The sequence below is a fragment of the Procambarus clarkii genome, chromosome 2, assembly GCF_040958095.1.
Source record: "Procambarus clarkii isolate CNS0578487 chromosome 2, FALCON_Pclarkii_2.0, whole genome shotgun sequence".
NCBI classification, from domain to species: Eukaryota; Metazoa; Arthropoda; class Malacostraca; order Decapoda; family Cambaridae; genus Procambarus; species Procambarus clarkii.
The window spans coordinates 18,391,021-18,463,109 of NC_091151.1; the positions used below are offsets into that span (position 1 = coordinate 18,391,021).

A 72,089-nucleotide genomic window follows, 5' to 3' on the forward strand; every position below is an offset into this window, starting at 1 on the left:
GAAGTGATGTGGTGGAGGCTGACTCCATACACAGCTTCAAGTGTAGATATGATAGAGCCCAATAGGCTCAGGAACCTGTACACCTGTTGATTGACAGTTGAGAGGCGGGACCAAAGAGCCAGAGCTCAACCCCCGCAAACACAATTAGGTGAGTACAACTAGGTGAGTATATATACATACATGTATACACACACATGTATACACATACATTTGTCTCTTTTACTCTACAGGGTGAGATAGCTGAAAGAGAAACTAGTGTGCAATTAAGCACTTAATCATTAAAGTAATTGAGGTGCTTTTACAAGCTCAGGTTATATAATTACATCACATACATACATTGTGTAAGTGATACATTACATGGTCAATCTAGGACAAGTCCAATATATCATCAAGTGTTCCAGTACTCATATAGTAGTTACAGAGTTCAGCATACCTCTGCCCAGGAGGGCGAAAGTCAGTCAATATGGGACATTCTACAATATAATGTTCAAGAGAGTGCATGTTTTCTCTTTCACAAAGTTGACACGTTGTGTACTCGACACTTGGGTTTTGAGAAAGCTGCCAGATACGTCTATATCCAGGCGTATTCTGGCCACTATAACATCACATTGCCGAGTTCTTGTTCTATTAGTCCCATATGTGAATGTCTCCTCACGTATCTATCATAATATTTAATGTTGCAACTTTCAGGTCTTTGTGAATTTGTGAAGTCGGTGAGATCTTCATTAGATATTTGTTTAAGTATTCTCTTTGTCACTGCTAATGAAACACCCATATCAGTTTCTACTATTGGTTTTCTACAGGCTGTCTTTGCAAGCATATCAACAGTGTCATGCCTTGAGATGCCAACATGTGATGGTATCCATAGGAATTTAATTTGAAATCTGTTTTCTTTAGCAGCTAAAACATTCATTCGAATATCACTGACTATTTTCTGGGTGTTACTACTATGTGCGTTCAATGCCAGGAGTGCACTCTACGAGTCACAGTATATCATCCACTGCCTTTGTCTTTTAAAAATTCAGTGGCAAGGTATATGCCTGCAAGTTCGGTTTGAGTTGTACTTGCCCAGTCATTGACGCGCTTCATTGCTGTATGTACGAGAGAAGATTGTTCAAATAAATTACATGCGCAACAGGTACATCGTCCACCTTCTTTTACAGAGCCGTCGGTATAGCACTGATAAACATCGTTACCCATACTCTGAGTACTCTCAGTGATGCTTTTCAGTGTTAACTGTTATAAGAGTGCACACTATCTTTCTTGGGCGCATTTACAAATTAACTGATAGATCCCAGTTATCCCATGGAGGAATTGGTTGATTAATCATTAATTGAGTTGGGTACATATTTAATATTTTGATGGAGTTGGCTACTTTGTAGAACCAAAATGCATAATCAGATTTCGTTCTTCTTTTATAGAACTCAGGTGAGTGTAGCATATTAGAAAGTTGAGCTTAAACTTCATGTGTTGCCGAAATCTACTCAATGCCTTCACGCCGAAAACTGTGCTGATAGACAAAATACTCTCACTTATTGTAGGTAATTTTAACTCTGCTCTCATATTAACTATTCTCGTGAACTTTGGAACCCCAAGGATGAGACGCATAGCTTCATTTTGCGAGGTTTCAAGAGATTTCAGCTCTTTGTCTGTATACAGTGTGAGATGTAAAGCATTGTTATCAATCACAGAGCGTATAAATGATACATAAAACATTCTAGCAAGTCTCACGATAATTCCATGATTGACACCAACAAAGACCCGCAAGGGCTTTAATCTCTCTCAGAGTCTCCTCTTAAGAGAAGAAAGGTACCCAAGGTCGTTAATGGGGACACCAAGGTATCTGTAAGACTCGCAGTTCTCAAATGCTCGCCCATCTATATTATAATTGGCTGGTGGAATACCACACGGAATGAGGGCACGAGTTTTCTGTACAGAGACAAGGAGGCCACATTCCTCAGCTCTAGTAGCAAAAGCATCGAGCAGAACTTGCATTCTAGGCTCGGGGGCAGCCTGTAAACATATATCATCAGCATAACAAATTACAGTGTCTTCATTATTAGTTGGAAGATCTTTAATAAGTTTATACATCAGAACGTTGAACAACAAGGGGCTGAGGACCCCTCCTTGTGGAGTTCCCAGTTAAAAGAGTTTGCTCTCTGTGCTTTTAGTACCATTAACAAAACATATGCTGTTCGATTAGACAAATAGGCCTTTATCCATTTCAGTAATTTTCCTTGGATTCCCAGCTCGGCAAGCTGTTCTAGTATGATTTCTCTGTTTGCTGTATCAAAAGCTGCTGCTAGGTCGGTGAAGACTGCTTAAGGGGAAGCGTCAATATGAGCGAAGTACGCAGCAAAACAGTGTTGTGTACTGAGCCCAGGCATAAATCCAAACAGTTGGGGTGACAGGTGCCCCTGTATACGATACATGAGTCGGTTAAGGACAATGCGTTCAAGCACTTTACAGACACACGATGTTAGAGATATGGGTCTATAATTATCTGCAGTGTGGTTTGGGGATGGGAACAATGACACTTTTGTCCAAGCATCAGTAATACTCCCTTCACTTAAAACTCATTCTGTACACACTAAAGTGGATTACCTGGTACTTGTGAAACTAATCTCAATAAAACTGTAAGTAATACCGTCCTCTCCAGGAGCAGTTGATTTGCCCATCTTTAGTGCATGATTTAATTCCCATTCAGTTACATCATTAAGGTCCGACACGTCGATAGCTGTACTGGCAAGATTGATGTTCGTTGTCTGTTGGGGCGTGTGTCATTAAGTTTGTGCTGTATGTTAATTGGAAGTGAGTTGTAGCATGATGTTAGTGCCCATTGATCATGGTTCACCTTGATTCAATGTTTGCTTGTTCTAGTGGGCTGTGGTGTAGTGTTTTGGTTGGGCTGCTTCTAGAGATTTTTCGTATCTTTTCCCAAACTTCAACAAGTGTTGTTAGCTAGTAGTAGTTCGTGGGGGAGGGGACGGACGTATCGTCGTCGTGCTCCATGAAAACACTGGAATAAACCAGGCTTTTTTAGGATTACAACCATGGATTACGGCCCACAGTGATCACCAAGTGCATAGTGACCCGTAGGAAAGTTGAATACAGAAATTAACAATGGTACTTTGAGTTAAATACAGAATAAACTTGGGACCACGTGGTGAGCCAGGGCCACCAGGCTCATGTGTACAGGCATAAGCGATATATATCATATATAGCGAGCAGTGATACGTTGAACAGTGAAGTTGAACGTGTAACACAACATATAAATTAGTGGATAGTGTTAGAGAATTGTACACAGAAAAACTATAAATGTAAAGTTGTGGAGGAGGCATCACACTAGGCAGTTTACACCACAGCCACGAGGCATACACAGTATAGGGGACGTCCCTCAGTAACAGTATACTCCCTCAGTGATAATATACTGGCAATATATACTCTAATACGGGAAAGTGGATCTAGGAACTAGTAATAGAGTAAGTGAATAACATTGCAAGCCGGAAGAAAGTAGAAATTCCCTTAGGATATTACAGGCAAATAATCAGTGTATAAATCAAGTAACTGGCAACCGGTGGCATCCTGCCCCCGACCTGGGACAAACAACGGTCAACTAGACGGTCCCAAGAGGACCATATTTTCTCCACAAGGCGATAAGTACCCCCACACAAACTTGAACAAATAAACATATGTAATATTATAAATATACTGTATACATATTATATATACATACATATAATATTATAAATATATGCATATAATATTATAACATCACAAACCCAACATGGAGGTGTGTGGAGGCTGACTTAAGCCACTTCGGAAGAGTGTTGTAGGGATTGTATGTAACATTTGTAACATAAGATTTCACCTGAGTTGTACAGGATTACCTACACAATATGCAAACCGGGAAGGTAACTACTGGATCTGTCAAAGAGACAGACAGATGTGGGAAAACATCACCAAACTAATGAATAACATTCCTGAAGTACACAGGCTACAATTCACACAAAAACTACCAGAAATATATGCAGAGTATATAAAGACAGCAACGAACTCTGAGCACAACCCAGGGACTGAGAATTTAGAGAGTCATAGTAGCAATGTAGAAGGACATAGTGTCGAAGTACACAAAAATGAAGGCAATATTGTAGAGCAAACTGGTGATATGAATAAGGAGAGAAAAAATGAGACGAATGAGAACACAAATGAGAAAGACGAAAGCAACAAGGAGAAAAGATAAGGGGCAATAACGAGAATGAATGCAGAAACGAGAAAGTTGGAACATAAAACACAGAGGTAGCCAAGTCGTGCATGGGTACAAGCAAGAATAATACAATCACAGATAAAAATTATTTGCGGTATTATGCAAAGGACAGTGTAGATATGGGCCCATAAGCACGGAATGCTCATTCATGCACCCACGGAAATATCGAAACTAGTTAAGGAAAGGCAGATGTCGTTTTGATACAGAGTGTAGATATTTTCACCCTAAGCTATGCAAACTCTCAGTTAATGAGAGGAAATGCTACGATCTTCATTGCCCTGATTTCCACGTGAGAGGTACACAGCGCTATATAAAAGAGGAAGTCCAATATAATAGCCCTGAAATTTTTTAAGAGGCAGGCAGAAACAGAGAGAGAAACAGACACGTGGCAGGAGTACGGATGAAGAGGGGGAAATAAGAACATAAGAACATAAGAACAAAGGTAACTGCAGAAGGCCTATTGGCCCATACGAGGCAGCTCCTATTCTATAACCACCCAATCCCACTCATATACTTGTCCAACCCGTGCTTGAAACAATCGAGGGACCCCACCTCCACAATGTTACGCGGCAATTGGTTCCACAAATCAACAACCCTGTTACTGAACCAGTATTTACCCAAGTCTTTCCTAAATCTAAACTTATCCAATTTATACCCATTGTTTCGTGTTCTGTCCTGTGTTGATACTTTTAATACCCTACCAATATCCCCCCGGTTATGTCCATTCATCCACTTGTAAACCTCTATCATGTCACCCCTAACTCTTCGCCTTTCCAGTGAATGCAACTTAAGCTTTGTTAATCTTTCTTCATATGAAAGATTTCTAATTTGGGGAATTAACTTAGTCATCCTACGCTGGACACGTTCAAGTGAATTTATATCCATTCTATAATATGGCGACCAAAACTGAACTGCATAATCTAAATGGGGCCTAACTAGAGCAAGATATAGCTTGAGAACCACACCAGGTGTCTTGTTACTAACGCTGCGATTAATAAATCCAAGTGTCCGATTTGCCTTATTACGAACTTTTATGCATTGATCCTTTTGTTTTAAATTCTTACTAATCATAACTCCCAGATCCCTTTCGCAATCCGACTTCGCAAAATGCTCAACATAAGAACATAAGAACAAAGGTAACTGCAGAAGGCCTATTGGCCCATACGAGGCAGCTCCTATTCTATAACCACCCAATCCAACCCGTGCTTGAAACAATCGAGGGACCCCACCTCCACAATGTTACGCGGCAATTGGTTCCACAAATCAACAACCCTGTTACTGAACCAGTATTTACCCAAGTCTTTCCTAAATCTAAACTTATCCAATTTATACCCATTGTTTCGTGTTCTGTCCTGTGTTGATACTTTTAATACCCTATTAATATCCCCCCTGTTATGTCCATTCATCCACTTGTAAACCTCTATCATGTCACCCCTAACTCTTCGCCTTTCCAGTGAATGCAACTTAAGCTTTGTTAATCTTTCTTCATATGAAAGATTTCTAATTTGGGGAATTAACTTAGTCATCCTACGCTGGACACGTTCAAGTGAATTTATATCCATTCTATAATATGGCGACCAAAACTGAACTGCATAATCTAAATGGGGCCTAACTAGAGCAAGATATAGCTTGAGAACCACACCAGGTGTCTTGTTACTAACGCTGCGATTAATAAATCCAAGTGTCCGATTTGCCTTATTACGAACATTTATGCATTGATCCTTTTGTTTTAAATTCTTACTAATCATAACTCCCAGATCCCTTTCGCAATCCGACTTCGCAATCACAACACCATCTAGCTCGTATCTTGTAACTCTATCATCATTACCTAACCTCAGAACTTTACATTTATCAGCATTAAACTGCATCTGCCAATCCTTTGACCATTTCAAAACCCTATCTAGATCAACTTGAAGTGATAGTGAGTCCTCCTCCGAATTAATTTCCCTACCGATTTTCGTATCATCGGCAAATTTGCAAATGTTGCTACTCAAACCTGAATCTAAATCATTTATATATATTATAAACAACAGAGGTCCCAGGACAGAGCCTTGAGGCACTCCACTTACAACATTTTCCCACTCTGACTTGATTCCATTTATACTAACTCTCTGTTTCCTTTGGTATAGCCATGCCCTAATCCAGCTTAATATAGCACCCCCAATACCATGAGACTCTATCTTTTTACTCAGTCTTTCATGTGGCACTGTATCAAAAGCTTTGCTAAAGTCAAGGTATACAACATCGCAATCCTTACCACTATCAACTGCCTCAACAATGCTAGAATAAAAAGATAACAAATTTGTTAAACATGAACGGCCATTTATAAAACCATGTTGCGACTCAATTATTAATTTATGTTTTTCAAGATGAAGACGAATTTTATTTGCTATTATAGATTCGAGTAACTTTCCCACAATAGACGTTAGGCTAATTGGTCGATAGTTAGACGCAAGTGATCTATCTCCTTTCTTAAAAACTGGTATCACATTAGCAACTTTCCAAAACTCTGGCACTCTGCCTGACTCTATTGATTTATTAAATATGGTTGACAGTGGGTCACAAAGCTCCTCTTTGCATTCTTTAAGCACCCTGGCAAACACTTCATCCGGCCCTGGGGATTTGTTTGGTTTGAGTTTTACTATTTGTTTAAGAACATCCTCCCTGACTGGACTGGACTGCAAAAGGTGCTTGAGTCGGCAGAGTATCAGAATGTAGTGAACATGTAGATGAATCAGACGAAAGAGCAGCTGTCGTGAGAGTCCGTGTAGAACAAGCAGTGCCCTGGCAGAGACGGAGAGTCGGCAGGACAGGTTGTAGATCCCACATGATGTAGTTGCTGATGAAGCTGTCATCTGAGTAAGTAACGATCGCGGTGCAGCAAGCTGTAGCAGATGAACATGCAGAGATAATCGCGGTGAAAATCATAGCTATGACGAAGTTGTAGGAAGCGTTCCATCACAGGTGGAAGCGGTCCACAGCACGCAGCAGCAGTAGAGGTCCAGTGAGAGACCATGTTGTAGTCCATCGTGGCTGGGTATCGTCGGAACTCTCTGGGGTCACCAATGTAACGTACGATTATGTTACGTTGTTGAGTAGAGTAGATACACAGTATTTAGTGGATTTTCATATTTATTTAGAAGTCTTGGATACAGCAGTGTCGTAGACGTTGAGACGGAGCATGGAGCAGAGAGCTGAGTGAGGGCTGAGTTACGGAGCTCTATGTGGGAGAACGTTGTAGCTCGATGCGGCCCTAATTGTCTGCTGTCTGTTCTGTGACGAAGCTGAAGTGTCTTGGGGTCGATTAGAACTGCATACGCCGAGTGCTGCATTCTTGACTGAAAATTGTACTGTTCTCTATTCGATTGTTTGATGAAGATTAAGCTACCTAAAAGGTGGCACGGGCATGAATAGCCCGTAAGTGGTGGCCCTTTAGAGCCATTACCAGTATCAAGAGCTGATACTGGAGATCTGTGGAGGAGCGACTACAGCCTACGGAGAGGTCGTGACCTCTCTTCTCTATTCATGTTATTGTTGTTATAGATTCAGCTACTCGGAACAAGTTCCAAGTAGCACGGGCTATGGTAAGCCCGTAACTTACCTGGCACAAGAGTGGGTTCTCTATTCGATTGATTGATTGATTAAGATTATGCCACCCAAGAGGTGGCACAGGCATGAATAGCCCGTAAGTGGTAAAAAAAAAAAATTCTCAGTATTCTGAGTTTGCATTTAACCATCAAGCTGTTATCGCGGGGGAGGATACTGCTTCACAGTCTTTATGAGGGTGTCCAGCTGCTGGACACCTTTGTTGACCAGGAGAGTGGCTGTGTTGATGGCTTCAGGGTGGCCACTGCATGATTCAGAAACTCTTAAAGCTCTTCTAAGGTCATTGATTGGTTCACTTCTCTATTCACTACAAGCTTGCTTATATTTGGTGACTACACCTCACCTCTCTCCAACAGGATGAAAAGTGTTACCTGTAATTGGGGAAAAGAATTGTAGTTTCTGTAATTAGTGCTAATTAGTTATGCCATTAAGCTAATGAGATATTGTAGTGAGTATAATGTTTGTACGCGCTACAGTTGCTACAGAAGAGGACGCATGCATGGTTCCAATGTGGCTCGTCGTCTGGCTTGTGGCTCGTCGCCTGGCTTGTGGCTCGTCGCCTGGCTTGATCAGCTGATCATAGAGTAACTATTTACTTATCCTCTGAATAATATTAAATTTCCACCATGAAGTTCTAAGTATAAATATAACATTCTAGGTTTACAATACACTAACAATTGATTATCACGTGTATCTATAAAACAAGAAGCATCAAAAATGCTCTTACGTCTGGCCATTTTGGGGAGACCCAATCGCCTCTCAATCAATTCATACAATCGCCCGCCATTTTGGGGAGAGCCAGCCAAAAACACATACAGACATAGGAACAAGGAGCCCTACAGTTGTGGGCTTGGTGTCCGAACCTCTGGTGGTAAGAACAAAACTCTCCTCGGTGTTTTCGCTGTCGCCTAGATCCTGATACTGGATTCGCATGGTACGTCCTCCCTGGGCGGAAGAAACACTGGTTTTGGAGGATGTCGAGTTGTTGGGTGTCTGTGGTCTGCTGTGTATCACTGAGGTGGGAGAGCGTAGCGTTATCAGACGTCGTAAGAAGCCGGTCTGCTAGTGTAGCCAGCTGGGCTAATGGGGTGTCGTCAGCCATACTGAATAGGATCCCTTGAATGTGTTTTGGACAGAGTTGTATCCAGAATGATCTCACAATCTCGCTGGGGGCTGGACCAGTTTCAGTAAGCATTACATACTGAATATGCCGCAGAAGCTGGGCTGGTGTTTTCTCTGCTAATCTTTTGTCAGTGAGCAGTTGGTCCCTTTGTTGAATGCGGCATTTCATCGCTGCCTGTAGAAGAGCGGCCTTCAATGCGGTGTACGTCCTGGTGTCTGGTGATGGTGCGGTGATGACAGCGGAGGCAGTGTGCATCGCCTCCGAGGAAAGTGTTGGCAGGGTACACGCATATCGGGCTTTCTCAGTCGTAATTTCGTGAAGGTCGTAAATAGCCTCCATCTGCATGAACCAAAATTCTGGTTCATCTGCGTTGTATGCTGGAAACCTGGTAGACAAATCCATGACGAAGATTTAGTTTGCGACTAGGTGTTCTCTTCACTCACTGGGTCATCAATGTAACGGTTCTATTGTTACGTAAATGATGGTGACAATAAACACAAACACTAAGAGAATATATATATTTAGTCGAGAATACAGAAGTACGCAGGTGATACTTTGGCGGGCAATGATGTGAGTTAATTGAGCGCACTGAGAGTCAGTACAGTATCTCGCAAGTGTCTGTTATGGACCACACTTGAGAGTAGACTAGTTATTATTCGATAGATTGATCGATAAAGATTAAGCCATCCAAAAGGTGGCACGGGCATGAATAGCCCATAAGTGGTGGCAATTTTTAGCCATTACCAGTATCAAGAGCTGATACTGGAGATCTGTGGAAGTGCGACTGCACCCTGCGTGACGGAAGATGTCTCCCGTAGTTATTATTCGTTGTTGTTGTTTCAGATTTAGCTACTCAGGACGAAGTGTCCATGTAGCACGGGCTACGGTGAGCCCGTAAAGTTATTATTCGCTACTCTGCTGCTTATATATATATGCTCGGGCAACACCTCACCGTTCTCCAAAGGTTGATAGGAATATTAACAGGAAGTATTGAAAGGTTTGAGTTCCATAACTAGTACTAAGAAGAGCTTTGCTTCTCTCATTAGGCCAATGCATTTGGAGCGAGTATATTATTAGGATAATCTACTCGCTACATTATTATTAAGTAAAAGTTAAAAAATTATGATTTCAAACGATTCTTAAGTTAGTCCTCCAAACTTCTGCGCGTTTTCTTACATGAAATGATCAAGGAGTGGAGACCGTGCAGAACAATTATTGTTTACATGATATCAACAAGTGTCTAGTAATTTATTTAAACATATGTATGATGATTAATACAGGCAAAAGTATCGTAAATATTAATATAAGAATGAATTTATATGAAAATCAACATGGCAAATATATGAACATAGAGTACATGTGAAATAGTGTGGTCCACAGTGCTCTGAGGCTGGTGTTCATAGCCCTAATGCTAGCTAGCTTTGCGCAGTGGCAGTATCGTAACCAATGAGGTACATCCGAGGTGCGATTATTGCTAGTTGAAAACTTTAACCAATACCCCGCTGGGTCAGCGTGTAAAAGCGTCGGCTACGGCAATTTTTGTTAGCCCGTTCAAGGGCTTCAATATAATACAGTTGTCTCACTTTTAGAACATTTAATAATTAAGTTTTCTGTTATATTATAAATCTATTATGTTATAGATCTTACGATACCTCGCTGACTCCACATAGGCAGGAGACGAGATTTACATACAGCATACTTGTGGTAATGTCTACGATTCCCTAAGGGACAATTTAACTTGACCTAAAACCATATAATTACATCAGACACGTTAACTTGTCAGTATTTGGATCTAATTACATGGAACTCCAGAATATAACCAGGATCCAAACAAAATTACACTTTTTATTTTGTTTATATATACTAAAAAGCTATCAGTAATCAGACCAGGCAATCACATTGCCTGGTCTGATCATACAAATACCTAGTATTACAAAACTTGTCATAACTTTAATACTGCAGCTTTCAGGTCTCTGGGCATTTCTTAGTTCTTCTAAATCTGAATTAATTTCTTTAATTTGTATGTTTCTAATAATTGCATTAGATAGTCCAAAGTCATAATCAATGTTTTCTTTCCTGCAAGCCTCATTGGCCAATCGATCTTCAAAGTCATGTTTTCCAACTCCAACATGGGAAGGGATCCACACAAATTTTATACAAGAGTTATTATCATTGGCAAGAATTACATTCCATTTAATATTACAAGCTACTTCAGACATACATTGTGATGGGTTATTTAAGGACTGCAGAGCACTTTTAGAGTCACAGAAAGTAACTCCACCACTGAGCTTAAGGTATTCAGTGGCTAGATAAATGCCCAATAGCTCAAAGCAATAGCTTTGAAAGTAGACTAGTTATTATTGTTGTTGTTGTTATAGATTCAGCAACTTGGAACAAGTTCCAAGTAGCACAAGCTATGGTGAGCCCGTAACTTACCTGGCACAGGAGCGGGTAGATATAACTAAGATAACCAACATCTCCCGTCAGTTATTATTCTGTTGTTTTAGATTCAGCTACTCGGAACATAATTCCCAAGTAGCACGGGCTATGGTGAGCCCGTAGTAGAGTTACCTGGCACAGGATCGGGGCAAGTAGCGCGGGGTATGGTTAGCCTCGTGAGTTATTATTCGCTACTCTGCTGCTTATATGCTCGGGCAACACCTCATTGTTCTCCAAAGGTTGACAGGAATATTAACTGGAAGTAGAGAAAGGTTTGAGTTCCATAACTAGTACTAAGAAGAGCTTTGCTTCTCTAATTAGGCTAATGCGTTTGGAGCGAGTATATTATTGGGATAATCTACTCACCACAGAATTTCCCCTCCCAGGGGATGAAAGGAAAAAACACTTGATCAAGGAACCTAGCTGGTCAGTGAATTGTACGCCCTGCTCGCGTTGTATAACCCTCAAAGTTAACTTCCTCCTCTTCGCTGATGTCATCTAACTGGAGTCGTAGGGTGGGATGTCGCACTGGATCGATCGTTCGTCGTCGTAGGATCAGATGGTGGTGCAGCTGGTAACTGGGGTTGTAGGGTGGGAGGTCGTACAGGGTCGTCCGTTGTCGTAGGTGGCGGTGCTGCTGGTAACTGTGGTCGAAAAGTGAACGGCGTAGTCGGCGGATGTCTCTCTGGAGGGATGTCTGGGGCAGCGTCACAGTGTGCTGGTTTAAGGCGGTTGACGGAGATGTTTACCCGCTGTCCTCGGCGTTCAATGGTGAATAACTTCGGTGTTCGGGAAACCACTTTAAATGGTCCTTCGTAAGGTGACTGTAGAGAGCGTCGACTCCTACAAACACGTGTTCAGTTGTGTGGAGCTCATGAGGCACATATGTAGCACGAGTTTTCGGTTGGCGTAGTCGTGTAGGCCGAATGCTTGCCATAGCCGCCCGTAATTTCTGGACGAAAGTGGGGTCTGAGGGGTGTGATGAGTGGCGTCGGGGTTAAGACACTTGCGAGATACTGTACTGACACTTGCGAGATAGTGTACTGACTCTTAGTGCGCTCAACTCACACCATTGCCCGCCAAAGTATCACCTGCATACTTCTGTATACTCGACCAAATATATATATTCTCTTAGTGTCTGTGTTTATTGTCACCATACTTTACGTAACAATAGAACCGTTACATTGGTGACCCAGTGAGTGAAGAGAACACCTAGTCGCAAACTAAATCTTCGTCATGGAATTATCTACCAGGTTTCCAGCATACAACGCAGTTGAACCAGAATTTTGGTTCATGCAGATGGAGGCTATTTTCGACCTTCACGAAATTACGACTGAGAAAGCCCGATATGCGTGTACCCTGCCAACACTTTCCTCGGAGGCTATGCACACTGCCTCCGCTGTCATCTCGGCACCATCACCAGACACCAGGACGTACACCGCATTGAAGGCCGCTCTTCTACAGGCAGCGATGAAATGCCGCATTCAACAAAGGGACCAACTGCTCACTGACAAAAGATTAGCAGAGAAAACACCAGCCCAGCTTCTGCGGCATATTCAGTATGTAATGCCTACTGAAACTGGTCCAGCCCCCAGCGAGATTGTGAGATCATTCTGGATACAACTCTGTCCAAAACACATTCAACGGGTCCTATTCAGTATGGCTGACGACACCCTATTAGCCCAGCTAGCTACACTAGCAGGTAAGTTACGGCTTCTTACGACGTCTGATAACGCTACGCTGTACCACCTCAGTGATACACAGCAGACCACAGACACCCAACAACTAGACGTCCTCCAAAACCGGCGTTTCTTCCGCCCAGGGAGGACGTACAATGCGAATCCAGTATCAGGATCTAGGCGACAGCGAAAACACCGAGGAGACTTTTTGTTCTTACCACCAGAGGTTCGGACACTAAGCCCACAACTGTAGGGCTCCTTAATTTTTTCGTGTGTCGGGAAACTACTTCTGCAGGGACTGTTAACGGCCAGTAACCCCGCCATTTCAAACACTACACTGCTCTACATATCTGACATCATAACCAAACGCCGTTTCCTCGTTTACACAGGTGCAGCAGCTAGTGTGTTGCCTCCCCCACTGGTCAAACCAACCCGCACTCCTGGTTTGGACTTACGTGCCACCAATGGTACGTCCGTCCGTACATATGAGACCCGCGCCCTGCTTCTCGATTTCGCCTCTCAGGGTCGCTTTACGTGGACTTTCCTCATAGCGGATGTGGAACGACCCATTCTTGGATGGGATTTCCTGCAACACCATCGACTTATTGTGGATCCCGCAGGTGCAGTACTTCGAGCCTCTCCTAGTACCTCTACACAGGTTAACAGCGTCACTCCAGTCGCATCTACGGAACTTAAAGCACTCCTGGATGAATTCAAAGATGTGACCCAACCCGCCGGCCCTCGACCAGAGGTTCAATATACGATTACACATCACATTACTACAACGGGAGCACCTACCTTCGCCAGACCACGCCGCCTGGCACCGGAACGATTGGCGGTAGCACGTGCTGAATTCAACAAGCTACAGGAGGTATGAATAATCCGCCCTTCGAATAGTCCATGGTCTTCACCTCTCCATATGGTCCCGAAAACAGCCCCAGGGGAATAGCGCCCTTGCGGGGACTAAAAGGCTCTCAACGTTCGTACTCTGCCGGATCGCTACCCAATACCACACATCCAGGATTTCTCACAGGGATTGAGCAACGCAACCGTTTTTTTTTTCGAAAATTGACCTTGTGGGGGCATTTCACCAGATCCCTGTGGAACCAGCAGACATTCCGAAAACTGCGATCACAACACCTTTTGGACTGTTTGAATTTGTCCGGATGCCTTTTGGTCTACGGAATGCATCCCAGACATTCCAACGCTTCATCGATCAAGTAATTAAGGACCTTCCTTTTTGCTACGCCTACATTGATGAACTACTGGTGGCCAGTACATCACCAACAGAACATCTGCTACACCTCGACTCCTCACCCGTCTGTGCAACTTCAGCTTGCAGCTCAACTCTGAGAAGTGTATTTTCCATGTTCCAGAGCTGGATTTCTTGTGACACCGTGTGTCAGCAGCAGGGGTCCAACCACTAGAGAAGAAAATCGAGGCAATCAAGGAATTCTCGAGCCCATCCACTCCAAAGAAGTTGCAAGAATTTCTTGGCGTGGTGAATTTTTATAATCGATTCATCCCACATTGTTCGAACATATTGCGACACTTATACGACCTCTTACGTGGTCGGAAACACACGTCCCGTCTTGCCTTGGAATGGACTCCCCAGGCAGAGACAGAATTCACAGACATAAAACACACGCTGGCGGAATTCACCTTACTCGCACACCCAGTGTCTGACGCTCCCACCAATCTTTCTACCGACGCTTCAAAAACAGCTATTGGTCCTGTACTACAACAGCTCATTGAAGGAGAATGGTGCCCAATTGCATTCTTTTCAGTATGCCTGTCACCCACTGAAGAGAAGTACAACACTTTTGATAGGGAACTGCTCGCCATCTACGCAGCCATACAACATTTCCGGCACTTCCTCGAGGGGCGGAACTTCCACATCATCACAGACCACAAACCCCTCACTTATCCACTGGCGGCCAAGGGTGATGCTCACTCTCCTCGAGTAGCCAACCACCTGGCATTTATCTCCCAATTTATCTCGGATATCCGCCATGTCAAAGAAACTAATAATGTCATAGCCGATGCACTGTTTCGACCCACCATAAACCACGCCGTGAAAACCCCAGCTCAGTTTTACTATTGTGTAATCTGCAAGGCCCAACGGGAAGACCCTGATCTGCAGCGATTACGGACATCTGACACAGCTCTCCGGTTCATCGAGATTCCCATGGAAGGTGGCGGTAGTATAATCTGTGACACCTTACGGACGGAAGCACTTAGGCCCAACATTCCTGCCCAGTTTCGCTGGAATACATTCTTAACATTTCACTCCCTAGCACACCCAGGAGTATGTGCTTCCCAGAAACTACTAACGGAGTTTCCTGTGTCATACATACGACAGGAATCAATTCCGATGTTCGACGATGGACTCGCTCATGTCTCCAGTGCTAGCGAGCGAAAACACATCGTCGCACAAAAAGCCCTCTTCAACAGTTTCCGTTACTACACTACACTCACTACTACACCGGGATGCTCCCGGACGCAGGTTCGAATCCTCGTCACGGCCCTTGTGGATTTGTTCATTAGTTCCCTTTACCTTCTGACCGTTTCGAGGTGGTGCATGTAGACATCGTTGGACCATTACCGTCGGCAAGAGGATGTTCTTATCTACTCACCTGCATCGATCGCACCTCCAGATGGCCGGAAGCAATCCCATTAATCAACATCTCAGCTGAGTCAGTGGTCCAGGCTTTCCTCCCTGGATGGGTCGCCAGTTTTAGCAGCCCCTTTGTCATCATCATCGACCAAGGACGACAGTTCGAACCATATCTATAGAAGGAACTTATGGAATTTCTCGGCACCACACACAACCGAATCACAGCATACCACCCTGAGTCGAACGGAATGGTTGAACGATGATGATGATGATGAAGATTAAGCCACCCAAAAGGTGGCACGGGCATGAATAGCCCGTAAGTGGTGGCCTTTATAAGCCATTTACCAGTATCAAGAGCTGATACTGGAGATCTGTGGAGGTGCGAATGCACCCTACACGATGGGAGATGTCTCCCTTGTGAATGTGTTTAAGATGAAGATGAAGCCACCCAATAGGTGGCACGGGCATGAATTGGTAAGTGGTGGCCCTTTTGAGCCATCACCAGTATCAATAGATGATACTGGAGATCTGTGGAGGTGCGACTGCACCCAGCGTGACTGGAGATGTCTCCCGTGTTTTAAACAGATGAAGAAGATGAAGATGAAGCCACCCAAAAGGTGGCACGGGCATGAATAGCTCGTAAGTGGTGGCCCTTTCGAGCCATCACCAGTATCAAGAGCTGATACTGAAGATCTGTGGAGGTGCAAGTGCACTCTGCATGACGGGAGATGTCTCCCATGAATGTGTCCAAGATGACGATTAAACCATCCAAAAGGTGGCACGGGCGTGAATAGCCCGTAAGTGGTGGCCCTTTTGACCCATTACCAGTATCAAGAGCTGATACTGGAGATCTGTGGAGGTGCAACTGCACCCTGCGTGACGGGAGATGTCTCCCGGACCAAGTGTGTGGTGATTGATGAAGATTAAGCCACCCAAGAGGTGGCACGGGCATGAATAGCCCGTAAGTGGTGGCCCTTTTGAGCCATCACCAGTATCAATAGATGATACTGGAGATCTGTGGAGGTGCGACTGCACCCTGCGTGACGGAAGATGTCTTCCGTAGTTATTATTCGCTACTCTGCTGCTTATATGCTCGGGCAACACCTCATTGTTCTCCAAAGGTTGACAGGAATATTAACTGGAAGTAGGGAAAGGTTTGAGTTCCATAACTATTACTAAGAAGAGCTTTGCTTCTCTCATTAGGCTAATGCGTTTGGAGCAAGTATATTATTGGGATAATCTACTCACTAAAGAATTTCCCCTCCCAGGGGATAAAAGGAAAAAACACTTGATCAAGGAACCTAGCTGGTCGGTGAATTGTACGCCCTGCTCGCGTTGTATAACCCTCAAAGTTAACTTCCTCCTCTTTGCTGATGTCATCTAACTGGAGTCGTAGGGTGGGATGTCGCACTGGATCGTCCGTCGTCGTAGGATCAGATGGTGGTGCAGCTGGTAACTGGGGTTGTACGGTGGGAGGTCGTACAGGGTCGTCCGTTGTCGTAGGTGGCGGTGCTGCTGGTAACTGTGAATGGTTGAACGCTTTCATAGACAATTAAAAGACGCCCTAAGAGCTCAAGCACGCCCTGATGATTGGATCTACAGTCAATCATTAGTCTTGCTTGGCATTCGTTCGCCCACGAAGGACGGCAGTGGATTCTCGGTAGCAGACTTAGTATACGGATCTAGCCTGCAGCTTCCGGGCGAATTCTTAACCCCGATGCCACTCATCACACCCTCAGACCCCACTTTTGTCCAGAAATTACGGGCGGCAATGGGAAGCATTCGGCCTACACCACCACACTAACCGACAACTCGTGCTACATATGTGCCTCATGAGCTCCACACAACTGAACACGTGTTTGTAAGAGTCGACGCTGTTCGACACCCTCTACAGTCACCTTACGAAGGACCATTTAAAGTGGTTTCCCGAACACGGAAGTTATTCACCATTGAACGCCGAGGACAGCGGGTAAACATCTCCGTCAACCGCCTTAAACCAGCACACTGTGACACTGCCCCAGACATCCCTCCAGAGACATCCGCCGACTACGCTGTTCACTTTTCGACCACAGTTACCAGCAGCACCGCCACCTACGACAACGGACGACCCTGTACATAAGAACATAAGAACAAAGGTAACTGCAGAAGGCCTATTGGCCCATACGAGGCAGCTCCTATTCTATAACCACCCAATCCCACTCATATACTTGTCCAACCCGTGCTTGAAACAATCGAGGGACCCCACCTCCACAATGTTACGCGGCAATTGGTTCCACAAATCAACAACCCTGTTACTGAACCAGTATTTACCCAAGTCTTTCCTAAATCTAAACTTATCCAATTTATATCCATTGTTTCGTGTTCGGTCCCGTGTTGATACTCTTAATACCCCATTAATATCCCCCCGGTTATGTCCATTCATCCACTTGTAAACCTCTATCATGTCACCCCTAACTCTTCGCCTTTCCAGTGAATGCAACTTAAGCTTTGTTAATCTTTCTTCATATGAAAGATTTCTAATTTGGGGAATTAACTTAGTCATCCTACGCTGGACACGTTCAAGTGAATTTATATCCATTCTATAATATGGCGACCAAAACTGAACTGCATAATCTAAATGGGGCCTAACTAGAGCAAGATATAGCTTGAGAACCACACCAGGTGTCTTGTTACTAACGCTGCGATTAATAAATCCAAGTGTCCGATTTGCCTTATTACGAACATTTATGCATTGATCCTTTTGTTTTAAATTCTTACTAATCATAACTCCCAGATCCCTTTCGCAATCCGACTTCGCAATCACAACACCATCTAGCTCGTATCTTGTAACTCTATCATCATTACCTAACCTCAGAACTTTACATTTATCAGCATTAAACTGCATCTGCCTCAGCATTAAACTGCATCTGCCTCAGCATTAAACTGCATCTGCCTCAGCATTAAACTGCATCTGCCTCAGCATAAACTGCATCTGTACGACCTCCCACCGTACAATCCCAGTTACCAGCTGCACCACCATCTGATCCTACGACGACGGACGATCCAGTGCGACATCCCACCCTACGACTCCAGTTAGACGACATCAGCAAAGAGGAGGAAGTTAACTTTGAGGGTTATACAACGCGAGCAGGGCGTACAATTCACCGACCAGCTAGGTTCCTTGATCAAGTGTTTTTTCCTTTTATCCCCTGGGAGGGGAAATTCTGTAGTGAGTAGATTATCCCAATAATATACTTGCTCCAAACGCATTAGCCTAATGAGAGAAGCAAAGCTCTTCTTAGTACTAGTTATGGAACTCAAACCTTTCCCTACTTCCAGTTAATATTCCTGTCAACCTTTGGAGAACAATGAGGTGTTGCCCGAGCATATAAGCAGCAGAGTAGCGAATAATAACTACGGAAGACATCTTCCGTCACGCAGGGTGCAGTCGCACCTCCTCAGATCTCCAGTATCATCTATTGATACTGGTGATGGCTCAAAAGGGCCACCACTTACGGGCTATTCATGCCCGTGCCACCTCTTGGGTGGCTTAATCTTCATCAATCATCAATCAATCGAATAATAACTCACGAGGCTAACCATACCCCGCACTCCTTGCCCCGATCCTGTGCCAGGTAACTCCACTACGGGCTCACCATAGCCCATGCTACTTGGGAATTATGTTCCGAGTAGCTGAATCTAAAACAACAGAATAATAACTGACGGGAGACATCTCCCGTCATGCAGGGTGCAGCCGCACCTCGACAGATCTCCAATATCATCTATTGATACTGGTAATGGCTCAAAAGGGCCACCACTTAAGGGCTATTCATGTCCGTGCCACCTTTTGGGTGGCTTAATCTTCATCGATCAATCGAATAATAACTCAGCACCGCTCCTGTGCCAGGTAAGTTACGGCCTCACCATACCCTGTGCTACTTGGAACTTGTTCCGAGTAGCTGAATCTATAACAACAACAACGATAATAACTAGTCTACTTTCAAAGCTATTGCTTTGAGCTATTGGGCATTTATCTAGCCACTGAATACCTTAAGCTCAGTGGTGGAGTTATTTAAGCTCAGTGGTGGAGTTATTTTCTGTGACTCTAAAAGTGCTCTGCAGTCCTTAAATAACCCATCACAATGTATGTCTGAAGTAGCTTGTAATATTAAATGGAATGTAATTCTTGCTAATGATAATAACTCTTGTATAAAATTTGTGTGCATCCCGTCCCATGTTGAAGTTGGAAAACATGGCTTTGAAGATCGATTGGCCAATGAGGCTTGCAGGAAAGAAAACATTGATTATGACTTTGGACTATCTAATGCAATTATTAGAAACATACAAATTAAAGAAATTAATTCAGATTTAGAAGAACTAAGAAATGCCCAGAGACCTGAAAGCTGCAGTATTAAAAGTTATGACAAGTATTGTAATACTAGGTATTTGGATGATCAGCACATTAATCAGACCAGGCAATGTGATTGCCTGGTCTGATTACTGATAGCTTTTTAGTATTTATAAACAAAATAAAAAGTGTAATTTTGTTTGGATCCTGGTTATATTCTGGAGTTCCATGTAATTAGATCCAAGTACTGACAAGTTAACACGTGTCTGATATAATTATATGGTTTTAGGTTAAGTTAAATTGTCCCTTAGGGAATCGTAGACATTACCACAAGTATGCTGTAAGTGAATCTCGTTTCCTGCCTATGTAGAGTCAGCGAGGTATCATAAGATCTATAACATAATAGATTCATAATATATCATAAAACTTAATTATTAAATGTTCTAAAAGTGAGACAACTGTATTATATTGAAGCCCTTGAACGGGCTAACAAAAATTGCCGTAGCCGACGCTTTTACACGCCGACCCAGCGGGGTATTGGTTAAAGTTTTCAACTAGCAATAATCGCACCTCGGATGTACCTCATTGGTTACGATACTGCCACTGCGCAAAGCTAGCTAGTATTAGGGCTATGAACACCAGCCTCAGAGCACTGTGGACCACACTATTTCACATGTACTCTATGTTCATATATTTGCCATGTTGATTTTCATATAAATTCATTCTTATATTAATATTTACGATACTTTTGCCTGTATTAATTATCATACATATGTTTAAATAAATTACTAGACACTTGTTGATGTCATGTAAACAATAATTGTTCTGCACGGTCTTCGCTCCTTGATCATTTCATGTAAGAAAACGCGCAGAAGTTTGGAGGACTAACTTAAGAATCGTTTGAAATCATAATTTTTTAACTTTTACTTAATAATAATGTAGCGAGTAGATTATCCTAATAATATACTCGCTCCAAATGCATTGGCCTAATGAGAGAAGCAAAGCTCTTCTTAGTACTAGTTATGGAACTCAAACCTTTCCCTACTTCCAGTTAATATTCCTGTCAACCTTTGGAGAACGGTGAGGTGTTGCCCGAGCATATAAGCAGCAGAGTAGCGAATAATAACTTTACGGGCTCACCGTAGCCCGTGCTACATGGACACTTCGTCCTGAGTAGCTAAATCTGAAACAACAACAACGAATAATAACTACGGGAGACATCTTCCGTCACGCAGGGTGCAGTCGCACTTCCACAGATCTCCAGTATCAGCTCTTGATACTGGTAATGGCTCAAAAGGGCCACCACTTTTGGGATATTCATGCCCGTGCCACCTTTTGGATGGCTTAATCTTTATCAATCAATCTATCGAATAATAACTAGTCTACTCTCAAGTGTGGTCCATAACAGACACTTGCGAGATACTGTACTGACTCTCAGTGCGCTCAATTAACTCACACCATTGCCCGCCAAAGTATCACCTGCGTACTTCTGTATACTCGACTAAATATATATATTCTCTTAGTGTTTGTGTTTATTGTCACCATCATTTACGTAACAATAGAACCGTTACATTGATGACCCAGTGAGTGAAGAGAACACCTAGTCGCAAACTAAATCTTCGTCATGGATTTATCTACCAGGTTTCCAGCATACAACGCAGATGAACCAGAATTTCGGTTCATGCAGATGGAGGCTATTTTCGACCTTCACGAAATTACGACTGAGAAAGCCCGATATGCGTGTACGCTGCCAACACTTTCCTCGGAGGCTATGCACACTGCCTCCGCTGTCATCACGGCACCATTACCAGACACCAGGACGTACACCACATTGAAGGACGCTCTTCTACAGCCAGCGATGAAATGCCGCATTCAACAAAGGGACCAACTGCTCACTGACAAAAGATTAGCAGAGAAAACACCAGCCCAGCTTCTGCGGCATATTCAGTATGTAATGCTTACTGAAACTGGGCCAGCCCCCAGCGAGATTGTGAGATCATTCTGGATACAACTCTGTCCAAAACACATTCAAGGGGTCCTATTCAGTATGGCTGACGACACCCCATTAGCCCAGCTGGCTACACTAGCAGACCGGCTTCTTACGACGTCTGATAACGCTACGCTCTCCCACCTCAGTGATACACAGCAGACCACAGACACCAAACAACTCGACATCCTCCAAAACCGGCGTTTCTTCCGCCCAGGGAGGACGTACCATGCGAATCCAGTATCAGGATCTAGGCGACAGCGAAAACGCCGAGGAGAGTTTTGTTCTTACCACCAGAGGTTCGGACACCAAGCCCACAACTGTAGGGCTCCTTGTTCCTATGTCGGGAAACTACTTCGGCGGGGACTGTTAACGGCCAGTAACCCCACCATTTCAAACACTACACCGCTCTACATATCTGACATCATAACCAAACGCCGTTTCCTCGTTTACACAGGTGCAGCAGCTAGTGTGTTGCCTCCCCCACTGGTCAAACCAACCCGCATTCCTGGTTTGGACTTACGTACCGCCAATGGTACATCCGTCCGTACATATGAGACCCGCGCCCTGCTTCTCGATTTCGCCTCTCTAGGTCGCTTTACGTGGGCTTTCCTCATAGCGGATGTGGAACAACTCATTCTTGGATGGGATTTCCTGCAACACCATCGACTTATTGTGGATCCCGCAGGTGCAGTACTTCGAGCCTCTCCTAGTACCTCTACACAGGTTAACAGCGTCACCCCAGTCGCATCTACGGAACTTCAAGCACTCCTGGATGAATTCAAAGATGTGACCCAACCCGCCAGCCCTCGACCAGAAGTGCAATATACGATTACACATCACATTACTACAACGGGAGCACCTACCTTCGCTAGACCAAACCGCCTGGCACCGGAACGATTGGCGGTAGCACGTGCTGAATTCAACAAGCTACAGGAGGTATGATTGATTGATTGATGAAGATTAAGGCACCCAAAAGGTGGCACGGGCATGAATAGCATGTAAGTGGTGGCCCTTTTAAGCCATTACCAGTATCAAGAGCTGATAATGGAGATCTGTGGAGGTGCGAATGCACCCTGCATGACGGGAGATGTCTCCCTTGTGAATGTGTTAAGATGAAGATGAAGCCACCCAAAAGGTGGCACGGGCATAAATAGCCCGTAAGTGGTGGCCATTTTAAGCCATTACCAGTATCAATAGATGATACTGGAGATCTGTGGAGGTGCGACTGCACCCTGCGTGACGGGAGATGTCTCCCGGACCAAATGGTGACCAGATGGTGTGGGCTGTTGTTGTTGAATGAGGAGGTATGATGATGATGATGATGAAGATTAAGCCACCCAAAAGGTGGCACGGGCATGAATAGCCAGTAAGTGGTGGCCATTTTAAGCCATTACCAGTATCAAGAGCTGATACTGGAGATCTGTGGAGGTGCGAATGCACCCTGCATGATGGGAGATGTCTCCCTTGACATCCCTCCCTTGTGTTAAGATGAAGATGAAGCCACCCAATAGGTGGCACGGGCATGAATAGCTCGTAAGTGGTGGCCCTTTCGAGCCATCACCAGTATCAAGAGCTGATACTGGAGATCTGTGGAGGTGCAACTGCACCCTGCGTGACGGGAGATGTCTCCCGTGTTTTAAACAGATGAAGAAGATGAAGATGAAGCCACCCAAAAGGTGGCACGGGCATGAATAGCTCGTAAGTGGTGGCCCTTTTGAGCCATCACCAGTATCAAGAGCTGATACTGGAGATCTGTGGAGGTGCGAATGCACCCTGCATGGCGGGAGATGTCTCCCTTGTGAATGTGTTATGAAGATGAAGCCACCCAAAAGGTGGCACGGGCATGAATAGCTCGTAAGTGGTGGCCCTTTTGAGCCATTACCCGTATCAAGAGCTGATACTGGAGATCTGTGGAGGCGCGACTGCACCCTGCGTGACGGGAGATGTCTCCCGGACCAAGTGGTGACCAGATGGTGGTGATGAGGAGGTATGAATAATCCGCCCTTCAAATAGTCCATGGGCTTCACCTCTCCATATGGTCCCGAAAACAGCCCCAGGGGTGTTTGGGTAGGGATCGCTACCCAATACCACACATCCAGGATTTCTCACAAGGATTGAGCAATGCAACCGTTTTTTTCGAAAATTGACCTTGTGCGGGCATTTCACTAGATCCCTGTGGAACCGACAGACATTCCGAAAACTGCGATCACAACACCTTTTGGACTGTTTGAATTCGTCCGGATGCCTTTTGGGCTACGTAATGCAGTCCAGACATTCCAACGCTTCATCGACCAAGTAATTAAGGACCTTCCTTTTTGCTACGCCTACATTGACGATCTACTGGTGGCCAGTACATCACCAACAGAACATCTGCTACACCTCGACTCCTCACCCGTTTGTGCAACTTCAGCTTGCAGCTCAACTCTGAGAAGTGTATTTTCCATGTTCCAGAGCTGGATTTCTTGGGACACCGTGTGTCAGCAGCAGGGGTCCAACCACTAGAGAAGAAAATCGAGGCAATCAAGGAATTCTCGCGCCCATCCACTCCAAAGAAGTTGCAAGAATTTCTTGGCGTGGTGAATTTTTATAATCGATTCATCCAACATTGTTCGAACATCTTGCGACACTTATACGACCTCTTACGTGGTCGGAAACACACGTCCCGTCTTCCGTTGGATTGGACTCCCCAGGCAGAGACAGCATTCACCAACATAAAACACACGCTGGCAGAATTCACCTTACTCGCACACCCAGTGTCTGACGCTCCCACCAATCTTTCTACCGACGCTTCAAACACAGCTATTGGTGCTGTACTACAACAGCTCATTGAAGGAGAATGGCGCCCAACTGCATTCTTTTCAGTACACCTGTCACCCGCTGTAGAGAAGTACAGCACTTTTGATAGGGAACTGCTCGCCATCTACGCAGCCATACAACATTTCCGGCACTTTCTCGAGGGGCGGAACTTCCACATCCTCACAGACCACAAACCCCTCACTTATACACTGGCGGCCAAGGGTGATGCTCACTCTCCTCGAGTAGCCAACCACCTGGCATTTATCTCCCAATTTACCTCGGATATCCGCCAGGTCAAAGGAACTAACAATGTCATAGCCGATGCACTGTTTCGACCCACCATAAACCACGTCGTGAAAACCCCAGCTCAGGTGGACTATTGTGTACTCAGCAAGGCCCAACGGGAAGACCCTGATCTGCAGCGATTACGAACATCTGACACAACTGTCCGGTTCATCGAGATTCCCATGGAAGGTGGCGGTAGTATAATCTGTGACACCTTACGGACGGAAGCACTTAGGCCCACCATTCCTGCCCAGTTTCGCTGGAATACATTCTCAACATTTCACTCTGTAGCACACCCAGGAGTACGTGCTTCCCAGAAACTACTAACGGAGTTTCCTGTGTCATACATACGACAGGAATCAATTCTGATGTTCGACGATGGACTCGCTCATGTCTCCAGTGCTAGCGAGCGAAAACATATCGTCACACAAAGAGCCCTCTTCAACAGTTTCCGTTACTACACTACACTCACTACTACACCGGGATGCTCCCGGACGCACGTTCGAATCCTCGTCACGGCCCTTGTGGATTTGTTCATTAGTTCCCTTTACCTTCTGACCGTTTCGAGGTGGTGCATGTAGACATCGTTGGACCATTCCGTCGGCAAGAGGATGTTCTTATCTACTCACCTGCATCGATCGACTCTCCAGATGGCCGGAAGCAATCCCATTAATCAACATCTCAGCTGAGTCAGTGGTCCAGGCTTTCCTCCCTGGATGGGTTCCCCCTTTAGCAGCCCCTTTGTCATCATCACCGACCAAGGATGACAGTTTGAACCATATCTATAGAAGGAACTTATTGAATTCCTCGGCACCAGGGAGCCGGTCGGCCGAGCGGACAGCACACTGGGCTTGTGATCCTGTGGTCCCGGGTTCGATCCCGGGCGCCGGCGAGAAACAATGGACAGTTTCTTTCACCCTATGCTCCTGTTACCTAGCAGTAAAATAGGTACCTGGGTGTTAGTCAGCTGTCACGGGCTGCTTCCTGGGGGTGGAGGCCTGGTCGAGGACCGGGCCGCGGGGACACTAAAAAGCCCCGAAATCATCTCAAGATAACCACACACAACCGAACCACAACATACCACCCTGAGTCGAACGGAATGGTTGAACGCTTAGACTTAGACAACTAAAAGCCGCCCTGATGATTGGATGATTCATCGACAGCCAATCATTAGTCTTGCTTGGCATTCGTTCGCCCACGAAGGAGGGCAGTGGATTCTAGGTAGCAGACTAAGTATACGGATCTAGCCTGCGGCTTCCGGGCGAATTCTTAACCCCGACGCCACTCATCACACCCTCAAACCCCACTTTTGTCCAGAAATTACGGCCGGCCATGGAAAGCATTCGGCTTACACCACTACGCCAACCGACAACTCGTGCTACATATGTGCCTCATGAGCTCCACACAACTGAACACGTGTTTGTAAGAATCGACGCTGTTCGACGCCCTCTGCAGTCATCTTACGAAGGACTATTTAAAGTGGTTTCTCGAACACCGATGTTCTTCACCATTGAACGCCGAGGACAGCGGGTAAACATCTCCGTCAACCGCCTTAAACCAGCACACTGTGACGCTGCCCCAGACATCCCTCCAGAGACACATCCGCCGATAACGCCGTTCACTTTTCGACCACAGTTACCAGCAGCACCGCCACCTACGACAACGGACGATCCTGTACGACCTCCCATCCTACAACCCCAGTTACCAGCTGCACCACCACCTGATCCTACAACGACGGACGATCCAGTGCGACATCCCACCCTACGACCCTATTTAGATGACATCAGCGAAGAGGAGGAAGTTAACTTTGAGGGTTATACAACGCGAGCAGAGCGTACAATTCACCGACCAGCTAGGTTCCTTGATCAAGTGTTTTTTTCCTTTCATCCCCTGGGAGGGGAAATTCTGTCGTGAGTAGATTATCCCAATAATATACTCGCTCCAAACGCATTAGCCTAATGAGAGAAGCAAAGCTCTTCTTAGTACTAGTTATGGAACTCAAACCTTTCCCTACTTCCAGTTAATATTCCTGTCAACCCTTGGAGAACAATGAGGTGTTGCCCGAGCATATAAGCAGCAGAGTAGCGAATAATAACTCACGAGGCTAACCATACCCCGCGCTACTTGCCCCGATCCTGTGCCAGGTAACTCCACTACGGGCTCACCATAGCCCGTGCTACTTGGGAATTTTGTTCCGAGTAGCTGAATCTAAAACAACAGAATAATAACTGACGGGAGACATCTCCCGTCATGCAGGGTGCAGCCGCACCGCCACAGATCTCCAGTATCATCTATTGATACTGGTAATGGCTCAAAAGGGCCACCACTTAACGGCTATTCATGTCTGTGCCACCTTTTGGGTGGCTTAATCTTCATCGATCAATCGAATAATAACTCAGCACCGCTCCTGTGCCAGGTAAGTCCACTACGGGCTCACCATAGCCCGTGCTACTTGCCCCGCTCCTGTGCCAGGTAAGTCCACTACGGGCTCACTATAGCCCGTGCTACTTGCCCCGCTCCTGTGCCAGGTAAGTTACGGGCTCACCATAGCCCATCTTACTTGGAGCTCGTTCCGAGTAGCTGAATCTATAACAACAACAACGAATAATAACTGGCAGATTCATTCAGCACCGCTCCTGTGCCAGGTAAGTGCATTACGTGCTCAACATAGCCTGTACTACTTGCCCCGCTCCTGTGCCAGGTAAGTTACGGGCTCACCATAGCCTGTGCTACTTGGAACTTGTTCCGAGTAGCTGAATCTATAACAATAACAACTAGTCTACTTTCAAAGCTATTGCTTTGAGCTATTGGGCATTTATCTAGCCACTGAATACCTTAAGCTCAATGGTGGTGGAGTTATTTTCTGTGACTCTAAAAGTGCTCTGCAGTCCTTAAATAACCCATCACAATGTATGTTGGAAGTAGCTTGTAATATTAAATGGAATGTAATTTTTGCCAATGATAATAACTCTTGTATAAAATTTGTGTGGATCCCATCCCATGTTGGAGTTGGAAAACATGACTTTGAAGATCGATTGGCCAATGAGGCTTGCAGGAAAGAAAACATTGATTATGACTTTGGACTATCTAATGCAATTATTAGAAACATACAAATTAAAGAAATTAATTCAGATTTAGAAGAACTAAGAAATGCCCAGAGACCTGAAAGCTGCAGTATTAAAAGTTATGACAAGTTATGTAATACTAGGTATTTGTATGGTCAGCACAGTAACCAGACCAGGCAATGTGATGTAGTCATTGCGGGAATTCGCCTTGACTATAGACACATCTGGCAGGTTAGTGAGGCTGTGCCACTACCTGAATACTCAGATTGTAAACTCTGTGATAAACCTTTAATGTATTCACTAGAACACTATATTGTTGAATGAGAAACCGTAAAGGACTTTAGACCTCCTGGCCTATTGTACCACCAACTGTGTAACTACTTTATTGACCCAGGTGTTCTGGACGACATCCTAACAATTTACCAAAAATTTACTTGTCCATTTTAAAGAATGAAGAACAATTTTTATTTATATTACTTTTAAGCTGCATCACTTATGAACCCATCCCTGCCCTTGTGTGGCAGTGCACGAGAGAAAGTTGTTATCACATATCCATACATTAAAACATTGATTGTAACCATGATATATATGTACTTCCGCCTACAGTTTAGACCTATTGTCTTATGTTATGACCCTCTGTCCTGCGTGACAATGAATACCAGCATTATCCTCACTTCAATAAGACTTAATCGAAATCCTCAGATTAGGCAAAATTGTAATTAATTTTGTCAATATAGATGTTAATAATAATACTCGCCTGGCGCTTCGCAACCGCTATGGCCTTGGTTCGTATACTGGCTGGGAAGGACTGACTGGGTGCCAATCCTTAACTGTAGCCTCTGCATGTTCACCCAGCAGTGAAAGAGTATCTGGTTGTTAAACGATTTTGCGGGTCATCTTTGGGGAAAAAATTAGGATTAAGGACTTTTCCGAAACGCTATGCTGCTAATGACTTTTCAAGTATATATAAATAAAAATTAGCGTTTTAGTATATATAAACAAAATAAAAAGTGTAATTTTGTTTGGATCCTGGTTATATTCTGGAGTTCCATGTAATTAGATCCGAGTACTGACAAGTTAACACGTGTCTGATATAATTATATGGTTTTAAGTTAAGTTAAATTGTCCCTCAAGGAATCGTAGACATTACCACAAGTATGCTGTATGTGAATCTCGTCTCCTGCCTATGTGGAGTCAGCGAGGTATCATAAGATCTATTACATAATAGATTTATAATATAGCATAAAACTTAATTATTAAATGTTCTAAATGTGAGACAACTGTATTATATAGAAGCCCTTGAACGGGCTAACAAAAATTGCCGTAGCCGACGCTTTTACACGCCGACCCAGCGGGGTATTGGTTAAAGTTTTCAACTAGCAATAATCGCACCTCGGATGTACCTCATTGGTTACGATACTGCCACTGCGCAAAGCTAGCTAGTTTTGGGGCTATGAACACCAGCCTCAGAGCACTGTGGACCACACTATTTCACATGTACTCTATGTTCATATATTTGCCATGTTGATTTTCATATAAATTCATTCTTATATTAATATTTACGATACTTTTGCCTGTATTAATCATCATACATATGTTTAAATAAATTACTAGACACTTGTTGATGTCATGTAAACAATAATTGTTCTGCACGGTCTCCGCTCCTTGATCATTTCATGTAAGAAAACGCGCAGAAGTTTGGAGGACTAACTTAAGTATCGTATGAAATCATAATTTTTAACTTTAATTTTTTTTTTTTTTTTGAGATATATACAAGAGTTGTTACATTCTTGTACAGCCACTAGTACTCGTAGCGTTTCGGGCAGGTCCCTGGAATACGATCCCCTGCCGCGAAGAATTGTTTTTTCATCCAAGTACACATTTTACTGTTGCATTAAACAGAGGCTACAGTTAAGGAATTGCGCCCAGTAAATCCTCCCCGGCCAGGATACGAACCAAGGACATAGCGCTCGCGGAACGCCAGGCGAGTGTCTTACCACTACACCACGGAGACTTAATAATAATGATAATAATAATTTATTTAGGAAAGTATATACATAGATGCAGAGTAACAAACATATACTGTTGGATATTATAGATAGAGCTAGTTCATACAATATTTAAAGCCACTAATACGCAGCATTTCGGTCAATTTTAACTCTTTCTCCTTCTTGATAGTAGGTGCAGCTAGTTTGTATGAAGGTTTGTCCTCTCGATGACTACACCAATATAGATGTTGGTGGACGCGTTTATGTTGAGAATGTTGTTTCAAAAGTGCTTGTTGCGTTGTGCTGTAGACAGAGGAGCGGCGACTAAAACAGGGGTGCATATTAGAGAGTGATGCAGAGTGCAGACATGCAGAGTGTTTCGGGCAGAGGTGCATCTCTGCCCGAAACGCTACGCGTACAAGTGGCTGTACAAGAATGTAACAACTCTTGTATATATCTAAAAAAAAAAAAGTGCGATAAATACGTGTTTGAAATTTACTCTGGCACTATGATGTCGGAAACAGTGAAGGAAAACAGTGTTCGATTGTTTCAGGCACCTGACAGTGGGTGCAGATCGAGTTCGTTGATGTCTGTTCTGTACTGTGAGCTGTGTGTTAATTGCTAGTTTGGTGTGTCCCCGTTTTGTTGTTGTTGTTTTAGATTCAGCTACTCGGAACATAAGTTCCAAGTAGCACGGGCTATGGTGAGCCCGAAGTTGACTTACCTGGCACAGGAGCGGGGCAAGTAGCATGGGCTATGGTTAGCCTGCCCCGTTTTGTGTTCCGAGAAGACTACGCTACTCTTTCATATTTGTCGCCGTGTTTAAGGGCAGCGTATACATCGAGAGGTGCACCCCGCTGCTGCTCATACCTGAATTTATTTATTTTATTTATTTATTTATTTATGTACAAGAAGGTACATTGGGGGTTAACAGAGAACATAGAAATTAGGATGATTTTACATTCTTGTAAAGCCAATAGCACGAATAACGTTTCGGGCAAGTCCTTAACTATTAAATATCTTTTAGATAATTAACAGTAAAATTGACAACAAATGTTTACAGGTACTTTACAGCTTTACTTTACAGGTACAGATAATTTTAAGTAGAATAATTACAGAAATATTTTCAAAAATTGTTTACAGGCACATTGCAAGAAAGTATGTTGACCAGACCACACACTAGAAGGTGAATACGACGACGTTTCGGTCTGTCCTGGACCATTCTCAAGTCGATTGTGATGAGGATGATTGATGAAGATTAAGACACCCAAAAGGTGGCACGGGCATGAATAGCCCGTAAGTGGTGGCTCTTTTGATTAGAATCCCTAACATGACAAAAGAGAGCATTGTTAGTGTCTGCAGACTTAACACTTCTCTTATGTTCTTTAAGTCTGTCATTCAGTGTACGGCCAGTTTCGCCAAAGTATTGGAGAGGACAGGACGAACAGGAAATAGAGTAGACACCAGCAGCATTAGAAGCAGGAGCAGTGTGAACTAGATTGCTATGAAGTGTGTTAGTTTGTCGAAAGGCGAGCTTTATGTCAAGAGGACGAAAGGTATTGGTAAAAGTTTTGAGTTCAGATATGAAGGGAAGGCATAGTACAGTGCTACTAGTGTTGGAAGCAGGTTTAGGATGAAAGAAATTTCGTTTAGCTTGAGAGTAGGCACAGTTGATGAAATGCAAAGGGTAACCAAGGCGAGAGAATGATTTGTAGGTAAAGGCAAGTTCAGAATCAAGAAACTGAGGGTCGCTGAGGCGTAGAGCGCGGAGGAAGAGAGAGACGAGGACACTTTTCTTAACAGAAGGAGGATGGTAGGAAAAGAAGTGTATGTACATGCCACTATGCATGGGTTTGCGGTAGACAGAGAAAGAGAACCCGGATACAGAGCTGTGAACGTCAAGAAAAGGAAGGAGGGAAATTACATTCCCACTCAACTTTGAAATGGATAGAAGGAGCCAGATTGTTAAGAGAGGCGAGGAAAGGCTGGAAAAGACTAAGGTCATGAGGCCATAAAGCAAAAATGTCATCAACATAGCGAAGCCAGAGAGAGGGACGAGTATCAATAGAAGGAAGAAGAACAGTTTCGAAGTATTCCATGTAGAAATTAGCAAGAACAGGGAAGAGAGGGAAACCCATAGCGACACCGAAAGTTTGAGTGTAATATCTACCGTTGAAAGAGAAAGAGTTAGAGTCAACACAGAGTCTAATGAATTCGAGGAAAACGTCAGTGGGAAGCGGGAGAGAAAGAAGGCCCTCAGACGCCTTCTGTCTAAGGAAAGAGAGAACGTCATCGAGCGGAACATTAGTGAACTGAGAGTCGACATCAAGACTAAGCATCTTACAAGAGGGTTGCAGGCGCAGTCTTTCTATGAAGTCCTGAGACAAGATGGCTTGAGGTAGTTTGCAGAGGTTGAACCCCAAGCACAGATACTATAAGTAAGATAGGGATAGATAAGTGCATAATAGAGTGAGAGAAGAACAGTGTAGGGTACATAATATCTGATTTTAGAGAGTATACCAACTGTTTTAGAAATCTTTTTAGTTATGTGTTGTATGTGGGTGCTGAAGTTGAGTCTCTTGTCTAAGTATAGGCCAAGGAACTTTCCATCATTTTTATTGCTAATGTTTACATTATCTATCTGAAGCTGAATTGCATTTGTTGATTTGCTTCCAAATAAGATGTAGTAGGTCTTTTCTATGTTTAGTGTAAGTTTGTTGGTTGAAATCCACAAGTGGACTTTTTTTTAAATTCATTGTTTACAACATTATTTAATACGAGTGGGTTGGGGTCAGAGTAGATGAGAGTAGTATCATCAGCAAACAATATAGGCTTAAGCATGTTAGACACATTAGGCAGATCATTGATGTATATATGGAACAGGAGAGGTCCTAGAATCCTGCCCTGTGGCACCCCTGCAGTTAGTGGTAGAGTAGGAGAGGTTATATCATTGATGGCTACATATTGGTGTCTGTCACTAAGATAGGATCGGATATAGTTCAGGGCAAGGCCTCGGATTCTATAATGGTGGAGTTAAAGTAAGAGATAGTTATGGTTAATAGTATCGAAAGCCTTTCTCAGGCCAATGAAGAGTCCAATCGGAAACTCACTTTTGTCATGTGCTGAGTAGATTAATCTGAATCTAAATCATTTATATATTATGCATAACAGAGATCCCAGGACAGAGCCTTGAGGCACTCCACTTACAACATTTTCCCAGTCTGACTTTGACTATTTTTTCCTTTGACCCCATTTATACTAACTTTGTTTCCTTTAGTATAGCCATGGCTTAATTCAGCTTAATATAACACCCCCAATATCATGAGCCTCTATCTTAATAATCAGTATTTCATGTGGCACTGCATCAAAAGCTTTGCTAAAGTCTAGGTACACAACATCACAAACTTTACCACTATCGAATGCCTCAATTATGCTCGAATAAAATGATAGCAAATTTGTTAAACATGAACGGCCATTTGTAAATCCATGTTGTGAGTCATTTAATAATTTATGTTTTTCAAGATGAAGAGAGATGGTATTTGCAGTTACCGATTCAAGTAACTTTCCAACAATAGACGTTAAGTTAATTGCCCGATAGTTTGACTCAAGTGATCTATCTCCTTTCATGAAAATTGGAACCAAATTAACAACCATCCATGACTCTGCCTGACTAATAATATATTAAATATGGTAGACAATGGCTCGCAAAGCTCCTTTTTGCATTCCTTAAGCACCTTGGCAAACACTTCATCCGGCCCTGGGGATTTGTTTTTCTTGAGTTTCACTAATTGTTTAATAACATCCTCCCTGGTAACTGCAAAACTAGTCAATCTGTCCTCTTCCCCACCCTCATAGACTTGTTTGGCTGAAGACATATTGCTAAATTCCTCTTTAGTAAATACAAAGATAAAATATTTATTAAAAATACTGTTCATCTCTTCATCGTTATCAGTTATCTGACCTGTCACAGTTTTTAATGGACCTATCCTTTCCCTAATTTGTGTTCGATGTAATTGAAAAACCCTTTAGGATTTGTCTTTGCTTGACCTGCTATGCAAATTTCATAGTTTCGTTTTGCCCTCTTTATCTCATGTTTAACATTTCTAACCAGTTGGATGAATTCTTGTTCTAAACTGATTTCCCCATTCTTTATCCTTTTGTACCATGTTTTCTCTCTACCTATTAGGTTTTTCAGATGTATTGGTATAACTACGTTCCTGTGCTTTGCTGGAATATTTTTAAATAAGTTATATTTTGAATCCACATCAAAATCCCTTTTTACGTCACCCATCGCTGGGTTCACGTCTCGCTCCAAGACCGGCCCACCCCATATGCCCAAGACTTTCCAATCTATTTCACCCCAAAAATTTCTTAGGCTATTAAAATCAGTTTTTCAAAAATCTTGCACTTTAACAGAATTTTTCCCTACAAATCTATTCTATTCTATACTAAATCTGATTTCTTTGTGGCCATAGTTCCCTAGCTCACTCTCTATTTTGATGTCATTAATTTGTGTTTCCCCTGATAGTTAACACTAAGTCTAAAATATTATTTTCCCGCGTTGGTTCCTTAATGTGTTGCGTAAGAAAGCAACCGTCAATTAATTGTAGAAAATCTTCTGCCTCATTATTCCCTGTTCTGTTAAACCAATTTATTCCACTAAAATTAGTCACCCATGACACAAATACTGTTAGTCCTAGATGCTCTAGATATTTCATTCCATAGATGATTTGTTTCCATTCTGTCTAAGTTTGGTGGCCTGTATGTAACTTCTATTAAAAGATTATTTGCTTTTTCGTTTAATTCTAGCCAAATAGTTTATGTGTGTGGCTCTGTATGGATTTCCTCTTTGAGACAATATTTCATATTTTCCCTAACATATATGGCTATTCCCGCTCCTCGTTTAATATATCTATCTGTGTGAAATAGTTAAAATCCATTTATTTGCTATTCAGCTAATAGTTCTTTATTTTCTACATTCATCTACGTTTCAGTATATGCAATAATATCTATTTTTTCCGTGCAGGCAAGAGCATTTAAATAGTTTATTTTGTTTCTTAGACTTCTACTGTTCGTGTAATATACCTAAAGTGACTTGTTATTTTGAGGCCCTTCCCCGATCATTTTGCCAATTTGTTTTCCTAACAAACACCTACTTCTATTACCTCCCCTCTCCATATCAATTCCCAAACCACTATTTACTAACAATTTAAACCCAAACAAACCCCTCCTTCCACAAGTTCCAACAAGTTGACAACAGCAACAACCTCAGCCCTGGATAAATGCACCCCATCCCGAGCATACATGTCATTCCTTCCATAGAAGTGTTCCCAGTTATCAATGAAGGATATTGCATTTGATTTGCAATATTTATCAAGTCGGCAATTGATACCAAGTGCCCTCGACAACCATTCATTTCCAACTCCCTTTCTTGAAAGAGCGCCACACATGATCGAGATTCCTTACTCCTAATTCTTTGGCTGTCTTAAAACCTGTGTATCAGTGTCTCACTCCTAACTCGTCCAACATCATTTCCACCTGCACTGATACAAATAATGGATTTGTTTATATTTCCAGCCATAATATAATTCATGTTGTTAACAATGTCACCAATCCCTACTCCCGAATAGCAAACCCTTCTTAACCTGTTCCCCCTATCACTGGCACAAAAAGTTCTATCCAAATACCTCACTTGGGAATCTCCCACAACCAAAATTTGCTGAAGTACTTCCTTTACTTTCTGAACACTTTGAGAGACTTGCGCTCCCTTTGTTGCCTTCCCTTTCGAACGAACTGCACGCTCCCCACAGCACTCGTCCTCCACCACGGGGAATGAGTTATAAGTCCTTAGGATATCTGTAGGTGGCTTTGTCACAGTCTTCTTAAGACCCCTGTCTATTACGACATTCCAAGACGAGGTCTTTTTAATACTGGTCTTCTCCTATGTTTCTTCATGACGTTCTTTCAGCTGTCGTAGCTCCTCCCGAGGGAATCCAACTCTTTAACAGAATAGGGGCAATTAGGTTACTTACCAGTATTAAAAAGACCCCTGTCTATTACGACATTCCAAGACGAGGTCTTTTTAATACTGGTCTTCTCCTTTGTTTCTTCATGACGTTCTTTCAGCTGTCGTAGCTCCTCCCGAGGGAATCCAACTCTTTAACAGAATAGGGACAATTAGGTTACTTACCAGTGAAGAAATAATCGCCCCTAGAAATACTGCAACTGCCAACTCACTGAGAGAGAAGCACCCTCCCAGAGTACCATGGGAACCCACTGCTCGGGACACAAATGTCCCAGACATGGGACCTCTGTTCCTCCAAGTGTCAGAGGTATGCAAAGCCATCATGTCATTTCCGCCGGGCTCAGCAGGGGGATACACTGGAGTAAGACCTCAGCACCTCAAGGAGATGACAAACCCAGTTCTCGGCGAAGTTGCCGAGACACTACTGTCAGAGATCACGAAGTTTGTCAACGACTGCCTCTCCTGGCTAATCCCAGATATAATTAAACCTTTCTTCTTCGGAGCATCCCTTTGTGCCCTTAAGAAGATGGATGGTGGAGTCAGACCCATTGCCGTGGGTAACACACTTCGGCGCCTTGTTGATAGGGCAGCTGTCAGAAAAATTAGCATAGACCAAGGGAGCCGGTCGGCCGAGCGGACAGCACGCGGGACTTGTGATCCTGTGGTCCTGGGTTCGATCCCTGGCGCCGGCGAGAAACAATGGGCAGAGTTTCTTTCACCCTATGCCCCTGTTACCTAGCAGTAAAATAGGTACCTGGGTGTTAGTCAGCTGTCACGGGCTGCTTCCTGGGGGTGGAGGCCTGGTCGAGGACCGGGCCGCGGGGACACTAAAGCCCCGAAATCATCTCAAGATAGACGCTGCAACGATGCTTCGTCCCCATCAACTAGGTTTTGGTGTCCCCCATGGCTGTGAAGCAGCAGCTCATGCAGCGCGAGCCTATATTAAGCACCTCCTAGAAAATAAGGCATTAATTAAATTAGCCTTTAAAAATGACTTCAACCAAGTAAGAAGGGATGTGGTACTGGAAGCAGTTCGAACAATCTTTCCTTGCCTGCTTCCCTTCGTTTCAGCAGGGTACAGTTGGGAATCGACACTGTTGTTTGGGGAACATGAAGTTGTTTCCGCAGAAGGTGTCCAGCAGGGAGACCCACTTGCCCCTTTCCTTTTCTGCATGGCAGCTAAAGAGGTCACAAGCAGGTTGTCCAGCGAATTCAACAACTGGTTCCTGGTCGATGGCACCCTGGCAGGGACACAGGAATCCCTGCCTGGAGTTCTTCGGCTAGTGAAATCGAAGGGAGAGGAGCCAGGCCTTACCCTAAACCCATCAAAGTGTGAAATCATCTCATCCAGCCAACCAATTATAGATGCAGTACGAACCTTATTGCCAGGAGCCCCAGTGATCGCTCCCACCGACAGTGTGCTGCTAGGGGCACCTCTGGGCTCAAACGTAATTGAGGTAATCCTCGAAGAAAAGCTGAACGACCCGAGGAGGATGGAGGAAAGAATTGGAGCTTTGGATGCTCACGATGCTTTGTACCTTCTTACAAGGTGCCTAACTTTGCCCAGACTTACCTATTTCCTTAGGTGTGCTCCCTCCTTCGACAGCCCAAAATTAACGGAATATAACTCACTCCTAATGTCAATAACTCTGAAAGTGTTAAACCTCTCCCTGCAAGATGACCAGTGGACCCAAGCAACGCTCCCAGTTAGACTCGGAGGTATAGGTATTCGCAAGGTGACACAGTTAGCATTGCCGGCATTCTTATCCTCGACCAGTGCTACAAGTGAATTAGTGAATGAAATACTACCAGATTACCTAAGGAACATTGGGATTCGTGATCCCAAATTTGCGGAGGGAGCTGGTCAGTGGGACACTCTTGCCAATTCACACCCTCGACCAACTTTTCCAAACGACGGCAAACAGGCCAAATGGGATAGCCCCATAGTGGAGAACAATGCCAAAGCATTGCTGGATGCAGCTTCTCAGAAGAACAGAGCGCGTCTCCTAGCTGTGCAAGCCCCCCATGCTGGGGACTTCCTGTTGGCAGTCCCAAATTCTGCCTTGGGCACCCGCCTGGACCATCGGGCCCTAAGTATTGGTGTTGCTCTGCGCCTTGCCGCCCCTATCTCCACCGAACACCGGTGTATTTGCGGCCATGCACGGGCAGACCAATACGGCAGCCATCGTCTCATCTGTCATAAGACACAGGGGAAGACTGCCAGACATGAAGCAGTCAATGACATCATCAAGAGAAGTTTGGCTACAGCTGGGTGCCCAGCACAAAGGGAACCTCAGTTGTGCAGACCGGACAACAGCCAAAAACGCCCAAATGGAGTCACCCTGCAGCCATGGAGGGAAGGTAAACAGGTCGTAGGGGATTACACCTGTGCATCTACATTGGCTGATACCTATCTACGTTACAGCTCAGTGGAGGGAGGTTGGGCAACCACCTTCAGGGAGACCCAGAAAACCAACAAGTACAGAGACTTAGAACGTTGTTACAGGTTCGTGCCGATAGGCTCTGAGACTCTGGGTGCCTGGGGTAAATGTGCACTTAAGTTCTTAAAGAAGGTGGGCGAGGAACTCATTGGGAAAACTAGGGACCCACGAGCAGCCAGCTTCCTGTTGATGTTCGGCAGTCCTCCAATGGCAGGTGTCAATGCCTGGTCACACTTACATAAAAAAAAAGAGACTGCTTGCCTGTTTGTCTGTGGTAAGGTAATGGGAAGACACGCAAAACAAAAAAATATAAACAATGAAATTTTAATTACTTTAGAAAACAAGATATGAACAAAGACAATCCCTTGGCTTACGTAAAATTCAAAACAAGTCAACAAACAAAACAACATGAATAATTAATAGATGTGAAAATTTACTCTAATATAAAATAATGTGCAAGACAATAATAATAATCAGGTGCTGAGAATATTGGCTATAGCTGCCACCTCCCTTAGTACACGACAGCCAGGGCTTAGTATACCAGAGAGAGATGTCAACTTCTAGGAGCACAGAGATATTCTGAGGAGATGGAGTGAGCTGGCCCAGACGTCGACTCAGGTAGAGGGCGTCAGTGCAGGTGCAGGTGTGCTGTCGGCGATACACCAGCCAATCAGGAGCAGGCAGGCAGAGAATGGGTAGTTTGCTCGTTGACGACGGGTGGAGAGCCGGCGTGTCGGGTGGTGCAAGGTACGCTTTGCTTCCTGGGCAAAACGTTTTGTGATACTGGTGGACGTATCTTTAATATAGCATCTTGTACTTGTAGAATGACGTAAATGATATAGGGAAGAGCAGGCTCAATCTCTCTTGAAAGAGATTATCGTCACAATATATATATATATATATATATATATATATATATATATATATATATATATATATATATATATATATATATATATATATATATATATATATATATATATATATATATATATATATATATATATATATATATATATATATATACATATACATATACATATTGTAATGGAGGGGTGGGGGGAAATAGCTCTATCTTGTCCATTATTCCACCCCCCAGTTAACTAACGAGGCCGGGGGAAACAGCTTTCTCTAGTCCGTTATCCCGTCCTCAGTTAGCTAACTATACTAGAGCACTCCCAGAGTTCCTACGACAACCTCTCTCGTTCAACACCTTGTAACCTAGGTATTTGACTACCTAGGTGCTAAGACTACAAGGCGCCGTAACTTGATCAGTTACCCGAAACTCCAGAGAGAACTCTAGAATACATTTCATTGTCACAAACGTATAAGAGGAAACGAAAGGAAAGAAATGAATAGTGAAGTAATTAGTGAGGATTTGGGGTGAGAGAGGTGGGAGGGTCATTAGTTGAAAGTGAGAATTTAGAGAGGAGTGGAGGGAGAGGTGTAGATAGGTAGAAGTAGAAGAGTAGATAGTAGAAGTAGAAGAGTAGATAGTAGAAGACGAAATGCTGCTACCATCCATTCTAGACCATTACATACAAGACAAGGAATGGAACTTGTCTGTATCAAAATATTCACAAAAGATGTTATCAAGAGGTCATTACTAGTATGTCCCATCTTTATCATGTACTCATTAAATCATGAAACCAGTAATCACAGAGGCTTTCTCACCTCAACTCAAGGCTCTAGGGGGACACAGTTAAAGGCAATTTAAATAATAAATTCAATTATATTTCACATACTAAGTATCATAATTTAAGCAATGTTCAAGATATATATATGTAAAGTGAGTCATCCTCCAAGAATCTGAGAACACTACAATTGACTGCCCCTGATCATCACACAACACTTGTAAAACACGACCAAGTCACCTTAATGTTCAACTCACCAAGTGTCTGCCTATAGCTAGATAGAGGGGGGGGGGGTCTGTAGTTGAGAGACTGTCCCGCCCTGCCGGCCGACAGCCTCCCTGCTAGGCCGTCTCCTCTGCTCTCCTGGCTGCTGTTCTTCTCTGTCTCGTTAATGCTCTCGAATCGATAGCTCTCCGAGTATATATTGGGGAACCTAGTAACTAACTCTGCCCACAAGTAGATAGCCTCAAGCTCTCTACCAAGCCACTCCTTAAACGTCGGCATGTTTGAAGGCTACCAGGCTACAATTATAAGATTAGTAGAAGTAAGGTGAAATTCGCATGATCTGACCTCAGGTCACTTGGTGGTCATTAACTCTTAGAGGTGTGAAACTCCGGCCGACAACTTGGCGCCTTCTCAAATCCCTGTCTGTGACTCATGTACTCTATGTATGTATTAAATACAACTAAACCAAACACTTTTACAGTGTTACATCTCCCCTTCTCCCCGAAAATAAAGTTTTTGCAACACTGCTAAAGCAAGCTAGCTGTGTGCAACAACTTTATTAAGGAAAAAAAAAAATACATCCTAGCTAATACATCATCCTACTCTAAAAATGAAATATGTAGACAGACGTCCATTGTCTCTGGCTGGGCGACGTCACTGCTGGGTCTTATAGATAGTCCTGTACCACATTTCTTCAACACAACTGCTTCCGTCGCTTCTCCGTCGTTAACGCATAACAACCCTTGGTCAACCAGAAAGCCGTTACTACTTGAACTGCGCACAGGACCGTGGAATTCGGTTGTCCCAGCTGATCTGTAATTGGCCCTACATCAGTCACCATGAGAGACGTATATTGGGTTTTTTCACAGCTATAGGGACTACAAGTTTCGAGACCTTCATAGTTGCCAACGTAGAAATCCCATCCTACTCTTCTCCTCCCTGTTGCTCCAGCACACCTCCTTCAGAGAGCCACTTCTGACAGCCACATCAAGTCCGCATGACACAGGAAGAATCACTCAACAGAGCAACATGCTTGCAGGAGGGGCGGCCAGTTAAGGCAAACGATCCTGTCTTGCAATTAAGCTCCATGCAATGATGCAGACACCAGCAAGGGACACTAGGCATCGTGTCTCACTTAGCTTGGTCTTATCTGCTTCTTCTTTCTTCTCTCTTCCTCCTCCCATGGGTCTTTGACAAGTGACCTGGGGTCCATTGGGGTCCGTCCGTCCTGGGGTCCATCCTGGGTAGACCGATGTTGGTGGGCCAGACTGGAGTCGTTATTGTTCCTCTTCCATTTTTACTGGGTCGTCTGGGGTCGTCTGCAGAACGACCTGGGGTCCACTGGGGGTTCCGTCCATCTTGGGGTCCACTGGGGTCCGTCCGTCCTGGGATTCACTGGGTAGACCAATGTTGACCGACCGAGAGGGCTGCATCTTGGGGTCCCCCGGGGTGGTGGTGGTGGTGGAGCCATGACCTCCAGGTAGTGGGCTGGTCGTCGAGGTGGTGATAAACGCCCGTGAGTATGGTACCAAGCAGCCGTCTCTCTCTTCTGTATATGCGTCGCGCCTCTCCTCTGGCTCCGACCTGTGAATGAACAGAAAGGCAACAATACCCGTGCTCCCAAAATGTTGTGTGACCCTGTAGTTTGTATAGGGTTTACACAGTCCAGTCATAATGCTCTCCTCCTGGCAACGACTACACTCAAATTTTAATAATCCAATTAACTCTGAATGATACTGACTTGGTGGAACATAAGACAGTCCTAGTTAGAGAAGTAAAACAGTAAAGTTAGAGAAGAGAGAATAAGGTCGTCACTACTTTTAACTTGTCACCTAAACCAATCTCCACAATAAATATCAAAACTAATAGACAAAACACTAGCCTAACTTAACTATACCGTTCTTAATCTTACGTACATTATTAACCGTTACTCCCACCCTTAACCTACAGCCACCTTCGTGACCCAGAGTGTTTCCCTCGCTTCTCCGCGGGTCCACAACTCCAAACTTTTGCCACCCCTGTGACCAGAGTATCTTAACGTCGAGCGTCCCTAACGTGAAGTCTACTGACATACTAAGCCTCCCCCTAGCATGCTGTACAATACCAGTACACCTCAGGTTATTGCGTTCAAATGGAGTAAGACAGTCGATCGCAATAATCTGAGCAGAACCACCACTTAAAACTACTTAAGAACTACACCTGCCACTCCCCAACTGACCTGGAGACCAGCGGAGGCTGGGTGTCCCCCTGGGACATGCGAGATCACATGTCACACAGCTGACCTCCACTACCACCAACCACTAAGTTCCCAAATCGCCAAAATTATCACTAACATAAATCACAACACACGCAAGTTCTGGTGAACATTCCCTGAACTTCACAAAACACATAAAATCACTAAAACACATCGCCAGAGAATCACTATCTCCTAACCTGAAAAACTCGCTAACTCGCGAATATTAAACACCTGTCAAGATCTCCCTGATAGCGCCTGAGCGGCAAAAGGACACGTGGGACTGAACAATGTTCAACTAACATATGCTACATTAAACATTGTTCAACACCGCTGCCATCATTGTAACGGGGGGTGGGGGAAATAGCTCTATCTTGTCCATTATTCCACCCCCCAGTTAACTAACGAGGCCGGGGGAAACAGCTCTCTCTAGTCCGTTATCCCGTCCTCAGTTAGCTAACTATTCTAGAGCACTCCCAGAGTTCCTAAGGCAACCTCTCTCGTTCAACACCTTGTAACCTAGGTATTCGACTACCTAGGTGCTAAGACTACAAGGCGCCGTAACTTGATCAGTTACCCGAAACTCCAGAGAGAACTCTAGAATACATTTCATTGTCACAAACGTATAAGAGGAAACGAAAGGAAAGAAATGAATAGTGAAGTAATTAGTGAGGATTTGGGGTGAGAGAGGTGGGAGGGTCATTAGTTGAAAGTGAGAATCTAGAGAGGAGTGGAGGGAGAGGTGTAGATAGGTAGAAGTACAAGAGTAGATAGTAGAAGTAGAAGAGTAGATAGTAGAAGACGAAATGCTGCTACCATCCATTCTAGACCATTACATACAAGACAAGGAATGGAACTTGTCTGTATCAAAATATTCACAAAAGATGTTATCAAGAGGTCATTACTAGTATGTCCCATCTTTATCATGTACTCATTAAATCATGAAACCAGTAATCACAGAGGCTTTCTCACCTCAACTCAAGGCTCTAGGGGGACACAGTTAAATAAATTACACAATAAATTCAATTATATTTCACATACTAAGTATCATAATTTAAGCAATGTTCAAGATATATATATGTAAAGTGAGTCATCCTCCAAGAATCTGAGAACACTACAACTGACTGCCCCTGATCATCACACAACACTTGTAAAACACGACCAAGTCACCTTAATGTTCAACTCACCAAGTGTCTGCCTATAGCTAGATAGAGGGGGGGGGGGTCTGTAGTTGAGAGACTGTCCCGCCCTGCCGGCCGACAGCCTCCCTGCTAGGCCGTCTCCTCTGCTCTCCTGGCTGCTGTTCTTCTCTGTCTCGTTAATGCTCTCGAATCGATAGCTCTCCGAGTATATATTGGGGAACCTAGTAACTAACTCTGCCCACAAGTAGATAGCCTCAAGCTCTCTACCAAGCCACTCCTTAAACGTCGGCATGTTTGAAGGCTACCAGGCTACAATTATAAGATTAGTAGAAGTAAGGTGAAATTCGCATGATCTGACCTCAGGTCACTTGGTGGTCATTAACTCTTAGAGGTGTGAAACTCCGGCCGACAACTTGGCGCCTTCTCAAATCCCTGTCTGTGACTCATGTACTCTATGTATGTATTAAATACAACTAAACCAAACACTTTTACAGTGTTACATCTCCCCTTCTCCCCGAAAATAAAGTTTTTGCAACACTGCTAAAGCAAGCTAGCTGTGTGCAACAACTTTATTAAGGAAAAAAAAAAATACATCCTAGCTAATACATCATCCTACTCTAAAAATGAAATATGTAGACAGACGTCCATTGTCTCTGGCTGGGCGACGTCACTGCTGGGTCTTATAGATAGTCCTGTACCACATTTCTTCAACACAACTGCTTCCGTCGCTTCTCCGTCGTTAACGCACAACAACCCTTGGTCAACCAGAAAGCCGTTACTACTTGAACTGCGCACAGGACCGTGGAATTCGGTTGTCCCAGCTGATCTGTAATTGGCCCTACATCAGTCACCATGAGAGACGTATATTGGGTTTTTTCACAGCTATAGGGACTACAAGTTTCGAGACCTTCATAGTTGCCAACGTAGAAATCCCATCCTACTCTTCTCCTCCCTGTTGCTCCAGCACACCTCCTTCAGAGAGCCACTTCTGACAGCCACATCAAGTCCGCATGACACAGGAAGAATCACTCAACAGAGCAACATGCTTGCAGGAGGGGCGGCCAGTTAAGGCAAACGATCCTGTCTTGCAATTAAGCTCCATGCAATGATGCAGACACCAGCAAGGGACACTAGGCATCGTGTCTCACTTAGCTTGGTCTTATCTGCTTCTTCTTTCTTCTCTCTTCCTCCTCCCATGGGTCTTTGACAAGTGACCTGGGGTCCATTGGGGTCCGTCCGTCCTGGGGTCCATCCTGGGCAGACCGATGTTGGTGGGCCAGACTGGAGTCGTTATTGTTCCTCTTCCATTTTTACTGGGTCGTCTGGGGTCGTCTGCAGAACGACCTGGGGTCCACTGGGGGTTCCGTCCATCTTGGGGTCCACTGGGGTCCGTCCGTCCTGGGGTTCACTGGGTAGACCAATGTTGACCGACCGAGAGGGCTGCATCTTGGGGTCCCCCGGGGTGGTGGTGGTGGTGGAGCCATGACCTCCAGGTAGTGGGCTGGTCGTCGAGGTGGTGATAAACGCCCATGAGTATGGTACCAAGCAGCCGTCTCTCTCTTCTGTATATGCGTCGCGCCTCTCCTCTGGCTCCGACCTGTGAATGAACAGAAAGGCAACAATACCCGTGCTCCCAAAATGTTGTGTGACCCTGTAGTTTGTATAGGGTTTACACAGTCCAGTCATAATGCTCTCCTCCTGGCAACGACTACACTCAAATTTTAATAATCCAATTAACTCTGAATGATACTGACTTGGTGGAACATAAGACAGTCCTAGTTAGAGAAGTAAAACAGTAAAGTTAGAGAAGAGAGAATAAGGTCGTCACTACTTTTAACTTGTCACCTAAACCAATCTCCACAATAAATATCAAAACTAATAGACAAAACACTAGCCTAACTTAACTATACCGTTCTTAATCTTACGTACATTATTAACCGTTACTCCCACCCTTAACCTACAGCTACCTTCGTGACCCAGAGTGTTTCCCTCGCTTCTCCGCGGGTCCACAACTCCAAACTTTTGCCACCCCTGTGACCAGAGTATCTTAACGTCGAGCGTCCCTAACGTGAAGTCTACTGACATACTAAGCCTCCCCCTAGCATGCTGTACAATACCAGTACACCTCAGGTTATTGCGTTCAAATGGAGTAAGACAGTCGATCGCAATAATCTGAGCAGAACCACCACTTAAAACTACTTAAGAACTACACCTGCCACTCCCCAACTGACCTGGAGACCAGCGGAGGCTGGGTGTCCCCCTGGGACATGCGAGATCACATGTCACACAGCTGACCTCCACTACCACCAACCACTAAGTTCCCAAATCGCCAAAATTATCACTAACATAAATCACTGCACACGCAAGTTCTGGTGAACATTCCCTGAACTTCACAAAACACATAAAATCACTAAAACACATCGCCAGAGAATCACTATCTCCTAACCTGAAAAACTCGCTAACTCGCGAATATTAAACACCTGTCAAGATCTCCCTGATAGCGCCTGAGCGGCAAAAGGACACGTGGGACTGAACAATGTTCAACTAACATATGCTACATTAAACATTGTTCAACACCGCTGCCATCATTGTAACGGGGGGTGGGGGAAATAGCTCTATCTTGTCCATTATTCCACCCCCCAGTTAACTAACGAGGCCGGGGGAAACAGCTCTCTCTAGTCCGTTATCCCGTCCTCAGTTAGCTAACTATTCTAGAGCACTCCCAGAGTTCCTAAGGCAACCTCTCTCGTTCAACACCTTGTAACCTAGGTATTCGACTACCTAGGTGCTAAGACTACAAGGCGCCGTAACTTGATCAGTTACCCGAAACTCCAGAGAGAACTCTAGAATACATTTCATTGTCACAAACGTATAAGAGGAAACGAAAGGAAAGAAATGAATAGTGAAGTAATTAGTGAGGATTTGGGGTGAGAGAGGTGGGAGGGTCATTAGTTGAAAGTGAGAATTTAGAGAGGAGTGGAGGGAGAGGTGTAGATAGGTAGAAGTACAAGAGTAGATAGTAGAAGTAGAAGAGTAGATAGTAGAAGACGAAATGCTGCTACCATCCATTCTAGACCATTACATACAAGACAAGGAATGGAACTTGTCTGTATCAAAATATTCACAAAAGATGTTATCAAGAGGTCATTACTAGTATGTCCCATCTTTATCATGTACTCATTAAATCATGAAACCAGTAATCACAGAGGCTTTCTCACCTCAACTCAAGGCTCTAGGGGGACACAGTTAAATAAATTACACAATAAATTCAATTATATTTCACATACTAAGTATCATAATTTAAGCAATGTTCAAGATATATATATGTAAAGTGAGTCATCCTCCAAGAATCTGAGAACACTACAACTGACTGCCCCTGATCATCACACAACACTTGTAAAACACGACCAAGTCACCTTAATGTTCAACTCACCAAGTGTCTGCCTATAGCTAGATAGAGGGGGGGGGGGGGTCTGTAGTTGAGAGACTGTCCCGCCCTGCCGGCCGACAGCCTCCCTGCTAGGCCGTCTCCTCTGCTCTCCTGGCTGCTGTTCTTCTCTGTCTAGTTAATGCTCTCGAATCGATAGCTCTCCGAGTATATATTGGGGAACCTAGTAACTAACTCTGCCCACAAGTAGATAGCCTCAAGCTCTCTACCAAGCCACTCCTTAAACGTCGGCATGTTTGAAGGCTACCAGGCTACAATTATAAGATTAGTAGAAGTAAGGTGAAATTCGCATGATCTGACCTCAGGTCACTTGGTGGTCATTAACTCTTAGAGGTGTGAAACTCCGGCCGACAACTTGGCGCCTTCTCAAATCCCTGTCTGTGACTCATGTACTCTATGTATGTATTAAATACAACTAAACCAAACACTTTTACAGTGTTACAATATATATATATATATATATATATATATATATATATATATATATATATTTAGAACACTTTCCCACCAGGAGACTCGAACCCTAGCCAGCACAGAAGCCTTCCAGCAACTGGCATAACAGGTACGCCTTAACCCTCTCCACCACCTGCTCAGACCCTTAAAAGAGATGGTAATTTCGGAGTATTTAAATACACCAAAGATCACCACCTCCCAAGAGCACTAGAGCAAGTGAGGGGTCATTTAGACGTTAATTTCATCAAGTCCCTGTTAATATGGGAAGACACAGTGTCTATGCTTAAGGCACAACTCTCCTAAACACGAGAGTGAAGTATACAACTTTAGAACACTTTCCCACCAGGAGACTCGAACCCTAGCCAGCACAGAAGCCTTCCAGCAACTGGCATAACAGGTACGCCTTAACCCTCGCCACCACCTGCTCAGACCCTTAAAAGAGATGGTAATTTCGGAGTATTTAAATACACCAAAGATCACCACCTCCCAAGAGCACTAGAGCAAGTGAGGGGTCATTTAGACGTTAATTTCATCAAGTCCCTGTTAATATGGGAAGACACAGTGTCTATGCTTAAGGCACAACTCTCCAAAACATGAGAGTGAAGTATACAACTTTAGAACACTTTCCCACCAGGAGACTCGAACCCTAGCCAGCACAGAAGCCTTCCAGCAACTGGCATAACAGGTACGCCTTAACCCTCTCCACCACCTGCTCAGACCCTTAAAAGAGATGGTAATTTCGGAGTATTTAAATACACCAAAGATCACCACCTCCCAAGAGCACTAGAGCAAGTGAGGGGTCATTTAGACGTTAATTTCATCAAGTCCCTGTTAATATGGGAAGACACAGTGTCTATGCTTAAGGCACAACTCTCCTAAACACGAGAGTGAAGTATACAACTTTAGAACACTTTCCCACCAGGAGACTCGAACCCTAGCCAGCACAGAAGCCTTCCAGCAACTGGCATAACAGGTACGCCTTAACCCTCTCCACCACCTGCTCAGACCCTTAAAAGAGATGGTAATTTCTGAGTATTTAAATACACCAAAGATCACCACCTCCCAAGAGCACTAGAGCAAGTGAGGGGTCATTTAGACGTTAATTTCATCAAGTCCCTGTTAATATGGGAAGACACAGTGTCTATGCTTAAGGCACAACTCTCCTAAACACGAGAGTGAAGTATACAACTTTAGAACACTTTCCCACCAGGAGACTCGAACCCTAGCCAGCACAGAAGCCTTCCAGCAACTGGCATAACAGGTACGCCTTAACCCTCTCCACTACCTGCTCAGACCCTTAAAAGAGATGGTAATTTCGGAGTATTTAAATACACCAAAGATCACCACCTACCAAGAGCACTAGAGCAAGTGAGGGGTTATTTAGACGTTAATTTCATCAAGTCCCTGTTAATATGGGAAGACACAGTGTCTATGCTTAACGCACAACTCTCCTAAACACGAGAGTGAAGTATACAACTTTAGAACACTTTCCCACCAGGAGACTCGAACCCTAGCCAGCACAGAAGCCTTCCAGCAACTGGCATAACAGGTACGCCTTAACCCTCTCCACCACCTGCTCAGACCCTTAAAAGAGATGGTAATTTCGGAGTATTTAAATACACCAAAGATCACCACCTCCCAAGAGCACTAGAGCAAGTGAGGGGTCATTTAGACGTTAATTTCATCAAGTCCCTGTTAATATGGGAAGACACAGTGTCTATGCTATGTCTATACGTAGAATCGCTGTTTACCAACGTACCTGTGGACGAGACAATCGGAATGATAGCCGACAGAGTGTATCGTGATCCAGCCTGTACTCCTCTTGACATGCCAGAAAATATTCTGAGGAAACTACTCCAAGCTTGTACTAAAGAGGCACCCTTCTTGAGCCCGGATGGGCACATGTATAAGCAAGTAGATGGGGTCGCCATGGGTTCTCCCCTAGGTGTCCTGTTTGCAAACTTCTACATGGGTACCATCGAGCAAAAAGTCTTAGTCGACATGAACTTGAAACCGGCCATATACTGCAGGTATGTTGATGACATTTTTACACAGGTACCTGATGTCAGACATCTGCAGGAGCTGAAGGAGGCATTTGAGCAGAGTTCCGTGCTGCGTTTCACTTACGAGATGGAAAAGGATGGGAAGCTGCCCTTTCTAGATGTAACAGTCATGGAAAAGGGCGGAGGTTTCCACACTGCAGTCTACACTAAGGAAACAAACATAGGAATGTGCCTAAATGCCAACAGCGACTGCCCAGACAGGTACAAGAGGAGTGTTGTTAACGCATATGTCGACCGTGCTCTCAGCCACAGCTCAGAATGGAAGCAAGTCGACGAAGAACTCTGTAGGGTAAGGCAGGTCCTAGTCAATAACGGCTTCTCCAATGGTTTCGTCGAAGACATCATAAGAAGGAAAGTGAAAAGCCATGCAACCTCTGAAGAGACAACTAACACAACACCTATACCCCCTATTAGACTATTTTACAGGAACTTCTTTTCCACAGCTCATAAAACGGAGGAAAGGGTCCTGAAAGATATTGTTAATAGAAACGTTATCCCTACAGACAAAAATCAGAGGATACAACTGACGATTTACTATAAAACCAGAAAAACGGCCAGCCTACTCATGAGAAACTCTCCAGACACAAAACAGAACGCTTTAAAAGAGACTAACGTCGTCTATGCCTTCAAATGCCCTCTTGGGGACTGTAAGCTCCAAAAAACCCAGTATATAGGCAAGACAACAACATCTCTTTCTAGGCGTTTAACGATGCATAAGCAACAGGGCTCCATTAAGGAACATATAATCTCTTCCCACAACCAAACCATCGCCAGAGAAATCCTAGTAAACAACACAGAAATCATCGATAGATACAGCGATAGCAGGCGGCTTGACGTTTGCGAGGCACTACACATTGTAACACGGGTTGGGGTTCCTCTCTCTTTACTTCCTTCTTTCTACTCCCTCTACCCGTATTCTTACTTTTATTTCTAAACCAAGGGACTCCAAAACTTTTAACAAAGCCAACTCCACGCCACGTGGTCCTAAGACGATTGACCGACTTAGGATTCTACACCCAGTATGACGTGACCTAAGCTCTGAACAAAACCCTAGAGTCACCTCTGCTGCCACCACCAGACCAGTAATACAAGAGCAATGATCGAGGTCTGGATCGATCACGCTAATTAATCAACCTAGGGGCTTGATCCCCACTATAAACGATGACCTTGAGTGTGGAATAAATTACACGGTAATGATAATTCCGATTCGATGTTAGAATCGGCGCCCAATGCAACTCCGCCTCGTGTGGACCACGTGACCAGGACAAGTATACACATAAAACACATGGAAACAATAAAATGCAAATTAATAACAAATTTAATTTATTAAAAGAAAACTAAGACAAAATCTAAATAGGTTCACTCCCTATCACTTTAACACTCCCTACTTGACCTGAATGGCAAATGAGAAGACTATTTCTATACATAACCATAGCAACTATACCTTGGGCGACCAGCTAGATGTCTTGGGGAGAGGTAAGATGTTTGACCTCTCCCAGCTGCTCCCGTATTCACACTGACTTGTCCTCGTCTGGCCTAGCCCAGACTAGAACCTTGTATTGTTCCGCATCGCTTACCCAGTTACTTTAGCAAGGTTAAGTTATAACAATTAAACTCTGTTGTACTTAATTGATCCAGACTGGTTGAATTATTTTACTGAATTAAATTACAAACATCTAACGGCAGAGCTGTTCCCGATCACAAAAATGGTTATTAAAACTTGTAGAATTAGTAGAAATAGTAGACCTGTCAACCCCTGATGACCTATGACCGCCGGTCACTCCGCCTTAAAAGTTAGATCCGATTCGTGACGTCACTGATGGTGACTTAAACTCAATAATTAGAATACTCTTGATATTGTATCCAGTACTATTATACAATACAATTTTAATGCAAAATGAATAAAGGCTAATTTTCTCTAAATTACTGAATACTATAGGATGATTCATTATACGCCGTTATGAACAAAGCGTCGGTTATTTCCACCGCGAATTCCCCTGGGGGTCAGGTCACCATGCGGCTCAGCTTCCCATTCTCTTTTGTCGATAAACCACTCTGGATAATTCTTACAACAGCCTAGTTTGTTACAACCCCCCCGCACAAGCACTTAGTAAACCTTGTTAATTTGTTAAAATTCACGAGGTTTAGTATCCAAACCCACAATTCAACTCATGCCACAAACAAAAGCTAACCTAACTAATAAAATTTGACAAATAATAGTCCAACATCATAATGAACATGTTCATATTTCATAAATTTCTCAGCTGTCAACTGACAGCAATCCTCTAATATCAGGAAACATACATCCTACCCTTACTGACATAGCTAAATAACATGTCCCTACTCTACCATCAAAAACTAGCTATTAAACTCTCTTGGCTCTTCACTAGCCAAGTCCATGTGTCCTCTAGAGCCGGCCACACCGTGCTCAAACAAACATTAAAGTTATATCATCAGACTGAACTTTCAGTCATCCGGGAGCGTACTACGGAACTATCAGTTCACATCCGTGTACTAACCACTCCCCATCAATGTCAACCTTGACATGTTAAGGAACACACCTAACGTTTATTACATGTATCTAAAAATAAAAAATTCCTATACTATATCACAGGTTTCAGCTGACTGTACAGCCAAGTGTTCTCACTCACTAGAAGTGTCAATGTTTATATTGGTCCGCCTCTCCTGTGTTCAAACATTCTGAAAAAAATAGCACAACATAATTTTCCATAACCGTTTGTTCTGGGCTGAGACAATTACACAGGGGCTTCGATTTTGATTACTGACCAATTTATAGTTAAATTTTCATATATTATACCAGAATTATTATTTTAAATCTGTTTTTCAACATTTAAAAAGTATTGATTCTAAATCTGTTTTTCAACATTTAAACAAAAGTGTCCAGATGTTCTTTACACAGATGTTCAGAGCCAACTTTGTTGTTTGTATCAATTGTTCATATTGAGTAATCGAAAAAAAAAAAAATCGATGCTGCTGGATGCTGAATGTAGTCGCTGACGATGACGGTGTCGATCTTTCTTCTTCTCATGTGTAGACATCAATACCTGGTCCTCTTGTACTCCCATCCGGTACTCTTGAATGACGACAGAGTGTAGTAGAGCGGAGTGCCAAGTGACAGCTGTAGAATACTGTTACTTCGGCCATTAATCTTGCTCTCGACAGTCCACACGCCTTCGTATCAATCACAGTTCACACGGTAGTCTTGATGTTAAACTTGTCGCAGATGACCACAGCAGAGCAGAACTGGATGTACCAACGGTGTCTCTTAGCAGGAGTGATGTTAGAAGGTCGTAGAGGCGGGTTGCTTGTTTGCAGAACAGGTGAATCTCGTCTTCCATCATTGCTCACGTCATCTCAGGCGTTTCTTGATGTCACCAGGTTACTAGGCCGTAAACACCAACTGTGCATACCCTCGTACCGCCGACTTTAGGCCAAAGGAGACAATTTTGCGACCCTCTATTGGCGAGTCCCGGTACTCTGTAGGGAAACCGTGCCTTCCACCTGTGACCGCCTTACTTCTGCTTTCTTGTTACTTCAGATGACGTAATCATTAATCTTCCGGCGAAATTCTTGAGTACTGCTACGTGCTTTCCATTTCTTGACCTCTCCTCCAACACTGCTGGAATGGCTGCAGTCCTGATGACGCAGCAGGTGGGTATTGGTGATCTCGAGACAGCTACCCCGGCGTTGTATGGCACCTCCGGTGACTGCTATAATGTGGACAGCTCGCTGGCCCTGACAACCTCGTTAGTGACGTGAGGCGTCGGCCGGGTGACTCTTGGACAGTCACTCATCCCCAAAGTAACTGATGTATGGGTTACTGGGTCTGGTGGGGGGAGGGCTTTGTGTAACGTGCCTCCCCCCTCGGTCTTTACAGACAAGGGTTCACGTGTGGCTGGAACAACTGGGTCGGTGTACCAATCAGACCTGGGAACAGACAGACACAACACAGCGGAAGCATAGATATACTCTGGGTTTGGTGGAGGTGGAACCCCAGAGCACGGTAAAAGTTGCTACCTGAGTCAAGTATAGACATAGTACATCTCATTGCCTTTACAGGAAAATCTAATGAATACTAAATTATACTAACCAAGGAAGTTACTTTACTGTATAGCGCGAGATCTCGTCACCATAGGGTGGCGAGACTGCACCTGACTACTGATGAGCGATGACAGAGGGTCATCCTCATCTTCTGACTCGTCGGTGAAGCCATGAGTCAGCACTGCAGAGTCAGGAACTAGACCCGCTGAAGGCAGTTCTAATTCCTCTCTAGCATGATATTGTTTCAATTTATTTACATGAATTGTCCTTTCCACCTGGTCCTCGAACACTCCTTTTATAACAAGATTAACCGGCCCCGCCCTTTTAATTACTCTATAGGGTCCTCGCCACCTCGGAGCTAGCTTCCTGCTCTGATTGGCGGGCGCAGCCTCATTCACTCTCAATACGAGGCTTCCTTCCGTCAACTCAAGAGGGCGCACTTTCTTGTCATAAAAATGAGCATACCGAGTCCGTGCCTTCTTGGACGCTTCAGCTGCAATATTCCATGCATTTCTCATTTTTCCAAGGACCTCTGAAGGATAGTCCTCCCCGTATGCAACATTATGTCTGTTAAGCAGACCTGACGGGAAATTGCATGAATTACCAGTAAACAAATGAAGTGGTTGGGTGTTAATTGATTGGTGGATGGCAGTATTCAAGGCGAACTGAACATAGGGTAGGTGTTCATCCCAGGTGTTTGCATCATGTTCAGCAAGGATTGCAAGCATATCCTTGACTGAACGATTAGTCCGTTCCGTCATTCCGTTTGCTTGTGGGTGGTAGGCTGTTGTAAAAGCCGAAGTTGTCTCTAAAATCTTACAAACTTCTCTAAATATATTCCCATTGAATTCTTGACCCCGGTCAGAGACTAAAACTTTAGGAGGTCCGAATACAGTAACGAACCTACGCAAGAACGCATCTGCAACCGTACGAGAATCCTTCTGAGGTAATGCAACTAGTGTAGTGTATCTAGACAGATGGTCAACTAGCACCAACACGTATCTGTTACCCGCATGACTGTGGTGTAAATCAATCAGATCGGCCCCCACACGATCTAACGGTTCACGAATTTCAGGAAATTCCTGAAGTGGGGCTTGTACCTTAAGGGTGCCTTTCCTCCTCTGGCAACGAGGGCACGACTTCACGAAATTGATTACCTCAGAAAGTAATCCTGGAAAATAAAATAGAGACTTTGCTTTTAAGTGCGTTTTAAAGATCCCCGGATGCCCTGCAATTTTTGAAGCATGCGCAAGCTTTAACGCTGATGACCGCAACGCGTCCGGAATAACTAGCTGAAATACTGCCCTATCATTCTGGCTATTAACATAATACAGGACGCCCTGTTTCATTTCAAAATCATGTATAGGTAAATTCTTTTTCTTTTTGGGGTATTTTCCTCCCTCTAAATACTCAATAATCTCTTTCCATCTAGGCTCGCTCATCTGGTATTCTCTCATTTTATCTGATGGAATGGTTTCAATGTTTTCATTAATTTGAACTGCCGCTATATTTCTACTTAGCGTATCTGGCACAACATGTGCTGGACCAGGCTTGTACAAGATCTGGAATGAGTGGGCCGAAAGTTCGTGAGACCAGCGTGACATTCGTGGGCATTTTGTTCGCTTCTTAAATATGTGTGTTAACGCTCGATGGTCTGTGTAGATTACAAAATGCCGCTGAAATAGGTAAGGCTCGAAATACCTAACTGATTCTACTACTGCCAGTGCCTCCCGATCCGTAGCTGAATAACGAACTTCAGGTCCTTTGACCTTCCTACTGAAATAGGCTACTGGATGGGGTAAATTATCTGCGTCTCGCTGAATTAAGCACCCGCCAATAGCTATACCGCTGGCGTCAGTGTGCACTTCCCACTCTTTATCAAAATCAGGAATAGCCAATACCGGTGTCGTGATTAGTTGGTCTTTCAGTTTGCGATAGGCCTCGTCATGTTCTGATTTCCACACAAACTTCGCATTTTTCTTTGTCAGATCAGTCAGGGGTGCTGAAATGCCAGCGAAACCTTCAATGTGACGACGAAAATATCCGGCCGCCCCCAAAAACCTACGCACGTCCTTTGCTGTCCTTGGAATAGGCATGTCAGCAATGGCGCGGCAAGAATCTGGGTCAGGTCGGATACCGTCTGGGCACACCTGGAACCCCAGAAATTTGAATTTCTGAGCCGCCAAGGTGCACTTCTGAACATTCAGCCTGAAACCTGCCTGATCTAACAATTTCAAAGTCTCAGTCAAGTCCTGTAGGTGTTCCTCAAACGTCCTGGAATATATCACAACATCATCCAGGTACGCTAAAGAATGCCTACCCAGTACCGGACTAAGGATAAAGTTGATGGCCCTCTGAAACGACGAAGGCGCTGTCTTCAAACCAAACGGCATCCTACGGAATTGATAAGTGTGCCTACCATCCGAGAATGCTGTTTTTTCCCTATCTTGTTCTGCCACCGGAATCGCCCAATACGCCGATTTTGCGTCAAGAGTTGAGAAATACTTAGCAGCACCAAATTGATCTATGATCTCCTGTATTCGGGGCAACGGATACACATCACCCTTAGTTAGTTCGTTCACCTTCCGGTAGTCAACACAGAAACGATAACTACCGTCCGGTTTCCGAACTAGCACAACAGGAGAGAGCCACGGTGACGTACTAGGCTCTATCACGCCCTGTCTCAACATTTTCTGGCACTCCTCCCTGATAATGTTCTTTGCCTGTTCCGGCAACCTCCACTGTCTTGTGTACACAGGCAAATGGTCACCAGTTGGAATGGTGTGCTCGATCTTATCAAGGAGACCAATCTGGTCATCCTCTGTCGCAAACAATTTCGGGAATTTTCGTAAAACTCCTCTCAGTGCCTTCCTATCTGCCTGTGCAACATGTTGCAAATCAAGTGCTGAAATTAATTTTTCCACTTCCTCAACATTCTGTGCAACATTTCTCGTCTCGTATTGTACTTTGGATGGTGTTTTAGTATTCAACATATTCAGTGCACTACATTGTGCAGTGACGGCTGGCGTCTCAGCTGACTCATGGTGAAAGATTTCTGTGTCCTCCACCATGGTTCCCTGAGATACCCTATCACCTGCCCTGAAGCGAAAAGTCTTATGTGAAAGATTGACAACTGGAATGAGTGCACCTTTATCGAGCACTACAACTAAGTGATGAGGAATTAATAAACTATCACATCTCCCAGCCACCTGAAGGGTGGTACCTGGTTGTATGTGACGTCCCACGGCTACTTTAATAAATTTAACAGAATGTGGTGGGCAACACTGTTTGGTCAATGCATGCAAGGCGCATGACCTCTTAACTGTGTCTGGAAGAGACTTAAAAATCAATTTTGGATAGTGCGCATTATATTTCAGCTTCCTCTTAATTGAAGCTACAACTGGGGGATGGTCGATCATCTCCACAGGGTAGGAAGTCTGTCCCAACTGCAACCTGCAGTTCCTAGCCCCTTTTTGAGCAGACAAGGAATAATCAAATCGCGACAGAAAATCAGTTCCCATTAAGATGTGACCAGGAAAATCAAGGTTCTCTACGATCGTACATGTGTGAGGCTGCAATTCCCCATCAATCTCAAAATTAACAGTACCTTGACCTACGATCTCAATCTTTTCCCCATTGACTGCTGTTAATGTCTTTGCGCAACGTTGAAGACGTGCATACTTAAAATTGCTGAAGGCTGACTTTTTAATTACCGTCGCCTGGCTTCCTGTATCAACAAAAGCTGTCAATCTCACACCTTCCACTTTCACCTCAAAAGTAGGCCTACCATCACTAGGAGCCTGCTTTCATGCTTTCGTAGGAGTGACTTCGCAATCCCTCTGTATATGCCCGCGCTTCCAGCAGGAGTAACACCTCCGCGGATCTCTGTTGGTACCCCGCGCAGGGTGGCTCGAACTTGCAGCTGAGGGCTGCTTCCCGCCTGATGAACCCGCGCCACAGTTCCTCGGCTTGGCTCCCTCGCCTTTACTTAACGCCTCTACGTATGGCGACAACTGAGTGCCCGGCGTCTCCGTGCGCATCTGCCTGTCTAAGGCTGTGGCGGCCTGGGGTTGGGGTTGAGGTATGGTGTGGGTGGCCTGGGGTTGGGGTGTGGATGGAGGTTGGGGTTGAGGTATGGTGTGGGTGACCTCAGGCTGGGGTGTGGATTGAGGTTGGGGTGGGTATGGGGTGGCCTGGGGCTGGAATGGGTATGGGTATGGGTATGGGGTGGCCTGGGGTTGGAATGGGTATGGGTATGGGGTGGCCTGGGGTTGGAATGGGTATGGGTATGGGGTGGCCTGGGGTTGGAATGGATATGGGTATGGGGTGGCCTGGGGTTGGAATGGGTATGGAGTGGCCTGGGGTTGGGGGAAGGGTTGGTATGGGAATTGAGGATGGGGTTGGGGTTGTTGTAGTGACGGATGAGGTGTACCTAGGTGGTCCCCAGTGGTGTCGGAAGAGGTGCTGTCCTCTACACTTCCACTTCCACTCCCACTGGTCCCCACTGACTGGTAATTATCTGGGTTAAACATTTTCTGTGATTCCTTGTGTGCCACGTCTCTTCTAAACTACCCTTTAGTACACCCTCGACCCGGACTCACTACAACCGTGATCTTACACAAATAAAAAAAATCACAACTCTTTTCTAAGAGAAAACTACTAAATTCCCAAAATAGGAAATACAACGATTTATCGAGAGAATCGCTGAAGTGAATCCAATGAATGAGTGTCTGCCCCGCACTCGTGTCTGACCGTGAAATATCCCGCAGTTCTATTGCTGAAACCTAAGTCCTTTACGTTAAAAAAATTAAAGAATCTAATTTATATAAAACAATTTAAATGATAACGCAACTAACGCGCAGCACTCGTGATGGATTAATAAAGAATATTTATTGTACTTGAATACTAAGCGCACTTGAAGTGAGCAGCGTGGCCACTGATGACTGATGGAGCGGGACCAGCTGCGCTGAAAAAAACTAAGTCCCGCGCTTTTTCGCTTAAACGCTGAAAAATCAAAATTTTTGTTCTGAAGAAAAATAACTAGTTTTACGTTAATAAACCGCTCTAGCGATTAATATAGACACCCAGGACCTATAAATGCTTACTAAAAATTGAATTTTTATCAAAAACTGCGTTTTTACTCAATTGCTGGACTCTGCCAATTTTTCTGACTCCGAGGGAAAAAAAATTCTATCACCCCAAATATCACAAAACTCGTTTAATTCACAAAAATTAGGGTTTCTCGTTCCCAGATATAAATACGTTATTATTTACTACTGACGTTGTATACAGAACAATACTGACACATCGGGCGGTTTCAACACTCATTAATTCGAATTTTCGTCAAAATCCGAGATTTTCACCTCAAATGGACTCTGACAAAATTACAACACGATTTTCTCGAAAAATAACTAAATTCGGCAAAAATGTAATTATCACTGTTTAATGCTTTACGAACAGAATTACGTCCCTTGCGCGCACTAGAGAGTAATACTGACCCCAGAATATACACGAAACATGAAAATTAGAATTTCCGCCAAAAAGTCAGATTCTAGCCCAAGCTGGACTTAGAAAATTTTCCACCTACGTTTCTACTGAAAACAGAATTCTAAGTCTACAAACACAATTCTACCGTCTTACTGGTAAAAACTAGAAAATATCACTCGCATCGACTGGAGAATCCTAATGACGCCCAGATCATACACGTGACCCACGAATACAAATTAATTAGTTAACGAGTTTCCGACATCGACTTAGCCGAAAACTTATCCCAAAATACTTAGAAATATACCACGGACTCTATTAAGCATTTACACGCAACTTATTATCCCTTAAACTCCTTCACTTATCTATCGTGACCGACATATAGCCCTAAGTCCAGAGGATTAACAACGCCTCTGACTTAGACTAACAGAACAGGGAATAACAAAACTTAACGTACGCACTTAGCCTAATATGCAAGAAAACGCTAAACCCTTGGGAAAAATTTTAACCGGGGATTGAATTTAGGGGAAAAAATTAATCTAGAACACGCAAATAAACGGAAATTACTTTATAAATTTAAGTATACTTAATTCAAAAATGCACTCGACTTAAACTTATAATTGTTCCTACCGGCTCGCCGTACCACACCTAGCCTAGAGGCCACACCATCTAGGTTCCAACAGAGCGACACGCAGCTTTCAGCAACAATTATGACTAGGGACGACTCAACCTCCACTAAGTGTGCGATCACTTAGTTGTTGAATCGCTGCTAGGTAGTTTACTAGTCCGTCCCTCGGAGGCCGCAACGCCCTTCACGGATTACGTTTTTCCTTAGCGTTTTGGGTCGTCTAATAACGCCCTCGGACTATCTACTGGCGTCCCATAGATATATCCGCCCCCGACAGCCCTCAAGGAACTGCTGTTGAGAGTATGGTGGCTCCCAACACCTCTGAATTAATTGCAATGGGTCGAGTATGGTACCCAGTCCAATCAACTCGGAGCGGTCTCCTTTTCAATAAATCTAATTTTAATAGCCTAATCTTACTAACTAACCTTAATCATATCAGCCCGCATGACCCAAGATTCGCCAATCCCCACTCAAACGCACTTGTGGGGCGCACTGCTAATCCTGGCCCGCGGCTGTCTCCTTAGTATCCGCGCACGTGTTCGAACGGCTAGACGCGTGAGCCTTTCAACAATTTCAAACAAAATTTTTGAAACCACCGCTGTGCACCATTGTAACACGGGTTGGGGTTCCTCTCTCTTTACTTCCTTCTTTCTACTCCCTCTACCCGTATTCTTACTTTTATTTCTAAACCAAGGGACTCCAAAACTTTTAACAAAGCCAACTCCACGCCACGTGGTCCTAAGACGATTGACCGACTTAGGATTCTACACCCAGTATGACGTGACCTAAGCTCTGAACAAAACCCTAGAGTCACCTCTGCTGCCACCACCAGACCAGTAATACAAGAGCAATGATCGAGGTCTGGATCGATCACGCTAATTAATCAACCTAGGGGCTTGATCCCCACTATAAACGATGACCTTGAGTGTGGAATAAATTACACGGTAATGATAATTCCGATTCGATGTTAGAATCGGCGCCCAATGCAACTCCGCCTCGTGTGGACCACGTGACCAGGACAAGTATACACATAAAACACATGGAAACAATAAAATGCAAATTAATAACAAATTTAATTTATTAAAAGAAAACTAAGACAAAATCTAAATAGGTTCACTCCCTATCACTTTAACACTCCCTACTTGACCTGAATGGCAAATGAGAAGACTATTTCTATACATAACCATAGCAACTATACCTTGGGCGACCAGCTAGATGTCTTGGGGAGAGGTAAGATGTTTGACCTCTCCCAGCTGCTCCCGTATTCACACTGACTTGTCCTCGTCTGGCCTAGCCCAGACTAGAACCTTGTATTGTTCCGCATCGCTTACCCAGTTACTTTAGCAAGGTTAAGTTATAACAATTAAACTCTGTTGTACTTAATTGATCCAGACTGGTTGAATTATTTTACTGAATTAAATTACAAACATCTAACGGCAGAGCTGTTCCCGATCACAAAAATGGTTATTAAAACTTGTAGAATTAGTAGAAATAGTAGACCTGTCAACCCCTGATGACCTATGACCGCCGGTCACTCCGCCTTAAAAGTTAGATCCGATTCGTGACGTCACTGATGGTGACTTAAACTCAATAATTAGAATACTCTTGATATTGTATCCAGTACTATTATACAATACAATTTTAATGCAAAATGAATAAAGGCTAATTTTCTCTAAATTACTGAATACTATAGGATGATTCATTATACGCCGTTATGAACAAAGCGTCGGTTATTTCCACCGCGAATTCCCCTGGGGGTCAGGTCACCATGCGGCTCAGCTTCCCATTCTCTTTTGTCGATAAACCACTCTGGATAATTCTTACAACAGCCTAGTTTGTTACAACATCAAGAAGTCAACACCAGCAATCAACAGCCAATTATTACACAACTATATTCTACCCACCTCAAGACTCCGCTCCAATATAGAAGCATCAAGAAATATGGACCAATAGGCTTTCTACAAACACTTCTATTCAATACCCATTGTTTCGTGTTCTGTCTTGTGTTGATGAAATTAATACCCTATTAATGCCACCTCTTGTTCTGTCTTGTGTTGATGAAATTAATACCCTATTAATGCCACCTCACCCCATCCACCTCACTCAAATGTAGATATAAAATCGGAGATGCGTAAGTTCTATTCAGTTGTGTATTTGTAAACTAAAAGTCTTTGAAAATGTAATAAGTTTTACAAAACGCGCTCGTGTCGCATCAGACTAGAAATAAAAATGAATTTTGGAGAATTGATTTTTGATTTACCTCCAACAGTGAAAAGAAATGTACGAAAGATTGAGAAAATTCGTGTTAGAATTATTAATCTTACTTTTTCGGTCATATTTAATAATATATATATATATATATATATATATATATATATATATATATATATATATATATATATATATATATATATATATATATATATATATATATATATATATAAATATATATATATATAATATAAATATATATATAATATAAATATATATATATACATATATTTATATTTATATATATATATATATATATATATATATATATATATATATATATATATATATATATATATATATATATATATATATATATATGAAGAATAACCACATGTGAAAAATGGAAAATGCTTAACGCGTTTTCGGCTAATTCACCTTCATCAGAGCAAACTAGAATGAAGATAAATCTTCAATAAATAAGATAAATAATTAAGATCTTCATTCTACTTTTCTCTGATGAAGGGGAATTAGCCGAAAACGCGTTAAGCATTTTCTATTTTTCACATGTGGTTATTCTACATACTTGGATCAGTGTTTTTGTGATCATTGTTGCATATATATATATATATATATATATATATATATATATATATATATATATATATATATATATATATATATATATATATATATATATATATATATATATATATATATATATAACTGAAAACTCACACCCCAGAAGTGACTCGAACCCATACTGCCAGGAGCAACGCAACTGGTATGTACAGGGACGCCTTAATCCGCTTGACCATCACGACCGGACACAAGTGACATCAATCAACACAAGTGACATCAATCAACAACATATAAGAAAGGCAACGTGTGTTTGTGTGGAATGTTTAAGGTTAGAGTATACTGCATCCTAGTGTCTGAAAACGACAACAACACATAGTCTGGTATTTAAACTCTGCATAGTTACAAAATTGCTGTAATATAATTTTTAATTAAGTCTACCATGCATATTTGTTTTTCTTTCTAAAATTAGATAAAAAAATTTATATTTATAATAATTTTTCAATAAAAAGCTTTTTTACTAATAACGATAATTATATTATATGTACTTCATTAGGATTTATTGATATATTATGTAAATATGTAAAAATTTTAAGCAATACCTACATAAAAGATTTAAGTTATTTGTAAAATTAATGCTAAATTTGGTTTGTGCACTTACAAGTTGTGCTTTGATCTTTCTTTTGATAATTACTAATTTTTTAAGTCTTACGAAACAATTGTGCTACATGATTGCTTTTGTAAAACTAAACATAACCTATTAATTAAAGTGACCGCCTAAGGACTATTGCCCCATACGAGGCAGCTCCTATTTACATCCACCCCATCTCATTCATATAAGTGTATAACTTACGCTCTAAACACTCAAGGTATCCTACTTAAAAGCATAAGATATTCGATATAAGATATTTAAATATAACTTATTTACAAATATTCTGATACAGCACAGGAACATAGTATCTTGAGGTTATCTTGACATGATTTCGGGCCTTTAGTGTCCCCGCGGCCCGGTCCTCGACCAGGCCTCCACCCCCAGGAAGCAATAACAGTATCTACAGTGCCGATGTCAGTGTACTCCCTGATCAAGACTCCACATCCTGCCTTCCCATCCCTAGCTACTGACCCATCACAATATACATGTAGAGTGTTTTCTGTAGGCAGTTTTCTAATTACACAATCATATGTTGCCCTCAGCTCTCCTATTTCATACATACTTTTTTTCTTATGCAAGGGAGTAATTACTACATCTACATTACAATCCTCCCATGGTGGTGTAAATTTTCTCTTGGGCACAGCAATACACTCTGTAATAACATCATTCTTTATAACATAATTTATTCATATATACTCTCTTCTTCTTCATACACTGTTCACTACTTCCCACCTTTTGAACCGAGAGGAATAATTCATTAGCTCCCCCACCTCTCATTAATCTAATGGCAGAGGCTACATTTATCTCTTCAATTCTATCCCCAATTCTCTGGAGATTCAACTCCATCCTCATTATCTCAATCATAGCATTTCTTGGGTATCCTAAGATAATTCTCATGGCTTCATTTTGTACCTTCTCCAACTTGCCCATCCTACCTTTACCAAAACAAGAAATGACAGGTGCAGCATAATCAATAAGAGATCTTACAGTACTCAAGTATACCATTCGTTGCACAGGGACTCCCGCTCCCTTTCCACAGCATGCCAAGGCCTTCAGAGGTTGTAATCTCTTCCGACATTGACTCAACAGTCTGTTCATCTCAGCTTCCAAACTCTCATGGGTATATCCAACATATATGCCTAAATATTTATATATATTAACTCTCTCTATATTTTTACCGTTTATTTTCAATACAATGGGGCTCCGATTTCTACATTCAAACTTAGTTTTGTTTTCATTAACCACCAGTCCCATATGGTGACACAGGTTTCCGAAATTGTCCAACACTGTTTGAACCTTTGAAATATCTTTGCCCTGAAACAAAATATCATCGGCATATATGATCGGAGTTACCCCATTTGAGTATCTCTCAGATGCTATCTTATTCATTAGTACATTAAACAGGCCAGCGCCTGGAATCGAACCCGGGACCACAGGATCACGCGTCTAGTGTTCTGTTCGCTCAGCTGCCGGCTAGTTTATCATACAAGTTAAATAGATCGAATAATAATGACCAGGAATGTATAACAGAGGAACTCGCGGAGGACTTGGAAAACTCCTCTCCGTGCGAAGTGGGACTTCACACAGAGCACCGCCTCTATCTAAACTACCCAAAGCAGTTTTTATCAGCAGGTTCAGCCAATGTACAATAGTCGAGTCGAGGTCGAGGGAGGGGGTAGACGTACCATGCGCGCTCCGTTAAAATCGTGACATTAACAGGGATTCGTAGGACTACTGCCGTGGATTACTGATTACAGACATAACAAAGTGCATAGTGACCCGCTGGAAAATTGAAAATAGTCATTAACAATAGAACTTTGTGTTAAATAGAGAATAAACGGGAGACCGCGTGTGAGCCAGTGAACGAGGCTTTGTGTACATGCGTGTATTAGGAAAAAAAACAAAAAAAAATAGTGAACGGTGATTCGTGGAACAGTGATGTGGAACGGGTATCACAACAACATATAAGTTGGAAGTGAATATTATAAATATAGAACACTAGAAATATAGAATAGTGGCAAGAGGCGGCATCAGTGGTTATAAATCGGGTAACTGGAAACTGGTGACATCAACCTGGGCCACAAGAGGTCACCTGTACTGACCGGGGGACCAGCCTCGCTACCTACGCTAAGTACCTGCCATAAAGTTTGAACAAAATAACACACATAATATTACAAATATACGATATACATATAATATTATAATATTAAACATATAAATATATATACATATATATTGTTACAAATATACAATATACATATAATATTATAAATATATAGATATATACAACAAAACAAGGCAATATGGGAGTAAATAAACAAATTTGTGGCCACTGTAACAACTTCTTAAAGACGAAGGTAACGGGAATTGAATGTTATATCTGTAAGACTAGATTCCATTCAGCTTGTACAGGAGTGAGTAACACTACGGCACTGAGAGCTGGCCACTTGCTCTGGTTGTGTAAAAATGACCTGCCAGCTTGGAATATCCTAAAAAACCTTCTAGATAACATGACGCATGAACGGAAAACATCATTCATTGGAAGCCTACCAGCCATCCAGAAGGAGTGGGAAAGGAACAACAATTCTAATATACAAGGGGCGGAGGCTATAGTCAGGGATGAAACTGAGGCTGAAACTCAGGAAGTTGTAAACTCTGACTCAGTAGGCCAGGATGTAGATGACAGTAAACTAGAAAGTGTACCAGACAGCACTGACAGCTCGATAGGTACAGACACCACGACGGTTCTCGATAGAGCAATTCAGAACAGAAGGACAGACTTATGCAAATTTTATGCAAAGGGCATATGCAGACATAGATATGCTGGTAATAACAAAGGATTAGAATGCAGTTACCAACATCCCAAAATTTTTTTAAATATGCTTAGGAAAGGTGAGTGTCGATTTGGATCAATATGTAGGTTTTTCCATCCTGACATGTGCCAAACCTCACTGGAGGACAGAAAATGCTATGACCTCAGCTGCCCACACTTTCACGTGAAAGGCACGGAACGCTACATAAAGAGTGGCAAGCAGGATAATGAATTTGGAGGAAACTCTATAAATTTTTTATACCAGACCGGCAGAGAATTCAAAAGGAGCAGCATGGAGAGTGTATGGAACTGGATGCCAGATCCACTTGCATTCCAGAATTACAGATACAATTACCCACCGAAAGGGAACTACAACTACGACAGAAAACTGCCCTGCAACAATTAGTACTGGTCAGAACAAACTCATTATGTCCACGCATAATGGACTTGCCGAAAAAGTCTCCCAATCAAACTATCACTAATAGAGTAACCTCATTCATCTTTGCCAACATACAAGGACTGAAAACAAGAACAAACAACAAAGTACAGTTCATAAATGGCCTCCTCACGGAGTCAAATGCAGTATTTGGAGCTTTCACAGAAACCCATGCAGGGGAATTGTTGGGCAGTGAGATCTGGATTCCAGGATATAACCTATACAGGTGTGATAGGAAAATTAGGTCACATGGAGGAGTGGGTCTGTATATTAGGGAAGACCTTGTATGCTCGGAGCTCCTAAACGTTACAAATGAGGTGGTAGAGGTACTGGGATTAAAAATAGAGAAAATAAATTTAGTGATTATACTAATATACAAACCGCCAGATGCAACGGCTGAGGAATTCACAGAACAGATAAGCAAAATAGAGAATAGCCTTGATAATTTGGAGAACCCGATACCTGATATTATCTTCCTAGGTGACTTCAACTTGCCTAGTCTCAGGTGGAAAATAGCAAACAATAATATTATACCAGGAAATCTATCAGGACCTAACCAACCACAGATTAGAGAACTACTTAGATTCTGTGACAAATTTTCACTCAATCAGCAGATATCGGAGCCAACGAGAAATGAAAATATTCTAGATCTGGTCTTTACGAACAATGAAGACATTATCAGAGACATTACGATATCAGATACCACATACTCAGATCACAAACTCATTGAAGTGCAAACGATCATCAATACTCAGAATAGACCTAAAACGTTGATAAAGCGAGAGGGGCTATTCAGTAAATTCAATTTTAATAATAAAAGGATAGACTGGGAGATAATAAACAGGGAACTTACAAACATTCCATGGGGAACTGTTCTAAATAATACAAGTCCTACAGAAGGAATAGAAAAACTGACTTCAGAAGCGTATCAAGTCTGTCTGAAACATGTTCCTTTGAGGAAAGCCAGAAAGAGATCTAACGTAGAAAGAGAACGCAGACGACACTATAAACGCAGGAAAAAAATAACGGAATTGCTTATGCAGACACGAATTTCCCGTCAAGGAAGGAATAATTTAAATAGGGAGATTGAAGAAATCGAGCGGAAATTGAAACACTCATATGAAACTGAAGAAAGGCAGTTAGAACAGAAAGCAATTCAGGAAATAAAGAAAAATCCAAAATATTTCTTCTCATATGCGAAATCAAAAGCAAAAACCACTGCCAGTATTGGACCTATTCGTACAAGTGAAGGTTCATACACGGAGGATGACAAAGAAATTAGTGAAATCCTAAAAAAGCAGTATGAGGACATGTTTAGCACTCCAATAAACAACATGAAGGTGGAAGATCCAGACAATTTCTTTATGCGGGATATTCAAACCCCTGTAAATATAACTGATATAAACACGAGCGCACTAAATTTTGAAAAAGAAATTGAAAACATGCCCATGCACTCGGCCCCAGGTCCAGACTCATGGAATTCAATATTTATAAAGAAATGCAAAGTGCCGGTAGCACAGGCACTCAGTATAGTGTGGAGGAAGAGCTTGGACACGGGGGAGATACCAGATGCACTTAAAGTAGCAGACATAGCCCCTCTACACAAGGGAGGGAGTAAAGCATTGGCAAAAAATTATAGACCAGTTGCACTAACATCGCACATCATAAAAGTAATTGAGAGAGTGATTAGGAGTCAGGTCACCAATTTCATGGAGACCAATGACCTTCACAACCCAGGCCAACATGGATTTCGAGCGGGAAGATCGTGCCTCTCACAGCTACTTGAGCACTACGACAAAGTCACTGAGGCATTAGAAGAGAAACAGAATGCTGATGTGATATACACGGACTTCGCAAAGGCTTTCGATAAATGTGACCATGGCGTGATAGCACACAAAATGAAGTCAATGGGAATAACCGGTAAAGTAGGACGCTGGATACTCAGTTTTCTGTCAAACAGGACTCAGCGAGTAACTGTCAACCATATAAAATCTAGTCCAAGTGCAGTGAAAAGCTCTGTACCTCAGGGTACAGTCCTTGCACCGCTGCTTTTCCTTATTCTCATATCAGATATAGACAAAAATACAAGTCACAACTTCGTATCATCCTTTGCAGATGACACAAAAATCAGTATGAAAATTACCTCGGCTGAGGACATTGAAAAACTTCAAGCTGATATTAATAAAGTTTTCGACTGGGCATCAGAAAATAACATGATGTTTAACAGTGATAAATTCCAGGTACTCAGGTACGGTAAAAATGAGGACCTTAAACATAATACAGAGTACAAAACACAATCAAATGTACCCATAGTAGGAAAACAGCATGTAAAGGATTTGGGAATAATAATGTCTGACGACCTAACGTTTAAGGAGCATAACCAAGCAAATATTGCGACAGCCAGAAAAATGATAGGATGGATTACGAGAACTTTCAAATCCAGGGATCCCATCACAATGGTTGTACTCTTCAAGTCACTTGTGTTGTCCCGTCTTGAGTACTGCTCAGTACTCACTTCCCCCTTCAGAGCAGGAGAGATTGCTGAAATAGAGGGAATACAGAGAACATATACGGCACGCATAGATGCAATAAAGCACCTAAATTATTGGGATCGTCTCAAAGCCCTCCAAATGTACTCACTAGAAAGAAGACGAGAGAGATATCAAATAATATACACCTGGAAGATACTGGAGGGCCAAGTACCAAATCTACACAGTAAAATAACAACGTACTGGAGTGAACGACATGGAAGAAAATGTAGAATAGAAGCAATGAAGAGCAGAGGTGCCATAGGCACAATCAGAGAACACTGTATAAACATCAGAGGTCCGCGGTTGTTCAACGTCCTCCCAGCAAGCATAAGAAATATTGCCGGAACAACCGTGGACATCTTCAAGAGGAAACTAGATTTATTCCTCCAAGGAGTGCCGGACCAACCGGGCTGTGGTGGGTATGTGGGCCTGCGGGCCGCTCCAAGCAACAGCCTGGTGGACCAAACTCTCACAAGTCGAGCCTGGCCTCGGGCCGGGCTTGGGGAGTAGAAGAACTCCCAGAACCCCATCAACCAGGTAATGGATAACTGTTGACCGAAAAGAAGGTAAGATCATTCGTAACATCGTTCACGATGTTACGAATTTCTGCTTTCGGTAGTTTAGATAGAGGCGGTGCTCCGTGCGAAGTCCCACTTTGCACGGAGAGGAGTTTTCCAAGTCCTCCGCTCATGAAAGAAGAGCACGACATCCTTATCTACCTGACTAATGTCAATCGGTGTGATGCCGTCCATTTCTTTTTGGATCTTTAGAATGTCACTCTTTCCAATGGCGTGTCCATCTGGGGGGAAGAGTATCCCTAAAGTTATTCCGTCTAAGACGCATTTTATCCACCTGGGGATTCAGCTGATGGGGAGGAGTTATGCCGCTCTGCCGTAAGCTTAGTGATGAATCTGAGGTGGTCGGGAAGATAGTGGGGCGAGTCGTTTGTACCAAGCCCTCCTTCTACCTGTAAGGTTCTTCAGTTCCTCTGTTATCCATTCCTGGTCATTATTATTCGATCTATTTAATTTGTATGATATGCTAGAGGACCCGGTCGAGGACCGGGCCGCGGGAACACCAAAGCCCCGAAATCATCTGAAGATAACCTCAAGATTACTATGTTCCTGTGCTTTGTTTAGAATATTTGTAAATAAGTCATATTTAAATATCTTATATCGAGTATCTTGTTTTTAAGTAGAATCCCTTGAATGCTTGAAGCTTCAGTTAGACACTTATATGAATGAGATGGGGTGGATATAATTATAGCGGCCTGCTTGGAGCAATAGGCCTTGGGCAGTTACTTCAATTAATAGGTTATGTTTAGTCTCACAAAAGCAATCATGTAACACAATTGTTTTGCAAGACTTAAAAAAATTAGTAATTATAATTAATTATTACTAGTAGATTAATAATAGTAATGCGTTGTAAATGCACATACCAAATTTTGTATTAATTTTACGAATAATTCGAATTTTTTATGTTGGTATTACAAGAATTCTTATACCTTTGTCTAACATTGAAATAAATCTTAGTTAAATACATATAAAATAATTATCCTTATTAGTAAAATTGACTTTTATTGAAAAATTATTATACATATAATTTTTTTTATCAATTTGTTTTTTTTTGAGATATATACAAGAGTTGTTACATTCGTGTACATTCTTACAAATGTTAGAAAGAAAACAAATGTGAATGGTAAACTTAATAAAAAATTATATTACAGCAATTTTGTAACTATGCAGAGTTTAAATACCAGACTATGTGTTGTTGTCGTTTTCAGACACTAGGATGCAGTATACTTTAACCTTAAACATTCCACACAAACACACGTTGCCTTTCTTATATGTTGTTGATTGATGTCACTTGTGTTCCATAGCGCGGTGAATACTTTTACCGGAGACTTGCCTAAACCTGCATATCCCCATCATATATTTATTTATCTAAAGGCCTCTAACACAAGAAGTCTCGACGAGGACAGGAACATGGCGGCTTGTCAAAGATTATTTGCCATAATGATTTTTCCAGCTGTTTTTTTAATTTTGCAAATTTATTTAATGCAAATGCCAAAGTTTAGTTCATTTATTATGCACCCCATACCCATCTTGTGGGCGGTAGTGGAAAGAGCTACAGAGGCACATAATGGGCTTAGGGACTGAACCTCACAATTCATTTAGCTAAGCAAGTTACAATCTTGATGAGCTAGTTACAAAATTCAGTATAAGTCATCACATCAACAATGGGTTCGAGATCGACCACAAGTACAGTTTCTAAATTAAGCAACTGACATATATGTGGAGAGCTAGTGTCACAATTGATATGTTTGTCCTGCACACCGCCCACCATCCAGTGGGCAGCGGTGGATAGGTTACAATCACTTTTAGCAAACTGGCGATATTTGGCTTAAATTTCTGGTAGCAGATCATTTTGAATGAAATATTGACACATCGTTGGAACATTGGTTATAGAATTGTCTCTGAATTCACGTATCTTTTCGCACTCCATCACATAGTGACGGAGGGTGTGCGAATAATTTTGTTGACAGTTTACACTTGGTTAGATCTACATCGGCAGTTAATGAGAACTCCAAAGATACTTGTAACTGAGTCTAAGCCGAGCAGTAGTAACATCTAGAAGTCTGCTGATTTTATTGGATGAACCATAGATGTGTGGCTCCTCTTGCATGATAGTATGATGATAGATGGAATTACTGGTGTCATTTTCACTTTGCCTCAGATCTACAAGATCTTGTTGAAGTTCTCGGTGTACTGCTGCTCTCAGATTGCTCATTGACAGTCCAAGGTTACACTCAACGGCTCCTTTAAAGGTAGATTCTCTGGCTAACTTA

The 72,089-nt window shown here is 43.1% G+C and overlaps 2 protein-coding genes and 3 non-coding genes across 5 annotated transcripts; 2 read left to right on the top strand and 3 right to left on the bottom strand.

The window, feature by feature from the left end:
• Window positions 1–6,916: 6,916 nt before the first annotated feature.
• On the bottom strand, window positions 6,917–9,398 carry LOC138365834 (uncharacterized). Its single transcript, XM_069326389.1, has 2 exons — window positions 8,690–9,398; window positions 6,917–7,152 (listed from the first exon to the last, which is right to left on the bottom strand). Exons 1-2 carry the CDS (start codon window positions 9,396–9,398, stop codon window positions 6,917–6,919), a joined length of 945 nt encoding a protein of 314 aa, XP_069182490.1.
• A 1,015-nt stretch (window positions 9,399–10,413) lies between these two features.
• On the top strand, window positions 10,414–10,554 carry LOC123748727 (U4 spliceosomal RNA). Its single transcript, XR_006771807.1, has one exon. It is a non-coding gene; the product is annotated as a U4 spliceosomal RNA (small nuclear RNA).
• Window positions 10,555–20,532: 9,978 nt separating this feature from the next.
• LOC123753576 (U4 spliceosomal RNA) lies at window positions 20,533–20,673 on the bottom strand. The gene has a single exon (XR_006772303.2). It is a non-coding gene; the product is annotated as a U4 spliceosomal RNA (small nuclear RNA).
• Window positions 20,674–21,682: 1,009 nt separating this feature from the next.
• On the top strand, window positions 21,683–29,419 carry LOC138365835 (uncharacterized). Its single transcript, XM_069326396.1, has 5 exons — window positions 21,683–22,367; window positions 22,503–22,984; window positions 24,400–25,215; window positions 27,748–27,830; window positions 29,329–29,419. The coding sequence occupies exons 1-5, from the start codon at window positions 21,683–21,685 to the stop codon at window positions 29,417–29,419; spliced, it is 2,157 nt and encodes a 718-aa protein (XP_069182497.1).
• Window positions 29,420–29,490: 71 nt separating this feature from the next.
• Window positions 29,491–29,631, bottom strand: LOC123748725 (U4 spliceosomal RNA). Its single transcript, XR_006771805.1, has one exon. It is a non-coding gene; the product is annotated as a U4 spliceosomal RNA (small nuclear RNA).
• Window positions 29,632–72,089: the final 42,458 nt, after the last annotated feature.

Bases quoted from the DNA above. Each gene is read 5' to 3' on its own strand.
- LOC138365834 (XM_069326389.1), bottom strand. From the start codon at position 9,398: ATGGATTTGTCTACCAGGTTTCCAGCATACAACGCAGATGAACCAGAA. The intron at 7,153-8,689 runs GTATGTGTTTTT...CATCTGCTACAG, and splicing joins GGCTCCTTGTTCCTATGTCT to CTTGCTGCACCGCGATCGTT.
- LOC138365835 (XM_069326396.1), top strand. From the start codon at position 21,683: ATGGATTTATCTACCAGGTTTCCAGCATACAACGCAGATGAACCAGAA. The intron at 22,368-22,502 runs GTAGGGCTCCTT...TCGTTTACACAG, and splicing joins CGGACACCAAGCCCACAACT to GTGCAGCAGCTAGTGTGTTG. The intron at 27,831-29,328 runs GTAAGTTACGGG...TTGTCCCTCAAG, and splicing joins TTGCCCCGCTCCTGTGCCAG to GAATCGTAGACATTACCACA.